At 44.8% G+C, this 72,089-nt stretch overlaps 1 protein-coding gene across 3 annotated transcripts; it reads left to right on the top strand.

Moving 5' to 3' along the window:
* Nucleotides 1-33,405: 33,405 nt before the first annotated feature.
* KCNV1 (potassium voltage-gated channel modifier subfamily V member 1) lies at nucleotides 33,406-53,345 on the top strand. 3 transcript variants are annotated; one of them, XM_053250995.1, is made up of 5 exons: nucleotides 33,406-33,542; nucleotides 33,986-34,205; nucleotides 36,463-36,975; nucleotides 39,973-40,499; nucleotides 52,520-53,345. In XM_053250995.1, exons 3-5 carry the CDS (start codon nucleotides 36,494-36,496, stop codon nucleotides 53,029-53,031), a joined length of 1,521 nt encoding a protein of 506 aa, XP_053106970.1. In that variant the 5' UTR covers nucleotides 33,406-33,542; nucleotides 33,986-34,205; nucleotides 36,463-36,493; the 3' UTR covers nucleotides 53,032-53,345. The 3 variants fall into 3 exon arrangements, with proteins under 3 accessions (XP_053106970.1, XP_053106969.1, XP_053106971.1); XM_053250994.1 differs by having other exon boundaries at nucleotides 33,946-34,205; XM_053250996.1 differs by having other exon boundaries at nucleotides 33,946-34,205; nucleotides 36,383-36,975.
* Nucleotides 53,346-72,089: the final 18,744 nt, after the last annotated feature.

Below are 72,089 nucleotides of genomic sequence, written 5' to 3'. Positions count from 1 at the left end.
CCATTTCAATGCTTTAAGATCAGAAGAAAACCAAGACTAATTTTAGACAATAGGCCCATTCACATTTTATGTTCAACATTTGTACAATGAGTGTAGAGTGTACACAGGTACAAGTCTGTACACAGGTACAGTCATTCACGTTTATTAATTAATTCATTCATTCATTCCATACATTTATATACCGCCCCATACAAAAAGGTCCCTGGGTGGTTCACAGTAATCACACGTTATATTGAACACATTGGTGCAGCGGGGAAATGCTTGACTAACAAGCAGAAGGTTGCCAGTTCAAATCCCCACTGGTACTATATTGGGCAGCAGTGATATAGGAAGATGCTGAAAGACATCCTCTCATATGGTGTGGGAGGAGGCAATGGTAAACTCCTCCTATATTCTACCAAAGAAAACCATAGGGCTCTGTGGGCGCCAGGAGTCGAAATCGACTTGACGGCACACTTTACCTTTACGTTACAGAAATATACTTCCTTTCTGTACAATACATTTGAAGGGCCTTTATCCAGATTCACATTTAAAATGAACACAGGTACAGTCATTCACACAAATACGTGTACAAGTGTACAGACGTCTGTACACTTATACAGCATAATGTCTGAATTGGGCTATTGTCTGGTTTCATGCAAAGTAAGTATTCTGCTGATTAAGTGTGTCTTTCCATGGGAAATGACTTGATTAGCAAGCCAGAGGTTGCCAGTTTGAATCCCCGCTGGTATGTTTCCCAGACTATGGGAAACACCTATATCGGGCAGCAGCGATATAGGAAGATGGTGAAAGACATCATCTCATACTGCATGGAAGATGACAACGGTAAATCCCTCCTATATTCTACCAAAGAGAACCACAGGGCTCTGTGGTCGCCAGGAGTCGACACCAACTTGATGGCACACTCTACCTTACCACTCTGTCTTAAGGTAATTCTGCTAGAGGAGAGGAGAGCTGGTCTTGTGGTAGTAAGCATGACTTGTCCCCCTAGCTAAGCAGGGTCTGCCTTAGCTGCATATGAAAGGGAGACTACCAGTGGAAGTGTAAGCACTGTAAGATATTCCCCTCAGGGAATGGAGCCACTCTGGGAAGAGCAAAAGGTTTTAAGTTCCCTCCCTCGTTTCTCCAAGATAGGGCTGAGAGAGATTCCTGCCTGCAACCCTGGAGAAGCTGCTGCCAGTCTGTGAAGACAATACTGAGCTAGATAGACCAATGGTCTGACTCAGTATATGGCAGCTTCCTATGTTCCTATGCTATCAGTAATTTTGCTATCTTGGTATCCAACCAGCAGGGACCTTCAGCATCATGAGTGTTATGATACTGCCACCATGGCCTGGCATCTGGATGCATTCAGCATGTTCAAAAGAGCAAAATTTTAACCTCAAACTCAGCCATTATGGCCAGGGATGATGGGAGTTGTAGTGCAATAACACCTGCACATCTGGGGACCCACATTTGAGAGCTCCTGTGTTAACACATCAGCTTCTGCACTGTAGCAGAGATAAGCCTATAAGAGTGCCTGGAATACCCACAATGTATTGATTTACTGTGTATCAGGCAGATGGGGAAAAATAAGTATGTGATACCAGTTGGGTACGAGGATGATGCTTGTCCTGCCCTAGGCACTGGCTGACATCCAGAGTTACTAACACTGCACTAGTGCAACAAATATGTTACACACAATATGCACACACACAATATACACACACAATATGCACAAACACAATATGCACACACACAAGAAGGTCATGTAGTTGAACAGATGCTCAAAGTTGCTCATTTTGCACAACAGGGATCACATGTATCATTGGGAAAGCTGTCCATGATGGGGGATAACTGTTGGGGATAGCTATCAGGGGACAGCTGTTGAGGATAGTTGATGGGGATTTACATGCACTGTTGTCCATGATGGGATATAGCTGTCTGTGAGGTTGGTAGAGCTGTCTGTGATGGGGGAGTTGGGAATCAGCTCTCCTTCCTGCAAATCCAATGTGTACCAATGAAGATCTCTGCCAGGAGCCATTCATCCCACCTAAGGTGTTAGGAGAAGCATCCACATGCCTAGGATCCACTGTTCCCCCTTTAGGAGCCCAGCATCCCCCAAGTGAGGTCTACCTACCCTAAAGTATGAAAAGAAAACCATAGTTTTAAGATTTTCCACAGGTCAATTTCACATAACCACCAGCCGGGCAGTAAGTCAGGAACTTCTTGATGAAATGTCAGGCTGTGAGAGCACATGTTAGATGTGACATCTGAACTAGCCCAAGTCTGTTCCTGAGATTCTCCACCCGCCTTCTAGATCTTGGGGAAGGAAGTTGGGAGAGCATTGGGAGGAGAATCTTGGGAATGGGCTTGGGTGGATTCAAATATCCTGTCCACCAGGAACGTGAGCTCTTACGACCTGACAGTACCAAAAAGTTACCATCTTAGTGCCATGTGAGCACCCATTTTGAAAGAGCTGCACTGGCTACCAGTTTGCTTCCGGGTCCAATTCAAGGTGCTGGTTTTGACCTTTAAAGCCCTTAACGGTTTGGGCCTGGGATACCTGAGGGACCGCCTGCTCCCAAGGGTTGCTGCCCGCTTGACGAGGTCATCTGAGGGGGCTCTGCTCCGGGTGCCGACAATGAGGGTAGGCTCGGTTGTCGTGCACGTGGGACCTGGCCTTCTCTGTTGCTGCCCCCAGACTCTGGAATGCTCTCCCGGTGGCTATTTGCTCCTCGGTCTCCATCACAGCTTTTAGAATGAGTGTAATATCTTGGCTTTTTGCCCAGGCTTTTATTTGATTGTCTCTGCTGTTGCTGCTCTTTGTACTCTGTATTGCTTTTATGCTTTTGTTTTAAATGTTTAATCAGATTTGTTTTATATTTTTAGCTCAATATTTTAATTGTGTCTTTTTTACAATCTTGTTTTTAAATTTTGCTGTAAACCGCCTTGGGTTTGTTTGAATGAAAGGCGGTATATAAATTTAACAACAAATAAATGTTAGCGGGCATGTGAAGCCGCGCACAGTGCATTTCTCTATCTGAAGCTCTAGGCTTGCTTTGCCACTTAATTTTAAAGGGTGGTGACTATCCCATTACACTGTTCTGCAGATGGGTAACCTGTACAGTTCCACCATTAGAGAAAAATATTGGTCAGGAAGTTAAATAACTCTGATTGTTCAAATGTTAACGATGAGCACAACAGGAAACGTGGCTTTATTTAATTACATATGTAAAGCCACACAAACTCAGCTGAATCGCCTTATTACCATCTGAGTTCATGCTGAGAAAAAGGAAAGCATTAGCTTAGAAGCTAAACATGACTGTAAACAGCCCCAGCTAGGATGAATCAATGCCGTGGAAATGTGTTTTTTTGCCGCTAGATGTTATTTAAGCTCAGGCACATGACTCAGAGGTAATGAGTTACAGGCAGCTTATGCAGCATCAGCACTTTGTACATGATTCAATGATGAGGTATAACTGCTCAAGCATTATGCTTGACTGCAATGATCATGCACCCAACCTTACTTTGTGGATCAGATGCTGTCATTAAGTCTTGTGGAATAAACTGGCTGGGGTGTCAATAAGAGCAGCGAGAACTGGGTTGAAATTGTCACTCAGTGATGAAGCTCACTGAGTCCTATTCACATTTTCTGCACGATGCATGTACAATCTAGTCCTATTCAGACACAGGGCAGCTTCGTGCGTAATGCAGCAGCTAAGGTTGCCATGAGCCATCAGTTCCAGGAGCATGTGGGAGCCCTACATCCAGTGTTGGCAACGATTCGCTGAGCCTGAGTGTTATGAGAGCCCTCCAGTCTTGGCATATCCTGCCCTACTTGCAATTCAGAACCCAAATTCTGTTCTGCACTTCAAGTCTAGATTACAGGTCCTCTTTTCATCCTCCAAAGAAGGATGAAATTCATGTAGGAAAATTATATTTATTGATTTCATGGACTTCAGTGAGCTCATTTATGAAGGTTTTATCTTTTGTTGGGTTTGAACTTTTCTTTGACTAATTACAAATTTTTATTGATATTATATTAATAATAATATGTTTATTAATACTTTCTTTGAGCTTGTGGATATGGGATGGGACCCTTAATGCGGAACACTGTGGATGTTTTGCTCTGTGCCTGAATCAATTATAATACTCATGTATATGTTTTGTTCGTTTTGGCCCTCCCCCCTCTTCATATTGTTTAATTGCTGGATGCTCAATTGGTTTAGAAGCTTGAAGTTGTATGATGGTCAGACTGAGGCACATGTTAACATTTCTTACTCTATAATTACACACACACACACACACACACACACAAAATTACTATTTGTATCTTGCATATAGAGGAGGTTTTTAAGATGAATATGTTCTTGTTTGTAATCATGTATGACTCAGAGATGTAACCTTTTCTGTTTTTACTTATATTACTAATAAAAGCATCATAATTTTTTTTAAAGGTTACAGGTGTCAGGTTCGGATCCACAAGTAGGGCAGGTTTGCATGACATGCTCGATCTCAGCATATCGTTGCTGAGACCGGATGTAGGTTTCCCGCACACTCCAGAGCTGCACTGGCTCACAGCAACGTTAGCTGCCACACGACGTGTGAAGCCATTCGCTATGCAATACGTTCTTACAGATGTCTGCACACCTGTGAATAACTCTGCATAGGTTAATTTGAAAAGTGAGCCTGAGAACAAGACCCCTCAAGTGCAAGCTACAGGCAAGGAGTGTAGATAAAATGTGATTTATGTATTATGGCCTTGCAGTTTTGGGAAATGTGTTACATCCATTATCCTTACTTGTATGTAGGCTCAGAGCCTGGTTCCAACTATGGTATCGAGACTGACCATTCAACCTCAAATGGGACCTTTTTTACAACCAGAGTGCACCAGCTCACCCAGTAACATCACAGGGAAGATAACTGTAACAATGGTGGAAGTGTGCTACTGTATGGGGGGCTATTCACATGACCATGTGCGTAGCCTGGCAAGGGGGTAGTGGCAGGGTTCAACCTACCTTCCCCCAGATGATCGTGTGCAGCCCCTGCAACACACAAGCCATATGCCCACACGACCCATGCTGACTATCCACACTGCTCTTGGCAGCACAGGTAAACAGTGGCTAGGACTCATTATCCTGGCCTCCGAGCATCCCACAATGCAGTGGGGTTCCCCCAGGTGATGGGCGCTCTAGGTGCCTGTCTCTGTGTCAGTACAAGCTGCAAGCAGTTTGCACTGACACACAATCCCGGCAGCCGGATTAAGGGCACATTCGCACCCTTAACCTCGGCTAAGAGCTGGGATTTGGTGCTAGGTTTGGCACCGCAGCACCACTGGGATCTGCACAGATCCCGGCAGTTCTCAAAGGTAGCCAAGCCCAGGCTACCTTTGAGAACCTTATGTGTTGAACATAAGGTGTGAATCACTGTACTTGCATTCAGATCTGAACATGCATACACTGTACACAGCTTGTACATGGGCTGAACATAATGTGTGCACAGATTTTCGGTAGGCAGTGTATGCACATATATCTCTGTACACAAGATATTTCTCCTTGGGAGGAACCCTGAAATTCTTTCTGAAGAATTCAAAGATCCCACTTTGAAGAAATTCCTGTTCCAACTGTAGAAAAAAAAATGGTATACAACATTGAGCTCTTAAGAAGGTCAAGATGAAAATGCAATAAGTAAATAAAGGTTTTGGGTATACTAGACTGAAAGTCAGCAACATACTTAAGGCCATCCAGTGTGCATCACGACTTAGCAGAAATTTGAATCCAGGCATTCCCAGGTCAAGCCCAACATTCAATCAGTCACACTACACTGGCTCCCAAATCTTTGCTGTGTAGTTCCTTTAAAGTCCTGAGTGATCTCAGAGTCAGTTAATCCAGGCCTAGTGTCAGGGATAAGACAAGTTGGACCACCAAAATATGAGCCCTGAGGCCCTGGTCAGTGCCCACTGAATGTAAAAGGGCTTTGAGTGGTGGCTCTTTCCTTGCCACTCAGCATGGCCCTCTCACTATGCACTGCTGCCCTTGTGGGGGTTCACCTGGGCAGTGGGGTGAAGGCAGTGGACCAGAGTGTTTTGTAGCAGCTGTGCCATTTTTTCCCCATTAAAAAAATGCATAGACCCATCACTGCACCTGCATGATGTAAGTGCAGCAATAGGTAATCTACATTGTAAAAAGAAAAGAAAAAGATGGTGGCCACAGTGCAAATACCATGAAGAACTCCCAAATGCTGCTTCCTTAATACCTTACTGCAAAAGTAAACCATCACTAGGGCTTGGGGTCCCCCTAGAATATGGAGATGGTCCTGCATTAATACCAAGTGGAATCCTCTAAGACTGAAAATCAAATATTTAAACACTCCTACTAGTGGTTCCTGATCAATTCCATAATTTCCGTTTCACTCATTCAGTTCTCTCTCTCTCTCTCTCTCTCTCTCTCTCTCTCTCTCTCTCTCTCTCTCTCTCAGAATATGACCTTAATAGTATTAGTATTAGTATGCAATTAAAGAACAACAGTATTCACTATAAGATGTTAATAGGTCAGTGACATATTGCTAGCAACAACAGACCCTAGCTAGTAGTGAACCATTTAAAGTGTGCAAGGAGGAGCAGAATTTGAATTATTTATGTCAAAATCTACTGTGAAATAATGTTGAAATTTATGGATGCACTGGTTGAAAGCTGATTTAAAATTAGAGAAAGGAGCAGACATTTACTTCGGGGAAATATTTTCATTCCCTTAATGACATAATCATTCTTAATAGCAACAAGGAAAACACTGGAAATGTTGATATGGAAGAGCTTTTTCGGGAGATATGATTACAGATTCCAAATGTGAGGTGGGTATAGAGGGGATGTTCACCATGGTTTATAGGCCTGCTTTTTGATCTATTCAGTAATTGCAAACATTTTAAAATAATTGTGCATTTTACAAGAATCTGTGCATTTTCAAAGAATTAGTTATGGTTACTTTTTATTATTATACTCTCTCTCACCATTTTTCTAGTGATATTATCAAGCACAAGTGAAACAGTCAGTTATCCTATTTGGAGCCAAGGGATTTGTGGTCTTGCATGCACAACTAATTTAGAGGCACAGGGAAGAACTTGAGTACCTATTATTATAGAGAATGAAGTGGTAGAATTTTGTCTCATACTTCAAGACGTTGATGGGGTGCCATATTTTTAAATTCATCCTTATGTAAGACACCCTTCAGCATATAGTGTATGCTGTAATATAGTATTAAGCATATAGTAGTAAACTAGTATATTAAGGAGAAAGGTTTTCAGGGGTGCAATTACAATTGAACAAGGGGCCAATATTTCTCCTTGGGAGGAACCCTGAAATTATTTCAGTTTTCACTATGGAGATCTTTCCAACCTTAGATTGTGCAGTAGAGGCTATGGACCTAAGCCTCTAAGGTTTAGCAGACATATACAGACACAGGCAGGCAGTGACCCTACGTCCATCAGCCCAGTTACATGGCCATAAGGACCAAAGAGTTTATCAGAGGGTTAATACCCTCAGAAGAAGGGACTCAGGATCTCAGCCAGTTGAGATGTAAAGACACACTTCCAAACCATCCATATTGACACTGTGGTAGAGTCATTGCTTTATAGACAAGATGATTAAGCATGCATCTCAGGCCCAAACTAGCCAATGGCTGACATGATGCACAGGGTATGGCACTGCTGCAGACTTGTACCCATTAGAGATTTTTGAGCAAACTTGATTCAAGCCAGGCTCAACCTCGAACTGGCCCAGTCTGGGCAGTCCAAGTTCAAATCGGACTGGGCCCCCAAAGCAGGGTGCCAGTTCGAGCTGAAACCGAACTGGTTTGGACTGGTTCAGTGGTCTACTGGTAAAGTGGACTCCGGTGAGGAGTCCCTTTTATCAGTAAAGGGGCAGGGGGCTTCCCTAAGTCTAGAGGGGGCAAGAGGGGAGTCAGTTAGTTCTTACAAATATTATCAGTGGCGGCGGCAGCCATGGGACTGTGCCCTCCACCACCACCCTCCCGCAGATTAGCCAGGGCTGGTGGTGGCCCGGTTCGGGCCTCCGCACATGCGTGGAGGCCATTTTACTGATCTCTGTGCATGTCCAGAGGTCATTTGCATGACCATGGGATTTGTGTGGTCATGAAAATGGCTTCTGTGCATGCTCAGAGGTCACTAAAATGGCCTCCATGCATGCGTGGAAGAATGAATCAGACCAGAGAAGGCCTGAACTGGGCCATCGCTGAACCTGGCTACTCTGGGGGAGGCTGGAATGGGTGGGATGGAGCCGCTGCCATCTCCACACACACCCATGGCCACTGCTAGTGCTTGTAAGCAATGTTCCCTTTAACAGGGATTTCCAGATGTTGTTGACTACAACTCCCAGAATCCCCAGCTGCAATGGTTTTTGCTTGGGGATTATGGGAGTTGTAGTCAACAACATCTGTGAATCCCTGTTAGAGGGAACACTGATTATAAGTACTCTAGGCTTACGGAAGCCCCTCACCCCTTTACTAGTAGAGGAATTCACACCAGATCTCCCTTACCAGTAGACTACTGAACCGGTCCGCAAATCGGTTCGAACTGGGCTGGGTCAGTTCAAATCCAGTTTGGATTCGAACCAAACCAGCAAACGCGGTTTTGTGCACATCCCTAGCCCCAGTGCTGTAGTCATGAGCGGGAGAACCTGCATTAGTGCTGCTTGCATAACCGCCCATTCTCTACAGCATCAGGACTGGCTTACAGTCCACAGAAACCCAACTCTGAACGCAGTGGCTCCATCTTGCGGCGCATCACGTCAGCCCACATTCTTATTGAATGATTCAGAGTTGCCTGCCTGGTTTTTCTAGTGTAAATAGCATGTATGGGGGTGGCAAATACAGATCGGAATTTGCAGCAGGAAGACTTTAATACTCCCCCCCCGCCCAACCAATACCCACAGCTGCTATTTGCTCTGAAAGAGAAGATTCCATTGGCATCAATGATATGAACATATGAGGCTGCCTTAGACCAAATCAGACCATTGGTGCATCTAGGTTGGTGCTCACACTGGCTGGCAGGTGTGTGTGTGTGTGTGTGTGTATGCATGAGTGTCTATGTATAATGAATCTGTTATATTTCTACTGAGTATTACAGCTTACTTGCAGTACTAAATCCAGAATGAAACAAATAGAGTTTGTTTAATTCAAGGAAGATAATCAAAAACTGCCTTATACTGAGTCTGTCCAGCTCAGTATTCTCTACATTGATTGACAGCAGCTCAGAGGTTCTCCAGGTCTTCAGGCAGGCATCTTTCCTAGCCCTACCTGGAGCTGCCAGGGATAGGACCTGGGGCCTTCAGCATGCAAAGCATGCTGTAACTCTACCACTGAGTTACAGCCCCTCCCGAATGCATCATACTGTCCAAGTTAGGTGTGTTGTTGAGAATATTTTAAACATTCCTTGCTTCAGTTGTTTCTCTTTTAGAGCAAAGAAGCATCTACATGATTGCGTTCAGAAGTTCAGGCATGTCAAAAACCGATCTCTAGGGTCCTTTCATTTCATCTTGCTTTACATTCTGCCTATTTTCCTGGTGGGGAAAAAAAATCAATAATGAAAGCAAATTATTCTGCCCTTGACTTACATAAAGCAGCTTTGGGGATACGATAGCCGTTCAAGATTTTTTTGTAGGATAGATTAAGAACAAAAGTCTGGCCTGAAATCAAGTAAGGAGAAGGGGAAGGAGAGTGCCAATCAAAAGACATTTTTAATACACATTCCTTTGTTTGCTTCTCTTTCATGATTAGCATTTCATTATTCGGAGAAGCCATACGATATATCAGGGTTTCTTAACCTTGCCCCCACCCCAAGATGTTTTTGGACTACAACTCCCATCATCCTCAGCTGCAAAGGCCATGTCTGGAGATGATGGGATTCATAGTCCAACAACATCTGGGAGCCCAAGGTTAAGAAACCCTGCTTGACAGAAGAAAAAGTACAACACTTTATATAAGCACAGTGAATGATCCTTGCTTCTAAGCCCGGAGTTCTCAAATGTGGATCCCCAGATGTTGTTGGACTATGACTCCCATCATCCCCAGGCCACCCCACAAAGAGCATTGTGGCCGGGGATGATATCTGAACTCCAGCTCTAACCAACAGGGAACTTAGAATGTCTGTGTATATACTGCCTTAAGGTACTTACCATGGTACACAACAGAGCTGCTTGAGCACCAGTGGGCCCACCAGTGAAAGGGCACATGTGATTCATAAATCCAAAGAGCAGCAGCCATTTCAAGAAGGGATGTCAATGCTGTCACTGAAAAGCAGGATCAAACTGTCACTGGAAAGCAGGGTCAAGTAGGGATCCACCACAGAGATGCATGTACATGTTTCTAGCTGTGATGCTATTTCCCTTTCTGGTTTTGGTGTGGGTTTAGTAAAGTCCTTGGTCTCAGGATTTCCGAATTCAAAGCATTTATAAATCACTTTTAAATGAAGGTGGGGCTTGCATTTTTCAACACACACACAGACACCCACCACATATTATATCACATTATTTTAATCCATGAAAGGGGCTTCTATGCTTGGAATCAAGAATCCATATCTGAACTTTGGTCCAGATCTGTTTCTGAGCTGACAGCTTCCAAATTTGCTTTGCTGGCTCTTTGTAGAGAGTAGGGAAGTTAGCTTGGTTATGGGTCAGTTACATGAATTTAGATGGATATAACCCTAACCCCTGGATATAGTTTTTGATCATTCTTTTAATTCTTTTTCATTGAATCTCCTATTTTGAGTTTTATCTTTTGTATCGTATTGCTGAGGCTGCTTTGCTGAGGCTGAATTACAGACTGATTCAGCAGGAGTGGTGAGAACTGCCTACTGCATTCCTGAATATGTTTAAACCTCTTAAGATTTGCTCCTCTAACCTATTTCTGATGTAATTCAAATAAAATGTTAACTTGATTCCTGGTGTGTGTGTGTGTGTGTGTGTGTGTGTGTGTGTGTGTGTGTGTGTTTCACTTTCTGGGCAGTGGGCAAGCAGCTGTTCAGGACCCAATTAGGTGCGTGCAGAACGTGTTCGAATCAAACCTGCTTCGATTCGAACTGGACCACTTCGACTGGTTCGACCATACGAACCAAACTGCCAGCCAGTTCTAATGAATTGTTTTACAGACTGGTAGTTTGGCTCAAATATGGTTTACATCCAAACTGAACCTCTGAGATCAGTTCTGTGCACAGCCCTAGACCCAATTAACCCATAGCTAAAATCTGGCACCTGGGGGAAATAGAAATAAAAATATTCCAACACTAAGTGCTGTATACACATTAAGGCTGCTCACATGACCAGAGGCAGGGCAGGTGGGCAGGGGAAGGCTGTGCTGAATTTACCTTCCTCCCAGATGATCTCCTTGCTCTCCCCGCCACTTCCTAGTTGCACACATGAGCGGCTCTCCCAGGAGCCATAAAGCTTTCTGGAGGCCGGGACATGCATCCCAGCTTCCGGGACAATGCATCCTGGCCTCCAGGAATCCCATAATACATTGTGCAATGAGTGTGGTGCATTGGGGGGATTCCCCCACAGACGGACACTCTAGGCGCAAGCAGCCCAAGCAAACACATGATCCCAGCCCCTTGGTTGCAGCTCTCCATCTGGAGCTGCAGAAAACAGATGAGTTCTAGGCACTCTGTACAAAACTGATGGGCAGCATTCAGTTTGTTTAAACACTGGACATGCCTGACAACGCCACTTGCCTGAATGAGCCGTGTGGGGTACTGCACATATCCCCAAAATGCAACTGTAAAATATGTGTAGAGAAGATCAACTAAAGCCTATGTGTTCATCTATGTGGTGTGTGTAGCATTTGAAGTGGGGGAGGAGAGTATAAGATATCCTGAATTCTTGTCTTTTTCTTATAAAAGCCTCTGGATAACCTTGTTATCATCTTTCCTCTGTCTTCAGATCTTCACTCTACACATTTCTGACACCAGCTCCACTGTGACTAAAATATATTCTTTTTGCAATCCCAACTCACCCTTGACTTCAGCAGAATTCCACTGCTTTGCTACAAATAGGTGTGAAAGCAAATACTGACCTTGGCGCTCACAGTTGTGGCTGAAAGGTTGTCCTCAATCTGCTAGAACGCTCTCTTGACAAATGGAATTTCTTGCATTAAAACGTTATGAAACACATTTCAGAGGGAAGATCTGGGGCCATTAATATAGAGAATGACTAGAAGTTCTGTCAACATAATTTTATTTTATTTTTAATGTATTCTGGAGCATTGTCTTCGATTTCCCAATTGCTTGTCTTCCAACCACCTGTATGGGTGTTTTCACGAATGGTAATAAAGGCATATGTATTTACATTGCAGATTTAAACTGGTTAACAATAATTCCCTTTCCGCAGAGGAACCTAGCATCTTAAGGTATGTGTAGTCTCTAGTTTCAGCACCCTGGCAAAACTCTAGTTCCCAGAAATGTTTGACATGTATGGTGTGGAGAAAGTGGATAGAGAACAGTTTTTCTCTGTATCTCACAATACTGGAACCAGGGTGCTTTCCAGACCAGCTGCTCAGCAGCAGCAAAATGCCTCCGTTCGGGCACGTCGCCTTTGGAATGTAAACAGCAGGGGGAGCAGTTTCGCAGCAACTAACAACCTGAAAAAACAGCAACTTTTTCATGCTGGATATACGGCATCCTTGCTCTATATCGTTGCGATTAAATTTGCAACAAGGCATTGGAAATGTGAACAGCACCCTGCTGTCCGCATAGGGACTGTGGTGTCACGACGCAGGAAGTGTGGAAGCATACTTCCAAGATATGTCCTGAACCCACTGTAGGGTCTAGTCTAGAAAGCGCCCTAGGTTCATCCCATGAAACTGATTACCAGGAAATTTAGGTCAACCAAAAGGAAGTACTTCTTCACACAGCTCAGAATTAGTCTATGGGATCTGTGGCCACAGGATGGCCACAAGCTTAGACAAATGCATGGAGGACAAGGCTTTCAATGGCTGCTAATGTTGATAGCTATATGCCTTGGAATATCAGTTGTAGGGGAGCCTCATGGGAGAGAGGGCATGCCTTCATCTCCTGCTTTTAGGCTTCCCAGAGGCATCTGGTGGACCACTATGGGAAACATGATGCTGGACTAGATAGCTCTTGGGCTATCCCTTAGAGTATCCCAATACTCTAGATAGTATTGCTGATCCAGCAAGGGTCTTCTTATGTGCTTACAGAACAAAGATCCGAGTTACAAATGGAAACCAGGATGGAGCAGCAGGACCAGGGTCTCCTGGTGGTAGCTCAGCCCTGATCTGAGGCATGTGCCTACTATATTTCCTTCTTCCTTCTTCCACTAGAAGAGAGGTGTGGTGATGGGAAGGATGGGAAGGATGACTAGGCTTCACTTAGAGCAATCGCTGGGAGGGTGGGGTGGACCTTTCCTAATAAGGAGAAGGCCTGGTAAAATAAAAACAGATGGGCTGGGCAGGAACCACACTCAGAGCTACCAGCAGAAGAGAAAGCTTTGTTCTGTTTTGTTTAGTTGTGTCCCAAGAGTGCCTTAAGGAAGCAGCTGGCTGAGAAGCTGCTGGGGAAATGGCAGGCCACAGCCTGGAAGGCTGGAGAGAGCAGGAAGATCCCTGCCTGTGAGTAATAAGATAGGGACCAGTTCAGTTATACATATGGGGAAAATAATTTTCCTTTATTGTATCGCTTGAATCTGAGTTGCCTGGTTAATGAATCTCTCTCTCCAGGGGCGTAACAAGGCTGGAGTGGGCCCAGAGACAAAATTTTAAAATGGGCCCCTCGCTGATACACACACACTTCACATTCTATAGTCATGTGACTTGCCTCGGGGGGGGGCCTCGAGGCATGGGGGCCCCCAGGCAGCCACCTCCCCTTGTTTAATAGTAGTTATGCCCCCCTCTCTCTCTCTCTCTCACACACACACACACACACACACAATCAGCTTTATGAAGAGACAATTGTTCTTATCGCATATGCTTGTTTTTCTTTTAATGTAACAAAAAAGCTTTGTTGGTGAAGTGTGCTGCTCCTAATACTCCTCATTTGAGTTTGCCTTAGTCACATGCCTTAGTCACATGCCTCTGGAGTTTGCCTTAGTCACATGCCTCTGGAGGCGCAGCCCTTCTAGGGAGGTTTTTGCCACTTTGCCCAGTGGTTTCGCCCAGTGATGTTCCTTGCAGGGATTTTTTCCAAATGCAGGGAACTCTAGCTTCAAAAATCAGGGGAAAGGGAATCCTACCTAAAAAGTGGTGAAATGCAGGGAAAAATTCAGGCGATGCAGGGAATTTTAGACAAAGTTTCTTTTCCTGTTGAGTTTTCACTACTTTTACTTTACTTTCTAAACTCGTGAGGCATGAGTAAGCATCTTATGATTGCATTTCCATGTATGTATCCAGTTTGTGTTGCCTTTGGGTAAGTAGACTACATAATACATATAACGAAAGGAATCAATAGCCTCTTTACAAAGGGAATAGCCAGAAGGAGTTGTACTGGAATACAAGCAACTACCTCACATGAGAGTATTTATCAGCATAACCCATTTTTTCTTTAATCTCTGGTGAATTTTCTTTTGTAGTGCAAAGAATGCGGGATAAAAATTCTGGAAATGAAGGTCCTTCTACACACACACACCCAAAGCAAGATTAATTCGAGGTAAACTGACAAAAGAAGAAAAAAGAAAGCCATTAAAAAGGAGTAATTGGAACTGCCTCACTTTAAAAGGGTGGTTGGGGGGGAAGTAATACTACAGTTCTGTACAGAACATGGAATATTATAATAAAATGTGGGGAAAGTGACATCAAAAACATGCTAAAACTGCAAAGCATAAAAGTGCAGCTTCATTATTCAGCCTTTTGCTGAGTGAAATCATTTTTAGATAGATAGATAGATAGACTTAGAAATAATTGATCAATTTTCCTGTCTGTTGCGTATAGAATTTTTAATTCCTCCAAGGAATTCAAGGGCAAAAATGGAATTCCTGCAGGGAATTTCAAAGGCAGACAGGGAATTTCTGGGCCTCTTGTATGGAATTTAGGCTTCTGGTATGGAACAACACTGCCTCCACCCCCAGGAATCTTATATGGAGAGTTGGTTTTCCCACATCAAAATAAAGTGGATAGTCTACTGTGAATCCCTTACAGACAAAGATTCACCCCAGTGAACACCCCCCTCCTCCTGTGGCTCTGGTAGGAGCTAAGACAAGAGGTTTTGCCCCAGGCAAGCAGTCCATTTTAAGTTCTGGATGTTGGCCCTGATCTAGCACTGCTTGCTGCTCTTTGGGGCCCCAAAAAGCAATATAGGAGGATCTGATATGGGGCATGTGGTCTAGTTTGGAGTCATTGGGTCCCCCAAGATCTCAGGTTCCTCCTGCAAGGCCAGCTCTGGTTATTCTTCAAGCACTCTGGGTTGTGTTCAGTGCCAGAGATGCATGCAGGGTTCAGCTGCTCCTCCACGTCCCCAGAAAAGGATTTGGGCAGGGGGAGTCTGGGTCCAGCTGGGTCTAACAATTATAACAAACTCATATAATAATGTAATGTAGGAACATAGGAAGTTGCCATATACTGAGTCAGAGTGTCAGACCAGAGGTCCATCTAGCTCAGTATTGTCTCTACACATACTGGCAGTGGCTTCTCCAGGGTTGCAGGCAGGAAGCCCTATCTTGGAGATGCTGCCAGGGAGGGAACTGGAAATTAGATGCTCTTCCCAGAGTGGCTCCATCCCCTAAGGGGAACCTCTTACAGTGCTCACACATCAAGTCCCCCATTCATATGCAACCAGGATGGACCCTGCTTAGCTAAGGGGACAAGTCATGCTTGCTACCACAAAACCAGCTCTCCTCTCCAATGTAATGTAATAGAAAACACACACATTCAAGGAACATTTATTTGAGCATTTTTCTTTATAGATGTTTCTAACCATAACATTTAAAAAAAAAACACTCCAATGCTCCCATGGTTAAAGGTGGTTTAAGAGCACCTCACACAATCAAGAAATTATTTATTGTCTACTGTTAGCCTAGAGTGAGCCTAGGACAGAGTAATGACCAATGGTCTAGGGTATTGCTTCACTGACTGGAAGGCCCAGATAGAAAACCCATTATAAGTGCTCAAATGGGGAATAGGAAAATAAAGTATTAATATGACAAGGGGATTTCCATTAAGACTAACAGCATCTGAAGCCAGCAAGAAGATAAATTCTTTGAAACCTTGTATTCAGGGTGCTGCTGCTTTGCAAAATATAGTATATTCTTCACTCTGCAATATATTAGAGGCATATTACATGCTTGAGTGAGGCCTTTGAGGCACAGCAAGAAATTAGAAGTGAGGAACTTACCATTAGGAAATTATATAGGAAGTTTTGAACCTAAGAAACAAAAAGGTTGTTTCAAACCAAGTAGAAGCGATGTATGTTACAGAGTTAGGGAGAAAGGGTCTGCAAGATATGAGATCATGATCAGTCGAATAACATGAACATTCAGGCTAGGTTGGGGTCCTCATCTGATTACATTTTAGACCAATTAGGCATCACCCCATCAATACCTTACCATTGCGTTGGTAACATCCAGACCGGACTACTGCAATGAGCTCTACGTGGGGCTGCCCTTGAAGACCGTTCCGAAGCTTCAGCTGGTCCTGAATGCTGCTGCAAGGATGCTCATGCATGCAAGTCATTTCCTGAGTATCACATCCATCCTGCGGCAGCTTCATTGGTTACTGGTCTGCTTCCGGGCTAGATTCAAGGTGCGGGTCTTGACCTTTAAAGCTCTACACAGCTTGGGCCCAGGGTACCTGTTGGACTGCATTTGCCCATATGAATCTGCCCTCCGTTCATTGTCTCAGGCCCTGCTTATGGCCCTGCCACTAACAGAGATCCAGTTGGCAGGGACTAGACAGGGCATTTTTGGCTGTGGCCCCTTGGCTTTGAAATGCCCTCCCTGAAGAGCTTTGCCATGCTCCCGCTCTCAGTGTTTTTAAGAAACAACTAAAGACACACTTTATTAAGGAGGCTTTTTAATGATGATTGGTTATATCTGGTAGATTCTTTAGTTTCTAGTTTATATAATTTTCAGTTTTTAGCTTTTAAAATAACTTTTAATTTGAACTATGGATTGTGGTTTTTAACCTGATGTTTGTTTACTCAATTTGTTTAATTTTTTATTATATATTGTATCTATTTTATTGTTGTGAGCCACCCTGAGCAGCAGTGTACTGGAGGGGCAAGGCATAAATATTTTAAAATAATAATAATAATAATAATAATAATAATAATAATAATAATAATAATAATACTATGTTCTTAGCCAGTTAAACTATAAAAGAGAGACTCTCAGATGCTCAGACAGAAATTCCACCCTACTTGCTACTGCTAGATAGTGTATGTTCCCCATCTTGAAGAACACCCACACTTTCTGACAAACACAGACTCTGACTGTTTACCCAGTGCCTGGCCAGCATTATGGTAGAAGGCAGTGAGATATAGGGGCTATTCTCATGACCATGCTTATGGGTGGAAGGGAAGGCAAGGTTCAACCTACCTTCCCCCAGGTGATCATGTGCAGTGCAGGTAAACAAAGTCTGGGACTCGTTATTAGGGCCTCCGAGTCTCCCACAGTGCACCGAGCGCAATGCACTAGGCGTCCACACGGTCGGGTCCCAGGAGCCGGGTTAAGGGCTCTGGGCTTCGGCACTGACTTGGGCACTACAGCACTGCCAGGATCTGCACAGATCCCGATGGTCCTCACAGGCAGCCCAACCCAGTCTTGGCTGCTTACGTGTGGGCTTGGCTGCTCATGAGAACAACCTCTTAGTGGGCACAGCTGGCCTATAGCAGTATTAATTTAACAAGTTAGTTGGTGAACGAAGGCATTATTCTAGTATGTGAATGTGTGAGGGCTTGATAAGGAAAACAGGAACTGAAAAATTGAAACTGATGTACCGGTGTATTGACTTGAACTTGAATTCAAGCCTAATACATAGAAATGATGTGTTGTATTTGAACCTAATCATGTTTATGACGAAAGCCCACATTGTTCAGCACATCAGGAATGATTTATTTCTCCATCTCAGGTAAAAGATCCCAGGTGCAATCAAACTTCTCACAAAGAAGTCTGTTCCCCTATATGAACTGAAGTCTCCCCTGAATGTATTAATCCCCCTATCCACCAAGGTTTCCACCAATGTATTTTGACTGTAACATTACTGCTAGGAAGTCACAAAGCCTTAAGTCCAAACAGATATTACATTGTAGGTGTATACCTGTACATACCTACAGTGTAATATCTGTTTGGATATTTCAGGTACAGGTACCTGTACACACATGTACATGCTTTTGTGTGAATGACTGTACACGTGCTTAATTTATCTATCTATCTATCTATTTATTTATTTTATTTTTACATATTTCTATACCGCCCCAAACTTACATCTCTGGGCGGTTTACAACAAAATAAAAACATTAAAACATTAGTTAAAAGCAAAAACAAGAAATTTAAAATTTTTAAAACAATATTCAAAAATAACATTTAAAAAAATATCAGTTAAAAGCCTGGGTGAACAGGTGCGTCTTTAAAGACTTTTTTAAAATTGTTGGATGGGGAGGATCTTATTTCACTAGGGAGAGCATTCCAAAGCCTCGGGGCAGCAATGGAGAAGGCCTGTCCCTGAGTAGCCGCCAGACGAGCCGGTGGCAAAAGCAGACGGACCTCTCCTGATGATCTCAGTGGGTGGTGGGGTTCATAACGAAGAAGACATTCTCTTAAATACCCAGGGCCCAAGCTATTTAGGGCTTTATAGATTATAACCATCACCTTGTATTTTGCCTGGAAACATATCGGCAGCCAGTGTAGCTCCTTCAATACAGGAGTAATATGGTCTCTCCGAGATGACCCAGAGACCAGCCTGGCTGCCACATTCTGGACCAGCTGTAGCTTCCGGACTACATACAAGGGCAGCCCCACATAGAGCGCATTACAGTAATCCAGTCTGGAGGTTACCAGCAGATGTACCACTGTTTTTAGGGCAACCAACGACAACAACACAACTATCTATATACCACTTTTCAACAAAAGTTTCCAAAGCAGTTTACAGAAAGAAAGAAAGAAAGAAAGAAAGAAAGAAAGAAAGAAAGAAAGAAAGAAAGAAAGAAAGAAGGAAGGAAGGAAGGAAGGAAGGAAGGAAGGAAGGAAGGAAGGAAGGAAGGAAGATCAATTTCCCCCAAAGGGCTCACAATCTCACTGGAGGGGTATTGTGCTGTGAGTGGATAGGGCCAGTTGTTCCCCCGTGCTAAATTAAGAGAATCACCACGTCAAAAGGGTGCCTCTTTGCCCTTAGTTTAGTTTTTAAATGTTGGGGGCAATATGCTAAATCATTGTAAACCGCTTAGAGAGCTCCGGCTATAGAGCGGTATATAAATGTAAGTGCTATTGCTATTGCTAAATGCCTGCCTGGAGTCAGTGATGGGATGGATGAGGGATAGCAAACTGAGATTGAATCTGGCTAAGACGGAGGTACTCATTGTGCGGGGTCAGAACTCGAGAGATGATTTTGATCTGCCTGTTCTGGATGGGGTCACACTTCCCCAGAAGGAACAGGTACGCAGTCTAGGGGTGCTTCTGGATCCGAGCCTCTCCCTGGTGTCCCAGATTGAGGTGGTGGCCAGAAGTGCCTTCTATCAGCTTCGGCTGATACGCCAGCTGCGTCTGTTTCTTGAGGTGAATGACCTCAAAACAGTGGTACATCTGCTGGTCACCTCCAGACTGGATTACTGTAATGAGCTCTATGTGGGGCTGCCCTTGTACGTAGTCCGGAAACTACAGCTGGTCCAGAATGCGGCAGCCAGGCTGGTCTCTGGGTCATCTCGGAGAGACCATATTACTCTTGTATTGAAGGAGCTACACTGGCTGCCGATATGTTTCCGGGCAAAATACAAGGTATTAGTCATAACCTATAACGCCCTAAACAGTTTGGGCCCTGGTTATTTAAGAGAACGTCTTCTTCGTTATGAACCCCACCGCCCACTGAGATCTGCTGGAGAGGTCCGTCTGCAGCTGCCACCGGCTCGTCTGGTGGCCACTCAAGGACGGGCCTTCTCCGCTGCTGCCCCGAGGCTAAATTGGAATGCACTTCCTAGTGAAATAAGAGCCTCCCCATCTCTGACAGCTTTTTTAAAGTCTTTAAAAACACATTTCTCCACCCAGGCTTTTAATTAATGTTGTTTTAATGGTTTTAATGCTGTTTTAAAATATTATTTTAAAATTTTAAAATTGTTGTAGTGTGTGTGTGTCCCCCATTTTTGTCTTAACAAAGGTTTTACTTTGTTTTTATTCTGTTGTAAACCGCTCAGAGACGTAAGTTTTGGGCAGTATAAAAATGTTTAAATAAATTAAATAAATTAAATAAATTAAATAAATAAATAAGAGCTGCAGAATAGATTCTATTGTGCAGCTGCTTGTTGTTTTGTTGTTGTAAAACTAACTCACTGTGTTGCAAATTCCATAAATGAGTATGTTAGTTACTACCTAGAATTTTACAGGCCACAAGCCAGAGTATAACTATGTAAATAAAGCGGGATGCCGTTTAGAGAAAGCAAGCGGGGCAGTCATTCCCTGCCTGCACCCCCAGAATTCAAATAACGAGGCTGGTCTCACATGCAGCCTAACACAGGCTCGGGAAGGCCATTCTGGGTTATGCTGTGCGTGAGAACCACTGGGACTGAGCCCAAACCTGATGGGGCAGCACCGCCTAGCCCTGCTTTGAAACCTGGCTTTTAGCAGTCCACACTCCCAGAAACAGGCAGCAGTCGTCTGGAAGAGAAGGTGAGTTAAACCAGCCTTCCCCCCCCACCCCCACCCTGTGCCCCGCTGCCCCGGTTGTGTGAACGACCTCAGTATGTGATCCTTAATAGGAGATATGTCTCTAGTAGTCGTTTTATGATGACTGCTTATTTATTTAATTTCTATCCTTCAGTGACACAAGACCTGTTATCTAAGGTATATATGTCTAATGGAACTATCCACTCCAACTCCTCATTATTATTATTATTATTATTATTATTATTATTATTATATAAAATGTAATTATATTGTATTACATAATTATATGTAATTATATTTACTTATTTATCATATTTATAGACACTGTCTGATGTGCATCTCTAAGCAATGTACACAATTTACAACACAACAAATATCAGAGTAAGAACAATTAAAATAATTTCACAGAATGAAAATGTAAAACAATCCCATGGGATAAAAACTAAAATTAATTTCAGTTAAAAGTCTGAGAAAACAGGTGTGCCTTGAGGGTCCTCCTTAAAGCAAACAGAGGAGATGTCTTTAATTATATCTTTATGATGTCTGTAAACTGCTTTGGGGTCTTTGAAAGTCAGTATATAAACGTGCAAATAATAAAATACTTATACACACACACACACACACACACACACACACACACCACCTTTCAACAAGTTGCGATCTAGGCAAAGAGGCACCTTTTAAAGTGTTGATTCTCCTATATTTAGTAGGACGCTATGCTGGGATGATAAGGGGCAGTTGCTCTTCACCTGTTAGATGTAAGACAGCCACCACTTGAAATTAGGGATGTTCACAAATCTCGATTCGTGCAAAGATTCGTAGAACAGTTTGGGCACCATTAAAAGTGAGGAGAGCAGATCTGTACCTGCTCTCTCCCCTGCCACTCTACACAGCTTCCTTCCACACCTTGTGTGATGGCTGTGCGGCGGCAGCAAGCACATGGCCACCATGCATGCATGGAGGCAATGTGCATGCCACCACACTGCTGCACTTGGGGGACATTCCGCCACACCAGGAAGCTGCATGGAGCAGCAGAGGAGCAGGTATGGACCTGCTCTCCTCACTTTTAAAAGTGCCAAAGCTGTGCTGCAAATCTGTGCATGAGTTGAGATTCGTGCACATCCCTACTTGAAAAGGTGTGTCTTGCCCAATTAGCAGGGGCAGTGCTTAACTCAGCTTTTTACTCTCTCTATTGTGGTGTAGTGGTTAGAGTGCTGGACTAGGACCAGGGAGACCCGAGTTCAAATCCCCATTCAGCCATAAAACTAGCTGGGTGACTCTGGGCCAGTCACTTCTCTCTCAACCTAACCTACTTCACAGGGTTGTTGTGAAAGAGAAACTCAAGTATGTAGTACACCACTTTGGGCTCCTTGGAGGAAGAGCGGGATATAAATGTAAAATAATAATAATAATAATAATAATAATATATCTATATATCTATATACACACACACAAACACACATACACAAGCACACAGACACACACACACCACATCACACCCACATATACATGCATGCAGTTCCAAAACTGTGCAAGCATATGGGAAGCACGAGAAATATCTGTCGTCATCCATTGGAAAGAGAATACCAATTTATACTGAATGTTGATATCATCCAGCAAGACTCTTTATATGTTCTTATGACATCATAAGAACCTAATACCAGTTCATCTAATACCTGTTCATGTCAATCACCAGAAATGTATGCACTTCTAACCTAGGAGTTTCCAGGTTTGCCACTGCATCATGTATGAAATTACTCTGAAGTCTTTTGCTCCTTGGGAAAAATACAGCTGCAACATTTTTTGCACAAACTGTAGGATGCATTTTGGAAAGGTAACAGCAGATGGCAGTGTCACATCAGAGCTGACATTTCACATTGCCTTTTATCTGGGTTTTGCCCTGGACAATGAAGTAGATGTGCAAATAGTTTCTAAATGTGCACATGTGATTTTCTAAATATCTGTTTGCTGTTGGCCATTGTTGGGGGAAAATGCATATGTAACCTTCAATATTTTTCCTCCTGCGGTGTTCAAAGAATACATACAGCACTGAAAATAATCTGAACTATTCAGATGATGATACCCTTTATATAAAACATTTTAAAAAACCTTTTTGTTTTAGTTTTAGCAATAATTTATTGTAGTTTTGTTTTTAGGGGTTTTTAATTCTATATTTTTATTCTGCTGTTTTACCGTTTTACTTTGTGAGCTGCTCAGAGAACAATAGTTATAGGGCTGCCAATAAATAAAGTTATTTATTTGTCAGACCTAGTCAACAAATAATATATAATGAAAGAATGGATGGCACAGTGCAATCACAATCTTAAATCTCTGCCCTACAGCACAATCTAATGAATGGTTACCCAGAAATAAATACCATTGGCTGACATCCAGATTAGATTACTCTAAAAAGGACCATTCCACAGTACTCCACAGTACTACTTCGGAATTACTCTAAACTCTTGAGTAGTACTGTGGAGTAACTTAGTCTGGAAGTCAGCCAGCGTGTTTCATGGAGCTTGCTCGCTTGCTACCAAGTGGCTGACTAAATTTACTAGAGGAAGTTTGACTGGAATTCAGTCGCCCTTTAGAGTAACTCCTGAAATTTAGTACTCTTTTAGTATGCCTTTAGAGTAACTCCAGTAGTACCATTAATTTAGTCAGGATGTCAGCCACTGCATTCTAGGTTGAGGAGTTTAGAATCTAACATAAAGAAAGGAGTGGCTAGACAACAGAAACTGTACTGGGAGAGATAGGGGTGACAAATGCACAAATGGGACAGGGGTTACAATTTAATAAAAGCTCCTGAAGGGCTAGGTAATTATGGAAGAAAGATGGCTTTCTCTATGGAAAAGAGAGGCTCTGAGAAAAGAAACGGGTTCCACAGTTATAATCCAGAAGGCTGTTTCCTGGAGTAAGGTACAGAAGAGGACTAAACTGTGTAAAAGGGGGAAGAGAGTGAAACAAATTCAGTCCACATCCGGCAACCCAAGTAGTGGCATGTTTCTTTGGATGCTGATGTTCAGGTGCCACAAGCTGCCCTGGTTCCCTTCCTCCTCCCCACTGCCACGGCCACTGTCCGTGTCCCACATGCACCCCCTGCAGCACAGCGAGCCACTCGGACTCCATCTTTCTTCCTTGGTGTGCATGCTGTGCCGAAAAGGAGAAGAATGGAGTGGAAGAGAAAGTGTAAAGGAGAGTGGAAGCCAAGTGAGGCAAAGCAAGGGCAGTTAAATCTCACAGGCAGGGATCCACAAGTTTAGGATTAGTTCACTAGCTAGGCATTATGTGTGGTAACCAACAGTCCCCTCTCTTTCCTCAGATCCTTTTCCAGCACAGGGCTTAGGTGAAAAGCAGATTGTCTGTCATTTGCATTGGGATATGGAGAGGGTAAGAAACTGCGGGAACCCTTTCCCACTGCTTAGAAAGTATCTCTGCTGTGTCTTACTTTCCCAAAATAGCATTGGAAATGAGATCTCTGGTGAAGAGATCTGTGTGGTGCTGGTTGTCCTGTTCGCCAGAGGGCTAGAGGCACTCGCCAGTGGAGAGCTGGCAAGTGGATTTTTAGATGTCTGCTCACAGGGAGTTATTTAGATGATCATGCCTGACCAACACACAGAGAGGGACACAGGTCTGCACATCCTACTAGGGTGTACAAACTGATTTGGTTCGAGTGGTCCAGGCTCGAACTGGCCTAGCTCCCCAAAAGGGGGTGCCAGTCTGAGTTCTAACCAGACCAGCCCTGGTTCGAACCAGACCAGTTCAAACTGGTTCAGGGGTCTATTCGTAAAGGAGAATCTGGTGAGGATTCCCGTTAATGAGTATAGGGCAGCGGGGGTGGGGGTGGCTTCCTAGAGCTAGAGGGGACTCAGAGCTACTTACTTTAATAGGGTGGGGGAGTGGTGCCCCCCCCGCCTCCTCCAGAATAGCCCAGGCCAGCTGCAGCCTGGTTAGAGCCTTCTCCAGCTAGAGGAAGGCTCAAACCGGGACATAGCCAGCTTGGGCTACTCTGGAAGAGGCCAGCAGGGGTGGGGGCAGTGGCAGTAGCCCCGGCTGAAGAAAGCCCGAACCGGGCAGCAGCCAGCCCAGGCTGCTATCAAGGAGGCCGGTGGGGGGGGGGAGCAGATGCCACCCCAACCCATTAAAGTAAGTAGCCCTGATTCCTCTCTTGCTCTAGGAAGCCCCCTTCCCCCTTTACTTGAAAAGGAGAATATTCACCAGATTCCCCTTTACGAGAAGAGTCCCAAACTAGTCCGTAAACTGGTTCAGATCAGTTCAGCGGATGAACCAGACTGGGTCCGGTTCAACCAGAAATAGACCGTGCTGGGTCCAGTCCGATTTAGATGCAAATTGAACCAGCCTGACCACTTCCATTGCACATCCTTACATCCCACTCCCCTTTCTGGTGCTGTTCCAATCTGCATAATCATGTTGGGGCCAGACCATACAAATCACCTCTCACACACAATGTAAATACTATATTCAAGTACTGTTTAAATCACACATGGAGGCAGTTTGGACACAACATTTCCATTCACACCCCACATTGCCGGATCTACATCTGTGTAGATTTGTTTTAAAACAAGCTTCAGTTCTAACAATTTATACATTCACAGGATAATTATTTGAAGGAGGTAAATCTTGTTAAAAGCTAATTTCTCCTGCTAGATCTCTTCCTATTGAAATGCAATTCCAGACCAACCTGCATAAGATTTTACCCACCAAACCAAATGCAGTCATGTATTGGCCCCTGCCTGGTACTTGACACCGCCCGCCCCCCATTATGCAATTCCAGGCAAGAACAGAGGCGCTCATAACCCTGGACTTCCGGGCCAAAGTCCAGGGCCTCCACACCCCCTGGGAGCCCCCAAATCATTTTTAGTTTGTCTGTTCTGGGTGGTGTGGTCATGTTAAAATGTGTTTAAAATACCATTTGTGTGAGGAGCTCAAAAAGCCTTTAGGTCTAGGCTCCAAAATTACCTTAGGTGCACCTACAGGCAAGAACCAAAAAACAAGAGGTGTTCTTCACCCCAGATGCATGCAGCTTGGCAGGCTGCAAGTTGTACAGACCTACACTAAATAGGATGTAAATATATTTACTCTTACCCCTCTTAAAGTGCCACTGTCTTCACATTGGCTGTATACTGAAGGAATGGCTGAAATGAAACCAGAGAGATGATCCTTAAATGAACTAAGCAACAACCACTGCTCTGTGTAACTCTTTTTTGCCCTGATAAGATTTATTTATTTGCTACATTTTTAGTGGCACAGCCAGGAAATGCTTGACTAACAAGCAGAAGGTTGCCGGTTCGAATCCCTGCTGGTACTATATTGGGCAGCAGTGATATAGGAAGATGCTGAAAGGCATCATCTCATACTGCACGGGAGGAGGCAATGGTAAACCCCTCCTGTATTCTACCAAAGACAACCACAGGGCTCTGTGGGCTCCAGGAGTCGAAATCGACTTGATGGCACACTTGACCTTTACCATACCGCCTTTCTGCCTTGACAAAGGCACCCAAAGCAGTTTACAATATTAAAAGAAGCAAATTACAGAATGTTAATAAGACGTTGTCTCAGGCTGTTAGTCTTTTCAGGAGCTCCCTGTCCTGGGCGCCTCCTTTCATGCCTTCCTCTCAGGGCACACTGGTCTTTCCATACTCCTGGGAAGCTCATGCAGTCAGTCACGCTGAACCATGCATGCAAAACTGATACTGAATGTGGTCATTACTGCATAATGTGTAGATACATTCATCATTGGTCAGACATAATTAACAAGATTATATAAAGTATTCACATACAGTGAGGTATGCAAACACTGAAAGCAGTGGGACCCGGTGGGGGGGGGGGCATCTGTGGCTCTGTTTATGAATGGTTATGTAACATCAACAAATCAAAGTCACACAGAGGCTTTTGCTTGATTCCATTGGGGTTTGCTCAGATATTTGAAGGGTTTTCCTTGCCAGATTGCTTCAAAACACAATTTGTAAATTGTCCCAGTGAAAAGGGACACATTGACCCCCCTACACACACCCCTTTCAACTTGAGGGCCTTCACATATGCTTTTAAATTTAAATTTAAAAATTTGGAAATCTACTCATGGACCTCCTACATCTTTTGGCCTTTACTTTTGTTATGAACACCCCCCCAAAAATCCCAATTAAAGAATCACCTTTAAAAAGTTAAATATATGATTTTTATTTTTAAATAACTGTTTGTCTATCCTTACTAGTGGTGGTAATACTACTTTTGACTTCATAACATCATTAACTTTTCTCATTATTTATTGACCTTGGGGAAAGGGAATTGTCTTCTTTTTCTGTGTAACTGCTTTGAGAACTTTTTGGTACTTTATATAAGTAGTAATAGTAGTTTAGATTGTTTGAAAGTTTTCTTGGTATTTTTGAATCTATTCTATCCCCCCGCGTCCCCCCCCCACTTTTTGTTGTTGTTTCTTTACTTTAGTTATGTCATATGATCTATAGAACTGCTGTTCATTCATTCAGGGGAAAATCCTGGAAATCCCATTCAGCCGGTATTGTACAGGTAAAGTTTCTAATATAATAGGGTGTCCTGCTTTTTGCTAACCTCTGCTCCTATGCACCACGATTACAAGACCTCTTGAAAAGTTGCACCTGCAGTACTGAACACAGATTCTAAAATTAGTCCTTCCGGACCAACCCCACTTCATTTTCCAAGAGCTGGAGACTGGTTGGTCAGACTGTGGGCCTGAAGATACTAAACACAAAAGTAGAGCCTACTGGCTCTGTGGGATCTGTTTTGACTAGTCAAAACAGCCCAATGTCCAAGCCACATCCTACATTCTGTTTTGAGTACTGTGGACCATGACATACAGCGTTTCCAAAAGAGAAGCAACAAAACAGACCCAGTGGTCTGACAGCAGATCAATCAGTGGATTTTACTATTGGCTTACATAAGGTAAGAATTTGTTTAAACCTACAAAGTGGATGCTTTGGGAACAAATTAAACCATCTGCTTATGCTCTCTGTGTGCCATGGAACAGCAGAGCAGATGTTCCTGGGTCTCCCACTGAGATCTAAGCAGCTGATGCTCCTTTTATCTCCAGAGGAAGTAGGGGAAGACCCCTGATGTTTCTAATTCCTGGTACACCTGGGAGTAGAGAGGAAATCAGCTGTGTGGGGAGTGAGGGAAATGTCAAGCAAATTGTCTCTAGCTTATATTTGTTTGCAAATAACATCAGATTTAATTCCTCCATATTTGAACTGTATGACCACATTCTGGATATGGATGCTGCTGGATTTTTAGGAAAACATGGTGCAAAATGCCTATTATCACAAATGAATTGGTTGATATTGATCTTTAAATGTATCAGCTGATGTTGATCTTAGATGATGCAATTGGTAAGCATTTGCAAGCTGGAAGGGGGGGAAATGTAAGGGACACAGTTCCAGAATCTATCTAGCAAATAATGTAAAAGGTCCTGTATTATCCCCTTGGGTAATATAAAACAAAATAACAAATATTTATATACCACTTTTCAACAAAAGTTTCCAAAGTGGTTTACATAGAGAAATAACAAATAAGTGAGAAAGTAAGATGGATCCCTGTCCCCAAAGGGAACACAATCTAAAAAGTTGTTATAGTGTTATACTATAAACACTTTTTAGATTGTGTCCCCTTTGGGGACAGGGATCCATCTTACTTTCTCACTTATTTGTTATTTCTCTATGTAAACCACTTTGGAAACTTTTGTACTAAAGAAAATGCATAATAATTGACAATATCAATGTTGGAGAGATTGCAGTCTAAGGCTGATTTCCATATATGGTGGAATTGTACCAAAGTGGGCATATTTTAGAAGATGTGTATATGAACGTAGAGTTTTACTGGGTCAGAAGAAGGTTTTATCGAGTCCAGCATCCTGTTTCCATCAATGAGCAGTCAGATGTTTCTGGAATACCCACAGCTGAACATTAAGGCAATGCTCTCTGAACTTTTAAAATTCCATAGCTAATTTCCATTTATTTATTTTTTAGTATTAACTAAATTTAACCAATTTTTCTTCTTTACAAAAAGGTAAAATGTCTCAGCAAAAGAAAAAGAAAAACATATAATAGACATATACTCAAACACTGGTATCTAACTTTGGGTTTCTAGCCTGGCCAACTTATAGCATTAGCTTATTCATATTCATGAATTCCAAAATCTTTGCCATCCGCTGATTTTTGATGGGTTGTTAACTGTTTCCCACAACTTTGCAAGACAAATCTTGGCAGATGAATAAAGCCGTTGTAGTGCAATCTATGAAACGTAGTCAGCATCATTTTTAGGAAAAAAGATTTAGAAGTCTGGACTTGGGGTCAACAACACACATTATGTTCAGTCCATATACAATCTGAACACAGTGTATGCAAGTATAGATCTATAAGCACGTGCAGTTGTGCACATGTCATGTTCAACACACGTACAGCCGCCAGTACATTTCTTATCTGTACCCGGCATTTGAGGGGGCCTGCACCGAGATTCACTTTTCAAGAGAACACATGGACAGCCTGGCCATCCCACACAAAAACAAGTACATGTGTACAGACAGCTGTACGCACATACAGCAGAATGTCTGGATAGGGCTTATATATCGCATGCAATACCTCCTGGCAGAAATCAGCCTCTAGTCAGGACTCTAGCCAGCCTAAAAGTTTAGGGAGGATTGCCAAAAAGAGTGTGTGTGTGGTGGGGGGGGGGCTTATACAGCCCTCCATCATTCCTAAGTGCAAGCAGCATTCAGTTATTTGTAAATTATTATTTGGGGGGAAATCTAAAGGGTGGGGGAGATAAAAAATTTAGGGGAGGCCAGGCCCACCCTAGTCTTGCTCCCTCACCTACCCCCAGTGGCTACAGATATGTCTAGGTTCCAAAACTACTGACCCAGAGGGCATTTCAGAGGGAGGGCACAGGCCTGGATGTCAACAGAAGCAACTGCACATGAAACAGGGTTTGGAGAGCAGTGAGCACAATCCTGAGAGAGGTGGATGGGGAAGAGAGGACAAGCCGTTGGGCAAAGACAGCAATGCCTTCTTGCTCACTGGTGTCATAGGCTGGGGGCTCAAGCTTGCTTCAGCCTTCCAGCTATTGTGGGACTACGACTCCCATCATCCCCAGGTAGTCACCAGTAGCCAGGAATGGCGGGAGGTGGGTGTAGGCCAATGTCTGCAGCAGGAGGACCATTTTTAGACCCCTGAACTCATGGGCGTTCAAGAGGGGCAGGGGCAAGAGGGGCAGTTGCTGCCCTGCATTGAGTCACTTCCCAGTGAATTCAATGGGGCATACTCCCAGGGAGAGGGGTATTGAATTTCTGGCTTCCCTCCACCCTTGGAAAAAGTCCTGTGGACCCTCATGCCTAAATGCAGCAGAATCTCCACTGACTGATGCTCCAACCAAGCCCTATTCCACCCCCTCACTGGGCTTACACATGAGGGAAAACGGGAGCACACCACATGCCACAACCCCACACAGGCTTGCTGGCTACACATCTGGGCCTCAGTATCTTCAGCACTCACTTACAGGAGGCTACTGCTGACTCTTTAACTCATAAGCAGAGGCATAACTATAGGAGGCAGGGGGGGCACGTGCCCCGGGCGCCATCTTTTTTGGTCACGGGGGGGCGCCGCCATGACAAAAATATATATTTTTTTAATTTTTTGTTAATACAAATGTTTCCTGCTCAGTGCAGCAGCACTGCAGCAGTCAAGGGAGTGCATCGGCACCCCCTCCCCCACGAGCGGTCCCTTGCGTGCCACCCGCGCCCCCCCCATTGCTTTGCTGGCGCCTGGCGGCCAGTCAGTGGCCTGGCTTGGCGGCGGCGGCAGGCGCTTGTGAGGAAAAACGTAAGTATAATGTAGTATGTTGGGGGCGCGGGGGGGGCGCCATTTCAATGTTTGCCCCGGGCGCCGTTTTCCCTAGTTACGCCTCTGCTCGTAAGCCACCCTGAGAGACTTTGGAGAAGGGCAGAGCGGTACTACTACTACTACTATTACTACAAATATTTATATACCGTTCTTCAACTGAAGTTCTCAAAGCAGTTTATATGGAAAAATAAATAATACACAAGTAAGATGCTTCCCTGTCCCCAAAGGGCACACAATCCAAAAAGAAACATAAGGCAGACACCAGCAGCAACTAGGATTAACTAGGTTACCACGGGAGGTGGTAACTGCTCAAAGACATTGTTGTCTTTGTCTCAGGAGTAGAAGACTTTTTTAAAATCGATGCATAAACAAGAAAACATGGGGAGGGGGCACATGCAATGCAATGTGGGAACAGGGCCACATGTGGCATAAAGGTACCGCCTCACATTCAGACTGCCTGACCCATGGAAGCCAGGGGGCATTTCTAGCAAGTGTGATGGCAGGTGGAGGGAAACAGCTAGGCGCATGCATGTCCTCTGCACATTTGAAGCATGGGTGTGGGGGGGTGCCTGGGGGGGGGAAAGAAATTAATGCCTAGTTTGGAGAAAACTCCCGAAGCGGAAGAGAGGAACTGGAGGTGAAATGAAAGTTGCACAAGCAACAGCCTCTGCTCTCCTTCTGCGTGTGTCACTCTGGTCAGGAGGACGGAGTCTCTAGAAAGAAAAAGATCAGTGAGTGGGCAGAAGTAGGTTGACTGGGCAATGCCACACAGCCCAATCTTCCCCATCATGCCCAACAGGGAAAGGAAGCCAGTTGCCTCTCCCAGCTCAGTGGTAGAGCATCTGTCTTCCATGCAGAAGATCCCAGGTTCGATCCTTTGCAGCATCTCCCAGAAGTTTTTCACACCTGGCTTTTAGTTCACATCTCCTCCAGACTTTGGAATGCTCTCCCAGTGGTCATTTGCTCCTCAGACTCCATCACAGTTTTTAGAAAGCTTGTTAAATCTTGGCTTTTTATCCAGGTCTTTATATGATTGTTTTATTGCGGCTTCTGTTTGTTTTCATATTTTAGCTTAATACTTAACTGTCATTTTCATTATATGTTGGTTTTTTTAAAAAAAAAACTTTTGTAAACTGCCTTGGGATTGTTTTTAATGAAAGGCGGTATATAAATTTAACAATAAAAATAAAGAGAGAGAGAGAGAGATGTGCATTCATATATTGGCCAAATTTACCCCGAAGTCCCTGAGAGCTATCGGGGAGTTTGTTTTTTTCATTGCGTGTTAAGAGTGTAACCTGATTTATATCCGGGTTTGCAATAATTGCGGTGGGCGGGGGGGGGCAACTTCAAACTCAGCAGTAAAGCCTTGCAGAAACCCCTAAGTAAAGCCTTCTGTCTGGGAAAGCTCCAGGTAGGGCTGGCTGCTGGGGCCTCCTGCCTAAAACCTTGGAGAGCTGCTACCAGTCAATGTAGGTAGGGGTGTGCACGGAACCGCAGAGCTGCGGTCCGGCACTGGGGTGGGGGGTTCCATCAAGGGCGGGGGGGGCTTTACTTACCCCTCCTGCGCTTTCCACACACTGCAGCTGTAATTATTCTAATAATCGCTCCTCCGTTGGCGGCTCCTCCGATGGCTCCTCCAGTTAAAAAAATGGCCGCCCCCTTGTAGTCCCGGCCCCCTGCTGCTGCCGCCCCCTTGAAACCCCCTCCCGCCCCCTTGAAGCCCCCTCCCTCCCCCTTAAATCTCGCCCCGGGCCCCGATCGATAACTTCAGAGGCGAGCGGCGGGGAGATATCCTCCCGCCCCCTTCCCTGCCGGGCTCAGGCTGCAAATGACTTTAGGAAGGCTTCTGCGCACGCAGAAGCCTTCCTAAAGTCATTTGCAGCCTGAGCCCGGCAGGGAAGGGAGCGGGAGGATATCTCCCCGCCGCCCGTTTCCCTGCCGGTCTGCAAAGGTAAAAGTACTTTTGCAAAAGTACTTTTACTTTTGCAAAAGTACTTTTACCTTTGCAGACCGGCAGGGAAACGGGCGGCGGGGAGATATCCTCCCGCTCCCTTCCCTGCCGGGCTCAGGCTGCAAATGAGCAGTCATTTGCAGCCTGAGTCATTTGCAGCCTGAGCCCGGCAGGGAAGGGAGCGGGAGGATATCTCCCCGCCGCCCGTTTCCCTGCCGGTCTGCAAAGGTAAAAGTACTTTTGCAAAAGTACTTTTACTTTTGCAAAAGTACTTTTACCTTTGCAGACCGGCAGGGAAACGGGCGGCGGGGAGATATCCTCCCGCTCCCTTCCCTGCCGGGCTCAGGCTGCAAATGAGCAGTCATTTGCAGCCTGAGTCATTTGCAGCCTGAGCCCGGCAGGGAAGGGAGCGGGAGGATATCTCCCCGCCGCCCGTTTCCCTGCCGGTCTGCAAAGGTAAAAGTACTTTTGCAAAAGTACTTTTACTTTTGCAAAAGTACTTTTACCTTTGCAGACCGGCAGGGAAACGGGCGGCGGGGAGATATCCTCCCGCTCCCTTCCCTGCCGGGCTCAGGCTGCAAATGACTTTAGGAAGGCTTCTGCGTGCGCAGAAGCCTTCCTAAAGTCATTTGCAGCCTGAGCCCGGCAGGGAAGGGGGCGGGAGGATATCTCCCCGCCGCTCGCCTCTGAAGTTATCGATCGGGGCCCGGGGCGAGATTTAAGGGGGAGGGAGGGGGCTTCAAGGGGGCGGGAGGGGGTTTCAAGGGGGCGGCAGCAGCAGGGGGCCGGGACTACAAGGGGGCGGCCATTTTTTTAACTGGAGGAGCCATCGGAGGAGCCGCCAACGGACGAGCGATTATTAGAATAATTACAGCTGCAGTGTGTGGAAAGCGCGGGAGGGGTAAGTAAAGCCCCCCCCCGCCCTTGATGGAACCCCCCAAACTCCCCACCCGAACCAAAACCACCCCGTGACCGGACCGGTCTGGAGGCCTTTAGAATGGCCTCCGAACCGATCCGTGCACATTCCTAAATGTAGGCAATACTGAGCTAGATGGATGGACCGGTGGTCAGGCTTGGTATACAACAGCTTCCTCTGCTCCTATATGCTCTTGGCAGTGGAGCAGGAAGAACGGGGTGACTACTAGGGGGCAAAGAGGAGGAGGAGTGGCTGGCTGGCTGGTCCCCAAGTTCCACAAGCTTTTGCCAAAAAATAAAAAATAAAATCTGACTTCAGTCTCCAAATAGAACTGGTTTCACGCCTCCCCGCCCCTCTATTCTTCTTGCTTTCTATTCAATTGCAAAAGCTGCAGCCTGATTTGCTCGCCTGCCTGCTCACGTGACTAGGAGAGACGCCGCCCGATTGAAGTGAGGTCCCCCCAGAAGTTGAGAGCTGGAGATGCGGGTAGAGTCAGCGCGCGTGGGCTGAGGAGGAGGAAGAGGGAAGGGGACCGAGCGCTCTTGCAATAAGCGTGGTTCTTCCGTCTTGGAGGAAAGAGCCTGCCAGGGACAGGCTGCAACTCCTGTAACAGCCCAGATGTCCCAGGAGCGGCAGGTAGGACGACAGGTAAGGAAGGAGGGCGCGGTTTGTTCTTTGCGCCTTGATTCGAATCTGTACGTCAAATATTGGGTCTCTTTTTTCCAGCAGAGCTGATGCTTTGGGAAAATAGAGGGATTATTGGCGTCTTTGTTCTTCAAGCGTTGTCTTTCAAACCTGGAACGTTCCTCACAGTCTCTAGCATAAATAATGCTTTGTTAAAAGTATATTTAAAGCAACTTTGCGACTTGCTTTTGTGATTCGTCCTGTAATCCCATTCAGTGGATCGGTGCTGATTTACATGGCGCGCTTCAGGAAAGAGATGCTCAGGCTGCAATTCTGTGCATACTTGCTTGGGAGTGAATCGCACTGAACTCGGTGGGAGCTACTGCTGAGTAGTACACCTGTAATGGATTGTCCTGAAAACTGTTTCACAGTTGTGTGAACCTCTGGTCCTCTGCTCACAGACTCTAAGATCGTTGATTGATTTTTAAGTAGTTCATCGTTTCTGTCCAACTTTGCCCCTTGCTTTGTTTTACTGTTGATATATGATTAAAGGATATGTTGATTAAAGATATTTACTGAACAGTATTGATGTTGCATTGAGGTACTGGACAGATGAAAACAAAAAAACCCAAAAGAGAATAGGATTCACTCTAAAACAAGACTAATTAAAATAAATAAGCCCAGTTTTAAAGATGTCATTAATGTAGATGGATATTCTTGTTGATTGTCAGAGGTGTAACAATTAAATGCTGAATTATGTTGAAAAGGAAGCTGCCCGCTCACTAAATAGGCTCCTGGGACTAGGAGGAACATTAACAAGCTCACAGCTAGACTGATAGCTAATGCCATTGTCCTAATTATGCAGAAGTAGAACCAGTAATTCTGAGCTATTGTCTTATTACATGGAATTGTTAAGCAACATAAGGGACCAGGACTTAATAGCTTAGCTTTGGTGGATGGTTATTCCTAAATGTCACCATTAGTAAACTTCTTCCAGTAGTTGTGCTTTGAGTGAAGCACATCCACAGTAATTACATCAGGTGTTATATTAATCGGAAAGAACAGAATGAAAATTGTTCTTAGTTAGCAGCCACCAAGCAATTCCCTCAGTTTTTAACTTGGGCATCATGATACTGAGCATTATCAGAACCACTGTGGTGCAGTGGATAAGTGGCGTCTGGTAAGGAAGAGCCTGGTTCAAATCCATGAATATCCATTCTCAGCCTGATCTTCCCTGGGCTAACTCTAGGCATATAATCTTGGGGTCCCTTAATAGAAAGGCAGGAAATGGGGGCAGAGGTAGAGAGCTTAAAGCCAGAAAAGACTGAAGCAAGCATCTGAGAAAGAAGGAAATCTTTCTGAAGCCATAGACTCAATAATGTCACTTAAAATGACCAGTAAGAGCTCCTCAATAGCAATCAACATAGCTGCAGTGTTATCAGACTTCTTGTTAAAATGGTTTGTGGGGGAAAACAGATTGTTGTTTTTCATGTTGTAAATTCAATCGTAAGAAAATGACTTCCTATCTGGTACGGTAGAGTTCTGTGCCAAATGGAAAAAAATTCAGATTGTGTGCTAAGAAAACATGGATTCTATATCATGATGATAATGATGATGATGATGAAGATTTCAATGTATATGGTGCTTTATACCAGATGGGTCACTGCCCTGATGTGTTGACAAGCTATAAATAGACTCAAGGAACTCAACAGAGGAGGAGGAGGAGGAGGGAAGTAGGAACAGATAGGGGAAGAATATGCAATTATTTCATGTCCATGTGCTTAGGCTTCATTGCAGTCGGGTATGATAACTAAGGGTTGTGCCAAAGTCTTCAAGGAAAGGTGGGTTTTGAAAAGGGATTTTAAGCTATTTCTATCCCACTTTTCTGCTCAATAAGTCTTCAAAGCTTTCAGTTTGTGGCTAGCTGCTTTTGCTAGCCACGGAGGATGAACAAAGCTATACAGACCATTCAGGCGCCACAGACTGGGTACTGCACATCCTATTTCTGCATCTCCTCTAAGACCTATTTCAATATCTTAGGGGTTAGCATTTCATTGGAAAGCTGCAGCTCTCGTGATCCTGAAATCTGTGCCACTCTCTCCTTCCTGTGCTTGTACAGTGAAATGATGAATGGGTGCATCTCTAGGCTGTTGTCTGAAGAATATTTGAGGCCATTCAAATGCTTTCTTCTTTCCTGTAAGGATGCTCGGAATCAGAGGGACTGGTCGAGCCTCTTGCATGATGAACGGGCTCTCCAATCTTCCTGTGTCCTTTTCTGTAGGAGAAAGAAGGCTACTTTGGGCAGCTGAAGAATGAAGTCTCCCCCTTGCTGCATGTCCCTTTCCTCTGGGGTGTCTGGAGAGGAGCTGGGAGAGAGCACATCCTTGGGTTCTCTGGCGTCTAGTGTCTTCTGTAGCGAGGAGGAGCCGCAAGTGTTGCTGCAGAAGGTGGCTCCATCCTTGGACCGTATCACCATCAATGTGGGAGGTGCCCGCTTTGTGCTGTCCCAGCAGAAGCTGTGCTGCTACCCAGACACTCGCCTTGGCAAACTGGCGGTGGTGGTCTCAGCTGCCCGGGATGTCACTTCCAGTCTCCTGGATCTCTGCGATGATGCCAACTTGGTGGAGAATGAGTATTTCTTTGATCGGAGTTCTCAGGCATTTCACTACATCCACAATTATTACCAGACCGGCCGGCTGCATGTCATGGATCAACTGTGTGCACTTTCCTTTCTTCAGGAGATCCAGTACTGGGGGCTGGATGAGCTGAGCATTGACTCCTGCTGCAGAGACAGGTGGGCAATCATTTGTCTGTGAGCAGAAATCACATAGGGTGGCTTGGAGATGTTCAGGTGGCTATAGAGGGGTGGGCATAGATAATAGGGATAGACACGGGTGGTCGTGGTTGTGTGGCATTGACTTGAACTCCTACTGCATGGACAAGGCAACATCAGGAGTAAGAACCATAGCAGTAGTTGAGGAACAGGGCCATCGCTCAGTGTCAGAGCATCTGTTTTGCAGGCAGAAGTCCCGGGTTCAATCTCTGGCATCTCCAGGTAGGGCTGGGAGAGACTCCTGCTTATCACGCACAGGGCAAGACATGTGCATGCTGTGAGAACTTTATAGCAAGAACTAGCCTGAGTGCAAATGTGGGAACAGTTCAAATGGGGACCACAATCTTCTTATGCAAAATATGCAACATTTATTGAATAGCAATTGGAATACACAACCACATTGGGGGAATCAGTCGCATAGATATCAAATTGTAATACAGATAAATCAAATCATTAACATGGGAAATCCGAGACTAGCCTTGCTTGCATGAATATGAACACAGAAAAGCAACGCATTCAGTACTAACCATTGAAATGAAAGGTGTAACCGTAGAGTTTTGGGAGGTGCAACTCCTAGCGAGTCTTCATGACATTAAGCTAGTTGCAAGTGTGGCAACACTACATGGGGAGGGTCCCTGAGACAGGCAGGGAGTTAAGTGAAATGAGGAACCACAAATCAGAGGAATAGGTTAGTTAGAAAAGGAGAGGATAGGCAAAAACACGTTAGTGTAATGCAGCTGCTTTGGAGGTTGACCAGGTGGCTTAAATCGGTAGTGGCTGCACGTTGTTTGAAAGGCAAGTGGGGAGGGCAGCTTTTGAGAGGAGACAAATCTGAAAGGGCAATTCTCCCAAGTTGGTCACTATAATTTAGGTTGTTAGTTAGTTAGTTAGTTTATTCGATTTATATACCGCCCTTCCAAAATGGCTCAGGGTGGTTTACAACAGGATAAAAACAACTAAAACCAGTTAACAATTAAAATCAAAACTATAAAAACAGAATAAACCAATTAAACGTTTAAACAGCTAAAAACCCTGGAAAACCAGGCAACCATTTAAAACAATTTAAAACAGTTAACAGTAGTTTAAAAACCCTGGAAGGCCAGGCCAAACAGGTAGGTTTTAAGGGCTCTCCTGAAAGACAGTAATGAACTCAAATTGCGGATTTCTGCCAGGAGTGCATTCCATAGCCCAGGAGCAGCTACAGAGAAGGTCCACCTCTGAGTCGCCACCAGATGAACCGGTGGTAACTGGAGACAGACCTCCTCAGATGACCTTAACATGCAGTGGGGATCATGCAGAAGAAGGCGCTCTCTAAGATAACTCAGACCTAAGCTGTTCAGGGCCTTAAAGGTAATAACCAGCATTTTGTATTTTGCCTGGAAACATTGCCAGCCAGTGTAACTGTTTCAAGACAGGCATAATATGGTCTCTCCGGGTTGCCCCAGAGATCAATCTGGCTGCCGCATTTTGAACTAACTGAAGTTTCCAAACTGGGTACAAAGGCAGCCCCACATATAGCGCATTGCAATAGTTATTAGTGGAAAAGGTCAGGGTGAGGTTTTTTTAGATAACTTAGGCAAACTTTGGGTGTCGTTGGAGAAATCTGTTCCCGAATACGGACCTCCACTGTGCTTCCTAGCTGGGCTAGATTCTTGATGATAGAAGCACTTCAGCTCTGCATAGCATTTAACAACTTCTGTATGAATAGGATTATTCCTAAGCCATGATATTTAAAGACTGTTGCTATACACTTTAAATACACTGCCTTACACACTCCACAGTGTGCCACCCCTGGAAGAGTGGAGCACATACACACTGGCTCCATGAGTTTGGAAAGCCCATTGACTCTGCTAGTGCAAAGCCTCCATGGCTCCTAAGGATTGCATCCTGCTATAGCGATGCTGCTCCCATTCCTCCCAATGAGAACAGCATTGCTACAGCGGTGATTCCATCCTAAGGAATCACAGAGGCTCTGTACATTTGCTAGCCGTGTTTACGGGCTTTCCACACTCATGGAGTCAGTGCATATGCCCTGCATTTCCATATGTAAGGCTGTCTTAAGGCAGCATATTTAAAGCATATAGCAATCAGGAGAGGAAGAGCTGGTCTTGTGGTAGCAAGCATGACTTGTCCCCATAGCTAAGCAGGGTCTGCCCTGGTTGCATGTGAATGGGAGACTACAAGTGTGAGCACTGTAAGATATTCCCTTCAGGGGATGGAACCGCTCTGGGAAGAGTAGAAGGTTCCAAGTGTCGTCCCTGGCATCTCCAAGATAGGGCTGAGAGAGATTCCTGCCTGCAACCTTGGAGAAGCTGCTGCCAGTCTGTGAAGACAATACTGAGCTAGATAGACCAATGGTCTGACTCAGTATATGGCAGCTTCCTACGTTCCTATATATTTAGTTCTCTAAGGCATACCCGTGGCTAATTCCATGCATGGCAGCTCTCGCGAGGGTTCAGAGAGCTGTTGGATAGCCATGGGACAGGTGGAAGAAAATTGTGGTGGTGGCTGCTGGCCACAGAAAATGGTGGCGGGTAGGAGGCCTTGACCAGCAGACAGGCAGGTGGCTGTGACCGGCTGAGCAGCTGCGACCAGGTGGCAGGTGAGTGGGCAAAGCTGGCTGGCAGGCAGCCAGAAAACGGTGTCAGCAGCAGGCGCAAAAGAAGAAGATGGGGGTGGGGAGTGGGGAAGAAGAAGAAGGCTGCGGTGGGAAGGTGGGGGTAGAAGAAGGCAGCAGGCAGGCAAAAAAAGTGGGGGGGGGAGAAAGCAGCGGCAGCGAACTAGGGGCACAGATGCTCTGCACCGGATCAGCTAGCAGTCTTTAAATGTCTTGACTTAGGAGTAATCCTATTCATACTGAAGCTGGCCAGACTTCTGCCCTTTGACTGTACAACCCTATTGTTGCACATGTTGACTACAATAATAATGTCATAATTTGTGGCTGGTTATCCTGCACAGGTACTTCAGACGTAAGGAACTGAGTGAGACCTTGGATATTAAAAAAGATGCTGAAGAACTGGATGCCCAAGTGGAGGAAGAGGACTTCTCTGGGAGCCTGTGCCCTGGCATCAGGCAGAAGCTCTGGGAAGTGCTGGATAAACCTGGGTCTTCCATTGCTGCCAGGACTTTTGGCACCATCTCCATGGCCTTTGTCGTCATCTCTATTGCCAACATGGCCCTGATCTCAGTGGAACTGAGCTGGCTGCCTTCGCACCTACTAGACATCCTGGAGTATGTGTGCATTGCCTGGTTTACAGGAGAGTTTGCCCTGCGCTTCCTGTGTGCACTGAATCGGTGCCGCTTCATGAGGAATGTAGCGAACATCATAGACCTGCTGGCCATTTTGCCCTTCTACATCACCCTGCTGGTGGAGAGCTTGCGTGGCAGAGAGAGCTCTCAGGAGCTGGAAAACATGGGTCGTATCGTTCAGGTGTTGAGGCTGCTGAGGGCCCTGCGCATGTTAAAGCTGGGCAGGCATTCAACAGGTAAATCCATATAGTGTTGGAGCTGATCCACTTTCGCCGTTCTACTCAGGGAAGCAGGATTTAGCAAACTTAAATCAAAATCAATGCAAGTGGGGAAGCGTCCTCAAAATTTGTTGGACTTTAAGCCAGTCTAAATGTGTGGTTGCCTAACTCTCTATGGAGCTTGCCACTCCCTCGACATCCTCTCCAAAACAAGTAGGCACAACTCAGCCAGAGGGGTGGGGGGAATTTCCCCAGGGGAAAGCAGGCTGCTGATGAGAATGGAGTTCCCCCATTCATGGTGGCTCAGGCAGGCACTCCTCATAAGTAAGCAGATGGCACAGAACTGAATCCAGTGCTGCCAGAAGGAGCCAAGATAAGCCATGGCATGGCAGCAAGCAGGAGGGCCGGCACCTAGTTACTGATACAATGAAATGTTCTCCAGCATGGCTGTCAGCTATTAGGGAATGGGACCTGGTTAGCCTAGTTGCCTAGGTGATTGGGATGTGCATCTATGTTCCCTGGGTGTTGCTGGGATTTGAGTGGTAGGATGGAGAGCACACAGATGGCCTTGGGGGTTGAGCATGGGATAAGCCCTGTCCAGAGACATCTTGTGTCTGTACCTTTTTCTTGGGGATGGCCCCATAGCTCAGTGATAGAACACATGCTCTGGCTGCAGAAGGTCCCACATTCAATCCCTGGCAGATGCCAGGTAGGGTTGACAAAGATTCCTGTCTGAAACACTAGAGAGCTGCTGCCAGTACAGACCAGATGGACTAAAGGTCCGACTTGGTATGAGGCAGCTTTATACGTTCATGCTGGAGCAGATGAAGAATGGCATGATCCTACAGCAACCTGTGGTCAAAGTAGTCCCTCCTGTGCCCTTAAGCACCTGCTAGATTAAGATAGGGTCTTCTTTGGCAAGCCAGTTTGCAGTCAATTTTGCAAATGGGGGTCTGCTTCCAACTGCATGTATATATCGCCTCTTGGGTGCAAATGTCTTGGTAAGGAGATTAAAAAGAACCATTACCAAAAAATCTCCAAATCCAGAATTAAGATCAGACAGAAGGCATGGTGTCCCATAAAACCAAGTGAAATAAATGCTCTGTCAAATAAAGACCAGGTTAAATGAACATGTTTTTAAAGCCCACCTAAAAGCCAGCAGATTACCGACTTGTCATGCCAGCTTGAAGAGGGAATGCCACAGATGCAGCAGCAGCAGCAGCACTGAAAAAGCCCTGGTATCCATTAACCACATCTGAGTAGGTAGCAGCTAGACAACAGGGCCTGAGATGAAGATCTTAATGCTCAGTTAGACTCATGTGGGCACAGGCAGTCCTTAAGGTATCTGGTCCCACACTTATAGGTAATCATAGTCAGTACTTTCAGTGGATCCCAGAAACATAACCATTAGTTGGGACTGTACAATCTATGGGTCATACATGCAAATTGCCTGGCTCCAACCAGCCTTCTGGTGGCTCCATTAACCCTTAGCATTTATATAGCACTTTGCATATATTCTTATGTTGCAGTCCTTACAACAGCCCTATAAGGCAAGTATTATTATGCCCATATTGCAGCTATATGTTGCCTCATGCCACCTAGTACACAGCAGAGCTGAGATTCAAACTACAGACTGCTCATTTCATAGGTCAGTGTATAGTGCCCTGGCTCTCAGTAAAGGCTGAGTTCAAATGAAATAGGATGCTGCACGTCCCTTTCCCTCCAGTTTCCGAAGCGGCATGTCCAAACTCTGCAAACCATTGGACCCACGGTTCTGTGCTACATCTAAACCCGAACATAGTCTCTGCCAGTTGAAGTTTCCTAGCCATCTTTAAAGGCATCCTTTTCATTATTATTCCTAGCTAGCTAGTCAGGGTGATTCTAAAAGTGTAGGGATAACAATGAATTAGGGATGTGCGAAACGTTTCGGATACAAAACGTTTTTTACCCAAAACAGCCTGTTTCAGGTGTTTTGTAGACAAAACAAAACACCCATTTTCCAGATCCAAAAGTTTTGTATAAAAAACAAAACGTCCCTGTTTCGGCTACAAAACGTTTTGTTGTTTCGGACCTCCATTTTGTGGTGATCTCTGAGTCAGTCTCCATTTTCTGTTTGACATCTTTGAATTTCCCACCCTTCCAGCCTTCTGATCAGTGACCTAAATCATGGACTGACCTGCTGACAATTCCCTCCTTGTTCCCCATTGGCTCTTTTGCTTCTTGCCACTCTTTACTGACCCCACATTGGCCAGGGGAAGGGTTGCTAAGCCATGGGGTGCTGGGTTCTGCTGTTTCTGTGGTGTTCTGAGTGTAGATTCTCTGGTAGCATATGAGAGTGGATTCTTGTTTTTCACTGAAAATCTCATATGCTACCAGAGAATCTACAATGAACACCTCAGAAACAACAAAACCCAGTACCCCACAGGCTTGTGGGTGTGGGGGTGGTTGGCACCCTATGTGCACTACACAACCCCTCGCTCTGGGCAACCCCAGTGCCCCCCAAGTGGAATTATGGGGCTGCTGAAACCTCCATTATTCCCCATGGGAGAAATCTTAAAGACACGTAAACTTCAACAAATCACAAAAGAGCAGCCCTTTGCCCAATTCCTTTGAAATAATTCTGGAAGTTTCCTTGCCCCCATTGGGCACTACCACCCACCACACTCTGCTCTGGGTCATCCCTTTCCCCTTGATTTGAAGTGATACATTTGCTGGAATCCCCATTATTCCCTATGGGAAAATTCTTAAAGATGTGTAAAGTTAAAAAAATTCACCAAAAAAATCAGCCCTTTGCCTAATTCCTTTGAAATTTGGGTGGTAGCTTCCACCCATTGGACACTACCACCACCACCCACTCTTTTTGCCCTGGGACCCTTTTTAAAAATCCAAATCGATTCAGATTCGGAAAATTTGGCTACAAAACAAAACAGGGCTGATTTTGATTCAGAAAATTTGGGTACAAAACAAAACAGGGATGTTTTGATTCGGATACAAATCAAAACAAGAAAATTCCAAAATGCACACCCCTACAATGAATGAAAAGACCCATTGTGCACCAAACAGGACCCGCCTTCCTATCATCCTACCCCAAACAAAACTCTTGTCTGAAGAGTGCAGTTGCATGATGGCTTGAGTCTACATACTTGCTGTAGCTGCATACCAGCAAGTCAGCCAGGTGTTACAACGGTAGCTCTGTTGATTCATGTTGCTTTGGGGGCTTTTAAATGTAGAATTCTGCACAGGCCTCAGTCTTGATAGAGCATCTCGGACACATTCAAAAAAATTTCCTGCTGCCTTCTTCAGTCAGTGAGGCTAATGGCAGCGTTCACCCTCTAGTCAGTTCTGGCCACATACGGTTCTGTAGTCGCTGCGACTGGGAATGGGAAAACTGAAGGCCTCTTCAGATTACTGTTGTTGGCATTACTGTTGTTTTAATACCGCTTTTCAACAAAAGCTTTCAATGTGGTGTATGTAGAATAAAAAGATAGTTCCATGTTCCCAAAGGCTCACGGTCTAAAAAGAAACACCAGCAACAGCCATTGGAGGGATCTGTACTGGGGTTGGATAGGGCCACTTGCTCCCCGCTGGTGCCCCCAGTAATCTGCTGCCTGAGGCAACGGCCTCACCTTGTGTCCTGAAATGGCCGCTCTTGCAGAAACATCAGCCAGTGCAGAATGCTGCAGCCAAAGTGTTGACGGGGCGCTTACAAGCAGTGATCTAATTCCCGTGGTAGAGAGTAGGTGTGTCCTATTCCCTCCAACCTGAACGTCTTCTAATGTGTGAAATGGGCACTCCATGTGGAGGCCAGGTCTGTATTTGTTGATATCTAATTAGTGTCATTCCCTGCAAAAGAAAATTATGTCAGCTAGACTTGCACATGTGGGGGCTTGTGTGTGGAGCTCCTGGATAATGTTGCATTAGATGAGTGGCGGAAGGAGTTCCCACTTCTTCACCATGGAAACTGGAGATGGCCCAATAAAGAGTCTGGCTTGAGCTCCAGTAACCAGTTTGTACAAGAAAATGCCACTGCAGAGGGAAACATCTTTTATAATATTTCTGTGACTGTTTGTTCCTATAAATGTCACCTCATGTGTTGAAACAGACGTACAAGCACATGCGCTTCTTGTATGTGTGAATGATTGTATTACCACTAGTGATTGGCCAGTCCTTCCCCCACATTACTCTTGTTGGGTTAGCTCAGAAATAAGCCATACCATCTCCCAACAAGAAGTTCTGGTGAGAACTAATAAGCTTAATTGCTCACTTGCACTTGGACCCGGGTCTCTCCCTGGTGCCTCAGGTTAAGGCTGTGGCCAGGAGTGCATTTTACCAGCTGGATTCAACAACAACACTCATTCCTTGAGGAGAATGTCTTGACCACGGTGGTAACCTCCAGGTTGGACTACTGCAGTGTGCTCTATGTAGGGCTGCCTTTGTACGTAGTTCGAAAACTTCAGTTCGTCCAAATTCGGCAGCCAGCTTGGGTCTCTGGGATATCCTGGAGAGATCACATGATCATGTACATCTTTGTGATATTCTAACTAGAGTTGGGTAGGCAACATGTGGCCCTCCAGATGTTGAACTACAACTCCCATCACCCCAAGATTTGGAGAGCTATTATAAGCCTGGTCTAAGGCTTAGTTATCACAAACAAGAGATAAGGTAGTAAACCGCTGCAGCTCCATTGTATCCCTGCAGATCAGGGCTCACTGTTCCTTCATTCCACAAAAAAGGCTCCTGCACTTGGAAAACCAGCATGTCTAGAACCCACCTAGCTGCCATGTGCAGGGATTTCCATTTCATCTACATATGTATATCTATCTCTTAGGCATACCCGTCGCTAATCCCATGTGTGGTAGCTCTCGCGAGAGTTCGCAAGCAGTTGCTGGATAGTGGTGCGGGCAGGCAGTGACCAGGACGGCTGGAAGGCGGGGAGGGAAAGAGGCGGCCAGGCCAGCTGGCTGGCAAGTGGGTGGGGAGGGAAAGTGGCAGCCCGGCAGGCAGGGAGGGAAAACACCAGAAGGTGGGCAGTGAGGGAAAGCACAAAGCGCTGCCAGAGGGCGGTGAGAGAAAGCGGATTGGGAGGGGGAGAATGGACTGGGGCTGAAGGGAGTGGGGGAAACAGACTGGGGCTGAAGTGTGGGGGAGAATGGACTGGGGCTGAAGATGAAATGAAGGTGAGGGGGAGAGACAGGATGAACTAGGGTGCAGATGCTCTGTGCTGGATCAGCTAGCTTTTATTATTTAGGCATGGAGGTACACTGTCATATGAGCAGTCTGAAGTGGTATAGGCCAGGAACAGGCTCAGCAGTGCATCTGCATTTTGGGTGATACCGAGCTCTAAGTGATTAATTAAGCTTTCATGGTATTGACGCCTTCTGCACACTCCCACTCACCTTTCATCGCTCTTGGGCTGCTTAATTAGCAGTTTGGTTGTCTGACAGTTTGCTTGTCAGTCTCAAGGCTCAGGTGCTCCCAGATAGCCTCTTTTTATTACTAGTCGTATAAAATGCTTCTTGCATTTGCCTGCTGGGTAAGAAGATGCTGCATGAACCACCGCTATTTTGCACAGTGGGAAAATTAATAATGCCACGTTCAATACATGCATGAAACGATCAAACCAGAAAGGCATAGCATAGTTTTCAATTGGTGGAAATGAAGTCATGGATTCTTATCCCCTTTGCACTTTCCTGAGTAGTGAAAACTTCCAGGGGCAGCCCTTCCAAGTTTAGTTTGTTTTGGTTGAGGAAGAACTGGGGAAGGTGGCCCTTGTTTTTCTCAGGGGTTCCGTATTCTCCTTTAGGCACGAATACGGAAACCACGAATAACTAAACCTTACCCCATGGGAATACAGGGGCTAGGTTCCTACACTAAGAAGGGCTTAAAAAGCAGTGAGGAGGCAGAAATAAAGTAATGTACCTTGCTCTCCAGGTCTCCAGCAATGCCCCCCTGCAACCTCAAATCCTCCGATTTTCCACAAAATGGCTCTGCATTGTAAAATGGCAGCCAGAAATGACATTGGAAGTCTTTTCCGGGTCATTTCCAGCCACTCAAATCCATGAATAGGTGAATTTTAGCCTATTTCTATACCATGGATAAAGAAACCAGGTCTCTAAGACCCTTCTGTAGATTCCCGAAACCATGGTTGTTGAAACCATGGGTAATGAGGGCCGCCTGTACTTAGAATTACAAACAGACCAGAGGCACTCCTATAATTTTAATGTTTTTAATGTGTTTTTAATCTATAATGTTTATCTTTTTATGAATTTTAAATGTGGGGTGAGTTAGATCTTCCTGTGCTGATTGGGTTACACTCCCCCAGAAGGAACAGTTACGCAGCTTGAGAGTGCTCTTGGATCCAGGCCTCACCTTACTATCTCAAGTGGAGGCTATGGCCAGGAGCACTTTCTATCAACTTCGACTGATTTGACAGCTGAGTCCATTCTTTGAAGAGAACGATCTCAAAACAGTGGTGCATCCAAGTTGGGATTCTACTTGGATCCCACCAGCCTACAGATTCACACATACCCAAACTGTGGCTGCTGCCCCCACCCCTCTTCCCTGCTGCACCCCACTCTCTACTCATGAGGAGGCACCTGACCTGACCTTCATGCACTGAACGCACCCAGGAAGGATAGGTAATAACTAACATACGTTTTAATTCTGTACACAGCCTAGAGACTTTTATACTAGGCAGTATATAAATTCAATCAATAAATAATAATAATAAATAAATAAATAAATAAGCCAGAGAGCAATATAGGCAGCTCCCAAGACTATATCTCATAACAGCATTTCTTAACCTTGGGCCCCCAGATGGTTTTGGACTACAACTCCTATCATCCTCAGCCACAAAGGCCATATCTGGGGATCATGGGAGTTGTAGTCCAACAACATCTGGGGGCCCAAGGTTAAGAAACCCCGTCTCATAACATTCTCCTAAGTTCCCCCTAACATTCTCTCCTTAAGCCCATTCCAATTATAAACTGCCTTTTTTCTTGTGTGCCTATATACCCCCACCCTGTAGTGGCTGGTGGAGGTGCTACTGATGGAGGTGGGTGGCAGGAGGCCCCTTTAAGTGCAAATTAGAAGGTGCTGATGCCCCCACCCACCACACCTGAAAGCTCTCTCCAGCAACAGCGTGCCATCCAGTACCCACGGCGGCAGAAGACCAGCTCCGCCACACAGCTGGTGGAGGCTATTTCTGTGGTTAGCAAATGGCCTCCACGCATTAGAGGCCAGCTGAGTGGTGGAGCTGATCCTCCGCTGCAGCAGATGCTGGGCAATGTGCTGCTGCTGAGGAGAGCTTAACAGGTGTGGTGGTTCAGGAGGTAAGCACCTACTAATTTTCACTTAAAGGGGCCACCCACCTGGCGGCACCCACACCAGCCACCACTTGCCCATCTTCTCAGCTGGAGGGGTGTTCTTCAAACCCTGGTGGGTATTTCATTCAAAAACACAGAGAGATTCCCACTAGCAAGAGACTAATAATTGGCTTTCATTAATGAAACATCAACTAATCACCCTGGGCTGTTGGCCAGCAATCCACCAGACAGAAAAATCCAGCAGCAATAGCACCCTGTATTTCTAGAATTCTTGTACTTAATAACATTTTGTGTTTGTTTAATCAATCAATCAATCAATCAATATTATAGCTCTAACCAAAATGTTATTTAGTACAAGAATTTAGAAAGACATGCTGGTTATAACTGCAGGATTTTTCTGTTAGGTGGATTGGAGACATGAGACATTGAACCCTATATCAGTTTAGAATACCATTGCCTAAATAAGTCTACAGCCCAGCAAACGAAGCTGTTTTTACTAGCCCATCTGTCTGGACATACCTGCATTTGGTCATTTGAAACATGAAAGACAAAATTAGGTTGTTTTAAATTCTGTTGACCCTCCAAGAATGAAAGAAGCCCATGACGTCCACCACAGTGAAGGCAGGTGGTGGTGATGTGGGGGGTTGGGGGGGGCTCCTAAATAGGAAGGAGCTCGTCACCTTGCTGAGAGTCCCTTCAACCCTGTGGCAAGCCTGGACAAAAGAACCAACAGTTGCCCAGCTTCTGCTTTCAATTGCTTGGAGACCGTTTTTTTACTCACCTTGGATAACAAATGGCTATTTGCAAGCCCACAGTAGACCTAGGATGGTTGTTCTGAAAAGCACTATAATTAGCATACAAAAAATGTGACTGCCCATGCCGCCAGTTATAGGTGCTTCTCCATGAGACCATCACCACATATAGGGAGTGCCACTCCGCCCGCCTTTACCTTTATTGCAGTAAGGTTGCAATATATAGACATATCGACAGGAAATGCCACTTTGATGCATTTCGCTGTGTTCTGCCACACTGTTAATAGCATACCCCCCTAAGGTAGACCAGGGCTGCACAACTTTGGCCCTCCAGCTGTTTTTGGACCACAACTCCCATCCTTCCCAGCCACAGTGGCCAATAGTCAGGGATTATGGGAACTGTAGGCCAATGTCTGCAGGAGGGCCAAAGTTGTACAGCCATGAGGTAGACTATATCTTTAGCTCTTTTTGAAACTAGAGCTGGTGGTTTTTGTAGAACAACTACAAGGCAGGAGAGAACGATACATTAAAAATAAGGAATTTCCCATTAAATTAGTGACGCAACTGTCACTAATTTAATTTAAGCCTCAAAGCCTTGCTACACTTCTGAAAAATTCTTGGGCTTTGGCAGGTCTCTAGTGAGAATAGTGTGGTAGCCACCAAGGAAATCTTCCCTGCATATCCATGCTGTTCTTGAATAGGGCAGTGGAAATAATAAGAATTTACTCCTCTTTTGATTGATTGATTGATTGATTGATTGATTGATTGATTGATTGAATTTTTATACCACCCCTCCCAATTTGGCCCAGGGCAGTATTTTCCTGTGTATTTGGAGAAAAAATGTTGAGGAATGTTTATTAGTTGCCTAAAAGTATTAAAATCAGGGCGAATTGTACACATGGAGGTTTCTCTCTCAGTGAATGTGTGACTTTACTCCATTGAAAAGTGTTCTCTTTAAGGTACCAGCTTATGAAATTCTGTCTGTGGTTTTGGATCTGTGATGGCAAATTCACCCATGCTCATAACTGCTTGATAGTGACTGTCGCTGGGACAGTGTGGATGATACTTTGTTCACCTGTCCAACCACAGGCAATAAGAATGCATGTGCGCATGTCCTTTCCCCCTCCCAGCATTGTCCCCTGGTCTCAGGGGGGAAACAGTTCATCTGGACCACTCCTCAATGTATGCTGCAAATAGTGAGTATAGAGGAGTGGTTCAGATACCGTTTCCCCACCTTGCCACATGACTAGGAAAAAGCATGCTGGGAGGGAGGAATGGATATGTGCAGGGGCGGATTAATCTTTTTGCTGCCCTAGGGACAAGAGTAAGGAGGCTGGGCGGGGAGGGAAACTTAATTCTGTTTTTTACCATTAGAAATGCCAATGTGTAGTGGTGGCGGCTCCACCTGCCTCCTAAACCATCACAAGAGGTGAGGTCAGGCACTGGAGGATGGCAGCGAAACAGCTCCACACTCAAGCCCGGCTTGCTCACAAATAAATTTTGGGCCTCTGCACATGCACATGCAGAAAAAAGAATTAGGTTTCCCTCCAAGATGCCGCCCACCAAGATTTGCCGCCGTAGGCTGCTGTCTATACTGCCTATGCGGTAATGCGCCATTAGATATGTGCACTCATGGCATGCACTCACCCTCATTGTGTGTGGTTTGGCTGGCAGACAAAGTTTCATCTGGATCAGCCCACTCAGTGATAAATATGCATCAAGAATGCTTGGGCTCCACAAGGCCATAGCTGTCTGGAGAGAAGGTTTGGTACTGGAATCCATAGAATATAATTCCCGCACTGCCCCTTCTCACAACTCACTGGATCATTACCAGAGATGGGGGCATGCCTCTCATAATCTTCATCTAGCCCTATCTTTCACTGTGATGTTGCATCATTGCATCTCTGCTAACAATTACAAAAAGCCAAATAACCTTCCTATTCCTGGGTCATTCTGGGTTAGAATGTTGTTGCTGTCCACTGCTAAGGCTACAATCCTGCACACTTCCAGCATCCACCACTAACATTCGTTATTTCAAATGTGTTTGGGACTGAGATCTAGGAGACAAATGTCATGTATTACACACAGGAAAGAGTCATCACATGCAAAATGGGGAAATTTACTGGGTAAGCGACAGCACTAAGGACTTTAATAGAACACAGACTGCTCAAGAGCCAACAAACTAAGTAGGAGCCAATCGCGTGAGGCTGCTTTAAAAGGGCAAATGCTAATATGGGTTATACAGAAGTACTGCTTTCAAGACATGGGAAGAAACTGTTCTACTTTACTGAACTCTGGTTAACTCCCAATTGCCAAGGATATCGCATCTGTTTTTTTAGGTTCAGCCATTCATATGGCAGGAATGGCTTTTAGGAATGTTGAAAATTTGTGTTCTGCATTTCTCCAAGCCTTTTTCATTAAGTGAGATCCCATATTCTAGGTCTCAGTACTTCTTTGCTTCTTTTTTGCTAAATGTGCCCTCTTTTCTTGTGAAGTATTGCATGAGATAAATCAGGAGAATGTTAAGACTGGGAATTGTTTTATAATTTTGAGAAAGACTGAAGAAATATAACATGTGCTTCATACATACATATACATATACATATACATACATAGGGATATCTATAGGGATGGCCAGGTAGGCCCTTCAAATCAAACAAGACTGATTTCTTCTTTTAAAGAAAATATAACATCTGTGCATATATTAAGTGCTAGCATTTCCACTAAGAATCTTTTTGAAATGCTATCAGGTGCAGGTCAGTTGAAAACCAAGAAGTTATATGTACAGCCTTTGAAACTGGTACTCCAGACCTAAAATTATCATATTCTATCAAGGTTGAGATCTCTACAAATCTGGGAATATAATTTAGGAGTTGAGTTGACAAGATCTGTTACATTTCCAAGGTAGTTTTAGAGTTATAACTTTTGGTCCTTAACTCTAGTCAACAGTCCTAGAAGCAGTACACTGAGATGCTTACAGTTGCCTGAGGATGGAGTTGTAGCTCATTAAAAGTGTGCATACTTAGTATGCATAAGGTCCCAAGTTCCAGGTAGGACATTTCCAGGTAGGGCTGGGAAAGACCCCTGTCTGAACACCTGAAATGCTGCTGCTAATCAGTGTGGACAAAGCTCACCTAGAAGGACCAATTGTCTGACTCAGTACAAGGCAACGCCATATGTTCCTGATTTATCTCCCATTTTATTATGTATGAAAGAGGTCTTCTTAAGCAGAGGCATGAACTCTTCTCTGAATCCTTTCAACTCATGCCTCCTTGCTTTGTGTTCTCATGCTAAGTCACGACAACATTTTAAGGCCAACCGAGAAAGCTTTCTACTGTTCATTACAATGAAATCCTTAATGGTAAAAGTAGTAAAGCACAGGAATAAGCTGCCTAAGAAAGTTGTGAACCTTCCAAGGAGACCTTCAGCAGGGAGGAGGGAAATGGATAATTCTCCTTAGAAATGCTCCACAACAGAGTGTTTGAATTGGTTGATTGGAATACTCAGGTGCACCCTCCAAGGCCACAGTCAAATAGGGTTGATATCTTGTTTAATAGGCAGGTGTCAGTCTGAATGAATATCCCCTCCTTTTACATAGGAACATAGAGGAAGCTGCCTTATACCGAGTCAGACCAATTCGTCCATCTAATTCAGAATTGTCTAGACTGAATGGCAGTGGCTTCTCCAAGGTTTCATGCAAGAGTCTCTTCCAGCTCTGTCTGGAGATGCCAGCAAGTGAACCTGTGACTTTAGCTTCCACTGAGCTACGGCCCCATCTCCTAGGGGAATATCTTATAGCACTTGCATGTAGTCAACCAACAAAATGCAGACCAAGGCAGACCCTGCTTAGCAAAGGGGAGCATTCATGCTCACTGCCAGAAGACCAGCTCCCCCTTCCTTTATGCAAGAAGTAAACAAATAATAGGGAATTGAGCAACTGACAACTTCTTCTGTGTTCCAGGTTTGAGGTCCCTTGGGATGACCATTGCGCAATGCTATGAAGAGGTTGGCATGCTACTGCTTTTTCTCTCTGTGGGCATCTCCATCTTTTCCACCATGGAGTATTTTGTCGAGCAAAGTGTGTCTGGCACAACGTTCACAAGTGTGCCCTCCGCTTGGTGGTGGGCTACCACTTCCATGACAACAGTTGGCTATGGAGACATTAGACCAGAGACAACCATTGGCAAGATTGTGGCATTTATGTGTATACTATCAGGAATCCTGGTCTTGGCTTTGCCGATAGCCATCATCAATGACCGCTTCTCTGCCTGCTACTTTACACTGAAGATCAAAGAAGCTGCTCTCCACCAACGCGAAGCTTTAAGGAAGCTCACAAAGAACATGTGCAGTGACTCCAACAGCAACATTAACTTAAGAGACATTTATGCTCGAAGTGTCATGGATGTGTTGAGGCTAAAAGGCCGAGATAGAACAAGTACAAGGAGCAGTGGTGGGGATGAGTTTTGGTTTTGATATTTTTCTTTTTAAAGGGAGGCCTAAGAACTGACAGCTTTGACAATAGGTGTTGAACTCAAGGGTGACAATCCTTCAATATTCTCTCCTAATACATTTGCTTCAAAGTTGCTGAACATATGACAGCTAGCATAGTCCAAAGGCATCTTCAAAGAAAACTCTCAGGGTACACTGATGTGAACTCTTACAAAACTAGACATTTCCTTGGAACAAAACGGTGGGTCTCTCTGAGTAGGACAATAGTTCAGATATTTGGCTATCACTCTTTTAAGCTCATTCAAATATGCAAAAATAAAATGTTAGCTAAACAAAAATGTTACGATGTGGTGTTTTGAGTTTTAAAGAGTTTCGGTAATTTATTTTTCAGTAGAATGAGGAAAGCTTGTGAATAGCTTCGAAAGCATGAAAATAATGTATCTCAATAGATACATTATGAGGTTACTATTGACTGTTGGCTTCTGTACTACATTTTTGTAGCAAAAGAAAGAGAAAAGCCTTTCTGCCATACAAAGAGTTTCTGCAGTATGTCTGCACCAGCCCACTTTTCCAAGACCAGCCCATGGGAGGCAAGCTGGTCTTGTGGTAGCAAGCATGAATTGTCCCCTTTGCTTAGTAGCAGGGGCGTAACTACCATTAGGCAAGGGGAGGCGGCTGCCTGGGGGGCCCCCACGCCTCAAGAGCCCCCCCAGAGGCAAGTCACATGACTCCCCAACACCCACAGAGCTTCGGTGCCGTGGAAAAGACAACCCCAAGTTCGGAGCAAAGGCGGCATGCATGCAGCGAAGTCCTTGTCTGCAGAAGCAACTCTGAGCCGGGAGCGCTCTTCCCCATGGCGAGGGTGGAGGGATGGGATTAAAGTGAGGGAGTGGAGTTTTCTAGAGAAGCTGGCAAGAAGCCTTCCGTGAGGACAGTCCCCCTCCCCTCCCTCCAAATGCAGCCTTGGCTGGATGGTGAGTGTGCAGCAGCCAGAAGGGAAGGGAAGGGAAGGGAAGGGGGGGAGCAGTGTTGAAAGTCTGTGTCTGAAAGTCTGGGGGCCAGTGTTGGAAGTCTGTGGGGGTAGCTCCTGCGAAAGGAGGTATTTTCTCCCTGCTGCTGCTCTGAGACCAGGAACAATCTTAGTTCAATCACACTTACTTGGGGAACAACAAGCCCTCTATCCAGAGGGACTTCTTACTTATGAGTAAACAAGCACTGGCAGGGGCTGCATGGCTGCAACCCTGTGTACGTTTACTAGAAGCAACTGGTGGGACTCAATGGGGCTTGCTTCTGAGTAGAAGTGTTCAGGATTGGGCTGTACAAAGGAATGGAGCAGTTGCTCTTCATTTTCTTGCAGCTGAAAACAAGCGTGCAATTCTCTCCTTCAGATTCAAACAAGAGGAGTGCTGACAGCCTGATCTGAAATCATTCTACAGCCATTGCTGTGGATACAGCAGCTGCTCTGAGAGATCATCTCACAACGTCCCCTAACAACCTCCCCCCATTTCAACTTGTTCGGGAAGTTATTACCATGCATCCCATCTCCTGAGTATTAAGTACTCTGAGTTCTGGACATGTAAAGGTAAAGTGTGCCGTTGAGTCGATGTTGACTCCTGGCGATTACAGAGCCCTGTGGTTGTCTTAGGTAGAATACAGGAGGGGTTGACCATTGCCATCTCCTGCGCAGTATGAGATGATGCCTTTCAGCATCTTCCATGTAGCATGTGTATAAATGTATCTGTAAGGGACAGAGAGGAGTCATGAGATTTCATAACCCCATGTGAATTAATGACCTATTCTTCTATATAATTAACTATATAACTATATAAATATAGTTATATTTATATTTATAATGATATAGTTATAAATATAACTATATAAATATCCACCATATTCATAATGGGGATGTGAGTGTGAGTGCACTATATATTGTGAAGTGTGTGTGTATCAGCGAGGGGCCCATTTTAAAATTTTGTCTCTGGGCCCACTCCAGCCTTGTTACGCCCCTGCTTAGTAGAGTCTGCTCTGGTTTGCATTTGGATGGGTGATGTGTGTGAGCACTGCAAGATATTCCCCTCAGAGGATGGGGCTGCTCTGGGCAGAAGGTTCCAAGCTCCCTCCCTGGCAGCATCTCCAGGATAGGGCTGAGTGAGATTCCTGCCTGCAACCTTGGAGAAGCCGCTGCCAGTCTGTGTAGACAATGCTGGGCTAGATGGACCAATGGTCTGACTCGGTATAAGGCAGCTTCCTATTTTCCTATGTATGTTCCATGATCTGTTCTAAAATAGTAACTAGTAACTTTCACAATCTGATGTTAATACTAACTAGCCAACCCGCACAGAGCATCTGTGCACTCTTCTCCACTCCTTCCCGCCCCCACTATCTTGCCCTCCCTCCCTCCTTTCTCTTGCCCTCCCTCTTCCACCCCACCCAACTCTGCAGCCGGGCCCACCGCCGCCTGGCCTCCACAGCTGGGCCTGCCACTGCCTCTGGCCTCCGCCGTGGGCCCGCCGCGATGGCGGCGACCAATCCTCCTGGGTGCACTTCAGCCAACCTGACACCTCCACCACCCAGCCAGTCAGCTGGGTGCCCGGATGTACATTCTAAGGTGCACCCAGGAGAATTAATAATATAGATAATAATAATAATAATTAATAATAATTAACAATAAATATTTACATACCACTTTTAAACAAATGTTCTCAAAGTGGTCCTCTGAGTACTCAGTGGTCTTCTGAGTACCAGTTGCAGGGGAGTAGCAGCAGGAGAGAGGGCATGCCCTCAACTCCTGCCTGTAGGCTGGTGGGCCACTGTGTGAAACAGGATGCTGGACTAGACGGGCCTTGGGCCTGATCCAGCAGGGCAGTTCTTATGTCCTTAAATGGCTTATATACAGAACAAAATAAAGAAAGATGGCTGCCTGTCCTAAAAGGGCTCATGTTCTAAAAAGAAACCTATGACAGACACCAGCAACAACTCTTGGTGGGGGAGATGCTGTGCTGTGGTTGAATAGGGACAGTTGCTCTTCCCTTTACTAAATAGCAGAGAATTGCCACTTTAAAAAGTGGCTCTTGGTTCAGTTAGCAGGGGTAATCCACACCAGATTCCAAGATACTCTTTCAAGCTGTTTCAGAAACCACTTTAAGTTAGTAGCTCAGAAAATAGACACTAACTTTCTCATAAGGTTCTCATAACCACCTTGGGATGAGTTTTATGGAAGGCAGTAAATAAATAAGGACCTTGAGACTTACAATCTGTTTCACATATTTAAGGGCAGGGGGTGCACTTACCCCTCCCGCCACTTTCCCCCCGCCAGTGCTCCTTTTTTAAAACACTTCTTGGGGCGGCAGCATACCTCCCTGCCGCCCCTGCCCCTATTTTCAACCGGAAGTGGCTGGAAGTGCCATGCGTGCATGCAGACAGGCATGACAGATGGGCGGGTGGCCGTGACGTGCACACATGTGTGCGGGACTTCTGGCCACTTCCAGCTGGAAATGGGGGGCAGGGGCAGCAGGGTGGTACGCTGCCACCCCAAGAGGTTTTTTTTTTAATAGAAGTGCCATAGGCAGGAAAGCGGCAGAAGGGGTAAGTGCACCCCCCCCTTAAAGAACACCCCCCCCATGCCATGCCGAACCGAGGAGGCGTGGTTCCGTGCACACCACTACATCTGCTTGTAAGTCTTCTCCAGTTTCCTCTTTCCAACATCTTCCTCTCTTCCAACTTTACTCCAGCTTCATGGGGACCACTAAGTCATGTCTCTTTTCCATGCTGCTCTGATGATGTCAGATCTCACATGGAAGAAGCTGACTACTTCCCACGCCAGTATTGCTGCTCCCAGGAACCGTGCCAGTGCTGGTCTTGTGGTAGCAAGCAATGCATGACTTGTCCCCTTAGCTAAGCAGGGTCTGACCTGGTTGCCTTTGAATGGGAGACTAGAAGTGTGAGCACTGGAAGATATTCCCCTCAGAGCATTGGAGCCACTCTGGGAAAAGCATCTGGGTTTCAAGTTCCCTCCCTGGCAGCATCTCCAAGATAGGGCTGAAAGAGATTCCTGTCTGCAACCTTGGAGAGGCCACTGCAAGTATGTGTAGACAATACTGAGCAACAGTCTGACTCGGTACATGGCAGCTTCTTATGTTCCACAGAAAGAGACCATAGCGTGAACCCCTCCCATATGACCTGTCACTTCCAGTGCACCAGAACAACACTGGAGCAGGACTCATTTGCATAAGTTCACTTATTTACAGACGTTTGTTGCATGATTCTTACTTCTTTTTCAAGTTGTGTTCATGCCCACATTCTAATAAAAAGGGGGAAATAGTCAGAGGCTTTGAGCCAAGATCCTCTGTGTGCCAAGATCTATTGGACACAGTGTCAATGAGAGGACTGACTATCCACTGAAGCAGAACAAGGAGGGGGCTGCAGCTTGATCCAGTCTCAGTAGCACCAACACATAAAATACTGACACTGGCAAAACTGTTGACCCCAAGTATTTATTTTGTGGGTATACCTCATGTCCTGGTCAAGCAAGAGAAGCTTAAAATCAGTCCCAGGTGCAGAACGTGGCGTTTTCCACCGTTTGAATTGAGTTCCACCATTGAGTTCTTTCCCTAGATATTCTTCCTTTTAGGGAAGGAAGATTCTATGAGACTGTTCTCACGTGCAGCCTAAACCAGGCTAGGGGCACCCAGCCTGGGTTATGCTGTGTGTGATAAGTGCCAGGATTGGGCCCGATCCCGGTGGGGCAGCACCCCTAGCCCTAAGAGCCATAGCCTGGCTCTTAGCCAAGGTTATGGGAGCAGGCACTTCCTTAACCTGGACTACGGGCTCATGTGTTCACTGGGGCTATGTTCAGCCCCAGTGGACACAGAGGTGGGCACCTAGAGCATCTGTTTCCTGGGAGAATCTCCCTATGCATCACATGTTTTGCATGGTGCATTGTGGAATCTCCGGAGGCCAGAATGCCTTGTCCCACCCACCAGAGCTCTGCACTGCAGGCACACAGCATGGATTATCTGGGAGTACAATCTGCACTCCCAGCAACTTTGCAGCCATAATTTGGGGAGAAAGTGAGTTTGACCAGCATTTCCCCCTGCCCACTTGCCACCCTGCCTGCTGCCTGGTAATGTGAACAAACTCTATATGTACTCAGGGAAGGATTCTGCATACCTAATCCCTTTTTCTGTGGATGGAAAATTCTTGCTAAGTCAGGGTACAAGGAATACTAAACAAAACATTAAAGGTTGCATATATACATGCACATGCACACACACCAGTGTTCCCTCTGGGAACCCCACACAGGGGTTCCCAGATGTTCACTACAACTCCCAGAATCCCCAGCTGCAATGGCCTTTGGCTGGGCATTATGGGAGTTATAGTCAAGGAGAGCTGGTCTTGTGGTAGCAAGCATGACTTGTGCCATTAGCTAAGCAGGGTCTGCCCTGGTTGCATATGAATGGGAGACTAGACATGTAAGCACTGTAAGATATTCTCCTCAGGGGATGGAGCTGCTACTCTGAGAAGAGCAAAAAGTTTCAATTTCCCTCCCTGGCTTCTCCAAGATAGTGCTGAGAGAGATTCCTGCCTGCAACCTTGGAGAAGCTGCGGCCAGTCTGTGAAGATAATACTGATTTAGGTAGACCAATGGTCTGACTCAGTCTGGCAGCTTCCTATGTTCCTAACATCTGGGAATTCCTTTTAGAGGGAACACTGACGCACACATACCGGATCTGGGTTCCATCCATTGTATCCTTGATGTCAAAAACTCTATTCACACACATTACGTTCAATACTCATACAAGAAGTGTACATTGTACACAGGTACAGATCTCTACACAGATACAGTTATTCACACATTATGCTGAACACAGGTACAGAAGTACACTTTCTATCTCTAGCGTGCATTTGAGGGGCCTTTATCCGGGGTCACTTTAAAAAGGAACACAGGTACAGTCATTCATACAAACATGTACGAATGTACAACATAATTGCCCCATCCTCATGTAATGCTAAACCAGAGCTGAATGGGACAGAGGTCTGGAATTTGTGTAATTCCAAATGTGTAAAACTGCAGTTTCATGGCAAAAGCAACCTGCAGTTTCCATCACCAAACTTCAATTTGAACCTTCGGTTTGTAGTGAGTTTGGCTGCTCCAACCTAGGATTTACAGGTGGCAGCATTATGTCTGAACTCTGATTCCACCAGAACCGTGGTTTTTTTGCTGTTTCTTGCTTCCCTGCTGCACCATTAGGTGGCTAAAGAGGTTATAACCCCTGCTAACTGAGCAAAGAGGCACCTTTTTAAAGTGGTGATTCTCTTTATTTAGCAGGGGGAGAGCAACTGGCCCTATTCATCCCCAGCACAGCATCCCTCCAGTGGTTGCTGGGTTCTGTCTTATTGTTCTTGCTTAGATTGTGAGCCCTTTGGGGACAGGGATCCATCTTTATTTCTTTTTATTTCTCTGTGTAAACCATTTCGGAAACTTTTGTTGAAAAGTGGTATATAAATATTCATAGTAGTAATATTCATAGTATAAAGAAAACATTAAATAAAGTGCAGACTGCACTGAAGATTTAGCTTTATGGCAGTGATCTCGTCTGTTTTTCAAGAGACCACTTTGGCAAAAACAAAGAAAAAACCTTCAATGTGGGAGCCATTTCCCAATGTGCTGACCTCTGCACAATACTGCACTTTTCTCAGGACTGGGAAGGCCCTTTAAGAGAAACAGAGCCCTCTCTTAAGTGTTCTAGGAACATAGGAAGCTGTCTTATACTGAGTCGGACCATTGATCATCTAGCTCAGTATTGCCTACACAGACTAGCAGCAGCTTCAGCAAGGTTGCAGGCAGGAGTCTCTCTCAGCCATATAATCTGGAGATGCCAGAGTTGTTAGCCACCCCATAACAAATTGTTCTCTGGGCGGCTCACAACAGAGGATTAAAACATACAATTAAAACACATAACACATTAAATCATAACAGACAAAAAAGGTGAAAAGAAAATACAAAATACACATAGTCTCCCATTCAAATGCAAACCAGGACAGACCCTGCTTCACAAAGGGGACAATTCATGCTTGCTACCACAAGACCAGACTAGGAGGAAAGCTCTGGGAAGATTCTAAGTTTGTGCAGGGGCTCAGGAGCACTCCATTTCCCTTAATGGAGCGCCCTCCCATGCGGGCAGAGCACGGCATTGCACAGTAGGAATGTTCACCTCCGCATGGTGCCAGGGGAATTGTGCAGAGTATTCAGTTTCAGCTGAAGCACCATGGGGGCCCAATAAACAATTTGTCAAGGAGCCACACGTAAGGTGAATGGGGGCCACCACTAGCTCCCAGAACTTACAATGAACAGTACTGCTTTATGGATTTCTGTGTTCAAGTCCAGCCTATTGGAAAATGTTAGTAAGCCACCAAAACTTGTTCTCTCTCTCTCTCTCTCTCTCTCTCTCTCCTTCCTCTGACTCAGAAGCCTCATCAGAACATTTCTTCCAAAAAGTCCCGCTGAGAGCCATAGGACTACTTATTTCTTGGTTCAGTGGAGATAAAAGGGGCATGCAGGCCTTTGCATGTGAACAGCCATTTAGTGACTTACTAATTGTACAGCCTGCATTATGCAAGCCGCCAAAACAATGCTTGTTTTCTCAGCCCTTAAATAATCCAAAAGGCTAAACGTAAAGAACGTCCTGTAAGCCTGCACTGAATTATTGATATGGATACCTGTTCGACCTACAAAAAGCACACTGCCAGAGCACTGGAGCTATGTGAGACAAGAGGCATAGAAGTCCATCTGGCTGGGGAGAGAAGTCAAGAAGTGGGCACCATTTCATTGTCCAAGGGTCAACACGCCTGAGATGCTAAATACAGCATTTTTGCTTCTGTCTTTTTAAAAGTGGGGGGGGGGATGAGGGCCAAATTGGCATATAGCCATGGGGGGCTATTGGCATAGGCATGCTATGGCTTGCAGGGAGGGCATATTTCACCCTTTCCCCTCACACCACAGTCCCAAGATGTTAACCGTAGGAGGGAAGTTCCCATTGACACCAGTGGGGCTTCCCTCCTGGGGCTAGCCACAGGAGCATAAGAAACTGCCTTATACTGACTGAGTCAGACCACTGGTCCATCTAACTCAATATTGTCTAAAACAATTGACAATGGCTCTCTAAGATTTCAGCCAGGCATCTCTCCCAGCCCTAACTGGAGATGCCAGGAAGTGAACCTGGGACCTTCTGCATGCAACCAGATGTTCTGCCATTGAGTTGCAGCCCCACCCCATAAGGGGACTATCTTACAGCAGATATTTCACATGGAGTCACTCATCCAAAAACAAGGCTGCCTAGCAAAAGGGATAAATCAGGATCACTACTGCAAGACCAGCTCTCCTCCCCAACAGCTTGGGGGGTGCTTTTCGTCAGAACCGTGGTGTGTGCAGAAAGGGTTAAGTGCTCTCTCCCAGGAATCAGGATCCCAGTGCTGACCACCCATTCCACAGCTACAATTTTGATTTGAAAAAGCAAAGACAGGAGCAGCAAGGGAATGTTAGAAGCAGCAATTCCCATAATCCCCAAGCAAAAGCCATTGCAGCTGGAGATTCTGGGAGTTGTCATCAACAACATCTGGGAATCCTTGTTAGAGGGAACAATGAAGCCCGGCTGCACAATTTTGGCCCTCCAGCTGTTTTTGTTGGACTACCATTCCCACCCACCCCCAGCCAGAGTGGCCAATATTATGGGCGTTGTAGTCCAACATCTGTAGGAGGGCTGAAGCTGTACAACCCTGGTTTAGAGTTACCTGTGGTTTGTCCATCAATATCAGTTTGGATCAATGAAACAAGATCTTCAGTGGCAGAAAGCACACCGGCCACATTATAAAACAAGATAACAATGAGTGACATAACCCACAGCTCTCCAGTAGGGGCAGGAGGGCTTCAGGTGACCTGCAAAGAGCCTTCCGCATCACTGTGGGGAGCCGTGGAGGTGGAAGGGAGAGTGATTTTTGCATCTCTTCCCTTCCACCCAAAGTCCTTTCTACTTGTATAAATGTGTTCCTGAGGGCTGCACAAATGGATATTTTTTTCATTTTCATTTTTCATATTTTTTCATTTTGTTGTAAACTGCCTAGAGACGAAAGTTTTGGGTGGTATAAAGTTTTGGGTGGTATGTCAAACAAACTAATAAATTTGCAATAAAAACAACTAAAAGTCAGATAGGAGCATAGGAAGCTGCCATATACTGAGTCAGACCATTGGTTAATCTAGCTCAGTACTGTCTACACAGACTGGCAGCGGCTTCTCCAAGGTTGCAGGCAGGAATCTCTCTCAGCCCTATCTTGGAGATGCTGCCAGGGAGGGAATTTGGAACTTCCACATGCAAGCATGCAGATGCTCTCTCCAGAGCAGCCCCGTTCCCTGAGAGGAATACATGTTTCCCATCAATGAGAAACACTCACACACGTCTCTCATTCAAACACAAACCAGTGTGGACCCTGCTTAGGAAAGGGGACAATTCATGCTTGCTACCACAAGACCAGCTCTCCTAGATAGAGCTTGTTTCATTTGTATCCCACTTTTCCTCCTGGGAGCCCAGAATGGTATGCTTGGTTATATTTATCCTCACAACAACCCTGTGATGTAAATTAGGCTGAGAGATAAGTGACTGGCTCAGAGTCACCCAGTGAGTTTCATGGCTGAAGAGGGATTTGAACTCAGGTCTCTTCAATCCTAGTTCAACACTCTAAGCACTACACCACATTGGCATTGTGATGTCAGAGCATTGAAATGAATCATCACCCTGCCAGAAAAGAAATCACTTTGTGGTAGATTGACCTCTGCAGCTCTTTATCTGGATCCTGCTCCCCACATTCACCATGCTTTATCAGGCTGTGCTTAAGTGTTCATGCTTTGAATTCAACTGCTGTCCATGAAACATCTATAAGAGAAGGTAGGACTCTGAGAGGATTATTTGGGACCATTTTGCACATAATGTCAGATGCCCTTTGCTTAGAAATATTCTGGTGGCAAAGAGTTATTACCTGCCAGAATCAGCAGCTAGGGTTATTACTCTTGAAGAAAAGCAAGCAAATAACACCTATGGGTGCACCTAGGTAATTTAAGAACCTGGGCCAAAAGGCCTTTGGAGCCCCCTGGCCCGGCCCTGGAGGAGGCCCTGGACTTTGCCCGGAAGTCCAGGGGTAAGAGCACCTCTGATAACACCACATGGAAACATGCCTACACCCTCTCAAGTGTATGTCAAGGTTTCTGAAATTCCGTGTAGCAACTTGAGAGCTGAAACTCATTGTTGGGAAAGAAAGGCACATACTACAAAGTCAAAGACAGAAAGACAAATCCAAGGAACACACTGGACCGATAATGCAATCCAAACCTGGGTAGGAGGAGTATTCAGCGGGATCCCGGACCTGGGTGCACTCCAGGAAACTTGCTGTGGGTCCACAAAAATTGAAGTAGGAGAACAGAAAATGGAGCATGTGCTAGCCACAGTCTGGGTAGGATGGTGTGGTATATGCTTGCCCTCCACCCTCAATACAATGCTAGGAAAACAAGGAGGGTGTTCACACAACCGAAAACTGGGTAGGACATGCATCCTACCTAGGTTTGGGAGCTAGCTTGTGCACTCCCAAATTTCAATTGTTTGTGGAAAGACAACTAGGGAGGAGGAGGGAGAAGTGATTATGTGGGAGGCAGGAGCTATGTAGAAGAGTGCCGTCTTACCCAGCTTGCATACTCAATAGCTGGGTAATATATTCAATATTTGAATAGCTGGTTATTTAAGCTTCCATAGCCAGCTAAACCCTGTTCATGTGGTATATTCATGTAGCTCATGTGAACGCTGTAATATCCATACTGAAGTGCACCTACAATTGCAACAGAAATTCTTTATTAGACACTAGACCGGCCTGCTCAACTTAGGCCCGTCAGCTGTTTTTGAACTACAACTCCCATAATCCCCAGCCACAGCGGCCAATAGCTAGAGATTATAGGAATTGTAGGCCAACATCTGCATGAGGGCCAAAGTTGAGCAGCCCTGCACTAGACTAGCAGGATGCATCTTCTTTGGTAGTCCCCAAGGCACCGTTGCAATCCTCTGTGTGACTCTACTTCTGATATTAATTCACAGACATACAAATAAGCAGAATATCTTTTCCAAAAGTATTTCTGCTAAGAAATACCAAGAAATTTGTCCTAGAGCAGGGATGGGCAAATGTGGCCTTCCAGCTGATGCTGAACTACAGCTCCCCTCATCCCCAGCCACAATAAATTGTGGCTGATGATGATGGGAGTTGTAGTTCAGCAATAGTTGGAGGGCCAAGTCTACAAGGATGCACTGTAGTACACAATGAACTGGGGTTTTGTTGTTGGATAAAACAATTCTTGGTGCTATGCAGGGTAGAAGATGCTAACTTCAGGTGTGATGCTTGGCTCAATGGGTCTTGAATAAATAACATATATTCTGCATATTATTCTGAATGCATTTCCTGTTCTAGCTGCACTGCTGTTAAACTCTATAGGCACTAAATAATTGATACGGTGGCTCTGAGCTATACTGGAATCCCAGAGATAGCTGCCTGATTATGATAACATGAGGACATCTCCTTTTGTTTGTGGCTCATATGTCATCATGCCTGTTCTTATGCAGTCTCCTGCTGGACAGCTGATGAATGCTTTCAGCAACAGTAGCAATTTATACATTACATTGATGCCCACTGGCACCGTATCAGGGGGATCATCTGTTGGCATTTCCATTTCAAGGCCTGTAGTGTCTGCCGTTGCTTGGTTTCCCCTCTGTGCATATGGACGTTGTCTGCACAACTGAGTCCATCAATTAACTGTGCCTGCTGAATCTCTTGGCTGTCAGGAGGCAAATACATACCCATGCTCAGAATGAAGGATCTTTCAATAGCCTCAAAAGAAAGATTTGCTAAACTGAGCCACGCAGTACCACCTTTACATAAAATGAAGAGAGAGAGAGAGAGAGAGAGAGAGAGAGAGAGAGAGAGAGAGAGAGAGAGAGAGAGAGTTGTACTTCGCCAGCTGCGCGGGTTCTGTTCCTGGAAACCCTCACAGTTGGCAAATTTGTGGTTGGTGAAGCATAGGATTACATTATAATCAGGGGTTTAGGGGAATCGTAAATGCCAAAGTGCCTAAAATCTACAAAAATTGTTTTTTAAAATCCCCCCGACCCCTAGAAATGACCCCGTGACCCCAGAAATGATCCCCTCAAACCCCCCAAATCATCCCCAAACTCTCAAAAATCACCCCCAACCCCCAAAATCACCCCCTGACCCTCAGACTGACCCTGTGACCCCAGAAATCAGCCAAAAATCCAGCCAGAATTTTTTTTAATGGCGTCAACTGTGAATACTCAAGTCGCAGTTGGCGAGGGGGGTGGCAGTTTGCCAGTCACAGATTCTCAAAAAACCCACCATTGTGTGTGTGTGTGTGTGTGTATAGTTTGCGCATGAAACAAAACAAAATATTGAGGAGTAGTGGTCAGGAGCTCCATCCACTGAGAGGAGTGCCATATAGCTGTAATTTACCAGTTCAGAAGTCGAAGGGTGCCACTCTAATGTGATGAGCAGCTGATACCATCAGCTGGTTGCAAAGTGAGTCCTTTGCAAATGAAGTGAAAGTGAAATAAAGCCAAAAAGAAAAAAATGAACATATTAATATCTATCTATCTATCTATCTATCTATCTATCTATCTATCTATCTATCTATCTATTTAATACATTTCTATACTGCCCAAAATGCAAGTTCTTTGGGCGGTTTACAAAACAATAAAAACAGCCAATAATAGAATAAAACATTTCAACAATTAAAATTAAAAAGTTAAAACTATTAAAACACAATTAAAACACAATTAAAACACAATTAAAACAGTACCTAATTAAAAGCCTAGGTGAACAAATGCATCTTGACTGCCCTTTTAAAAGTTGTAAGAGATGAGGAGGCTCTTATTTCAACAGGAAGTGTGTTCCAAAGCCTCGGGGCAGCAATGGAGAAGGCCCGTCCCCGAGTAGCCACCAGACGAGCTGGTGGCAAATGCAGATGGTCCTCTCCTGATGTTCTCAATGGGCAGTGTGGTTCATAGCAAAGAAGACATTCTCTTAAACACCCAGGGCCCAAGCTGTTTAGGGCTTTATAGGTTATAACCAAAACCTTGTACTCTGCCCGGAAACTTACCGGCAGCCAGTGTAGATGTTTTAAGATAGGAATCATATGGTCTCTCCAAGATGACCCAGAGACCAATCTGGCAGCCGCATTCTGGACTAACTGCAGTTTCCGGACTAGTAAAAAGAATATGCTTTTTACTAAGTCAGACCATTCCCTCAATATTGTCCACAATGACAGGCAGCAGCTCTCCAGAGTTTCAGAAAGAGTTGCCAATCCTCCAAGAATGGCCTGGAAGCCCCAGGCATCAAGTGACTACTGAAAGTAATCCTAGATGTCAATGGCTTGATTTTGTGAAAAATATTTGAGTGGTGGCGGCATCTAATGGAATAGCTGCAGTCAGAGCTGGCAACCCTAGCTTCAGACAAGGGTCTTTCTCAGCAGTGTGTGTGTGTGTGGTGAGAGGGAGGGAGGGCGAGAATTCTGTAATTAAAAGATGGGATCCTGGGAAGGTGTTATCAGGCTGAAAGTGGAGCTCTTCATTCAGACTGAGCCCTTTTATGGGAAGGGCCATACTTTTAGGAGAAGAGGCCTTTTAGCCATACCTAAGTGGTAGAGTGTATGATGGGAATGCAGAGAATCACAGCTGCTATTCTGGCTGTGGGTGATGGGAGTTGTAGTCCAGAAACATCTGGGGGCCAAGACTGGGAACCCCTGCCATAGATAAAGAACTGAAACAGTAACGGTTGCGCATTTGTTGCATAAAATGATGATTGTATGGAAGGACAACTGATTCTGGTGGGTCATCCTAATAATGTTGCTAAGACATACCAATGGACGTGTCTAATAGAATTAGTCTGTCCTCTGGCTAATTACAGACTCTAAAGAACTGTTAAAGAATACAGAACAGCTACTGTATTGCTCACTAATAACACTGCCCGCCCCCCAAAGCATTCCTTGGCTATCTTGTTGGTTAGATCCTTCACAATCCATACAGTGTTGTTTATGCTGAATCATTTAATTCTCATCAACATCCCACCCCCACCTTATGAGGGTCATTTTCTGTCTGACATTCTAAACTGTCTGGCACCAGATAGGTAATTTTTGTTTATCACACTTCTTCCCTGCTCCTCTTACAAAAGGTTCAGAGCAGCTATAAATGGTTCCTAAGCAGTCTCCTATAAAGGCCATGTACAGCGTCAGGCCTGCTTAGCTTTAGCAGTAGATCTGTCTCGTATGCCTTTGGAGTAAATAGTCTGTGATGGCTCTTATAGAACAAATAATGACCATGCTATCTTATTCTTGGCAAAAAGGCTATAATTATTCATAGGACTGTACTAACCCTGTAGCTTTGACAGTCCTTGAAGGCACAAATGATGTCATGAAAGGAGGGAACAAGGGTGATATTTATTTTTATAGCTTAATGGGACCACACATGTGTGCTCACACACACACACACACACACACACACACACACACACACTGCAGTTGCAGTTGCAGTTGCAGGTGCTATTGATCTCTTAAGCTTGGTAATGTTAACCAGAGTTCCCATCATTTGAAGCTGATTTGTAAACCCTAGTTAAGAAGGAACTCTCATTGGTATCAACCATGGTTTGGCCCAGTTCGGACAACACAGTAACCCTCACCTGAGATCGGCATTCTTCATTGTCTGAATGCAGGATTTCCCCACAACTGCAGTTCCATTGCCACCTTCAAACCGAGGATTGGACCCTCGGTTCGAAGTTGGGTAGCTTGCTGGATCCAGAGCTCCGCTGAACCCATTGTGTTATTCGAATGCAGCAACCTGGGATTTGTGCTCAAGCTCCTCCCACGAGCACATCGCCTCCCACATCAGGGCCAATGGTTCCTGGGCAAGTGGTTGATGCCCTTGGTTGATGCGCTCAGTTGATGCGCTCAGCGAAAGTGGGAGAAGGATCGCAGGTGGAGGCAATGGAACCACAGCTGCTGGATCATTTACAGAAGGCCTGCTCAACTTAGGCCCCCCAGCTGTTTTTGGACTACAACTCCCATAATCCCCAGCCACAGTGGCAAATGGCTAGGAATTATGGGAGTTTTGGCCAACACCTGCAGGAGGGCTGAAGTTGTGCGGCCCTGGTCTAGTATGATTCTTGGGTTCTGAGGTTAACCTCAGGTAAGCCTACCCTCACTTGTTTATCTGAATGGGCTTCACTTGTTATCTGAATGGGCCCTTAGAGTAAAAGACCAACTAAACCAGGGTTAAAATCTAGAAGGAAACAGAGGATAAATTTGCACCTGAGGGGAGGGGGATGAAGGACTAGGAGAAAGTGGATGGCCTACTGCACAATGTCACATGCACATTATAACATAACATTTGTACAGTTGAACAAAAGTGTTTTTGTGCAAATGCAAAAATTATTGCATTTGCATGACAGTACAGGCACTATTTCCAATGGTTGTAATATCACACAACTTCATTTGTGCAATTTTTGCACTTGTGCAACTGTACAGATTATTCATTGCAACACACATATATTGCGCAGTATATCAGCCAATGTGTCAGCCACTGGCCTATGCCCAATCTCTACTACTGTTACAAAAAATCACCAGTGTGATGTCTGCACGAGATCACACAAGCTACTTGGAAGCCAGAATTCCAAGGAAGGGTGTGGGGTACAACATTTGAGGTCCATCAGAATGTGAGGAGTGGGTGGTTGAGCCAAGAATAAGGTTTAGAGGCCCTGGAAATCTCCCATGTTTCCACAGTTTCTTCCTTCTCATTCACTTTTGAGATGAGTTATGCTCCTGGCCTGAACAAACAATGCAAGTCATTTTGCAGTGATCTAACTATTATTAATATTGCTTTTGGGTGATAATGCGTGTGTGTGCTAAAAGCATCTGAGGCCTATTTTTAACCCATCAGTATTTTCGAACACAAAGGGGGAAAATGGGAATTTACCATGAGTATTGCCCTTTTTCTATGTCTCTGTTCGTGGTCTTTGACCATGATAGAGGAGGAGGAAGAGGAGGCGTAGAAGGTTGAGGTTGTGTTTTCTTTCCACTAAAAGGGCAGTCAGTTATGTAGCACAGAGGTTAGAAAGTGCCCAACACCATGATGCCAAAACATAGGATGAAGAAAACTATACATGACAGAGAATAGGGGAAGAACTTGACATAGGGATGCCATCTTCAGTGACAAAATCATAAGAATCTGCATACCATCTTATTTTTAAATGCTTTGCCTACCACTCTGAGGTTAATCTCAACAAACAGAACTCTTAAAATCATCTGTAGCAGGGATGTGCAAAACATTTTGACATTGAAATGTTTCGATTTGAAATGGGCTATTTTGAGTGTGTCAAGCTTGAAACAAAACACCTTTAAATAAAGGTCCTTTTTGAGCTTGGAACAAAACAACCCTGTTTCAATTTGAAATGTTTCAACATTTTGAAATCTATTTTGGAGGTCTATTGTTCCCTTGCTGATTGGTTTTCTGGCACTGGCTTCCGATCGGCTTGCGATACTATTGGGGTTTTGGAGAAAAGTTAAAAAAAATTAATCACCTGCTTGCTCAGTTCTTTTGTGGGCTGGGTGGTAGGTAGCACCCATTATAACCTACCACCCAACCCACTTTGGTGTCCCTAGAAGCTGCCCAGGGGAACAATGGGGTGTTATGATTTTACCCATTGTTCTCTATGGCCAAAACATTTAAAACTTTTCAAGTTTTGCTTCATCAAAACAGTCAGCCACTGCTTCAACATATGCGTGCTTCCTTGCTGATCAATCACTGGATAAACATTCCAGTGCAAAAATGTATTGAAATTTTAAAAAGAACGTTAGAAAGGGGAAAATATTTTAATTTTCATTTATTCTCATTTTTAAAATGTTTAGCTACCCATTCACAGACTAGAAAAAGATTGCTTGGGCTTATTGTGACTAGTCTCCAAATAAGAAATGTATGTTCACTTAACTGAGCATTTCACAAACATTTCATGTGCACTTAGGAATTATTCATCTGAAATGCTTAGCTTTTTTAACACGTTCATATAAGATCAAGTTGGCATTGCGTATGATTCATTGAATAACCACACACACACACACACACACACCCTTGCTATATTATAAATGAATAGCAGCAATATAATAAAACATTTTGGTAACTTGTACCAGCACTAACATACAATCAGATGAGAGGATGAGCTAAAAAGAGAAATGTAATAACATATTCAGTCAATGGGAAGTTCTATTTTATTTTATTTTATTTTATTTTATTTTATTTTATTTTTTGCTAAACTCAATAAGGACAATCTGTTGTCAGCACTTAATTATCATCACTACTCTAAGCACTGTATAACTTTCATTTTGTTCTAAACTTGTTTACTTTGATAGTTTTAAGACAAAAGAAAGGATACCCCCCCTCCACCCAAGAATACAGAAAAGGAATGTACTGGATTTACCTGAACCGAGACTATGTTTTACCCCAAGCTCTGTGATATTAGAAATAATGGGGTCATCTTAAATTCATTGTCCTCTTCCTTTGGAGTGAATATACTGTAGGTATAACCTGTATTTTAACCTCTATTTTTTTAAGTTCGATCGATTGATTAAATGCTGTCAAGTTGGCACTTAGATTCTCTCCAGAACGATTTGTCTTCAACTTGGCCTTTAAGGTCTCTCAGTGGTGCATTCATTGCTGCCATAATTGAGTCCATCCAGCTTGCTTCTGGTCGTTCTCTTTGTCTCTTTCCTTCAACTTTCCCCAGCATTATGGACTTCTCAAGGAAGCTGGGTTTTCACATAATGTGTCTGAAGTATGATAGCTTGAGCCTGGTCATTTGTGCCTCAAGTGAAAATTCTGGATTGATCTGTTCTGTTCTATGATCCATGTGTTTGTTTTCCTGGCTGTCCAAGGTATCCTCCAAAGTCTTCTCCAGCACCAGAGTTCAAAAGCATCAATACGTTTTCTATCTTGCTTCTTCAAAGTCCAGCTTTCGCATCCATAGAGTGTCACGGGATAAACCATTGTCCGAACAATTCTAATCTTTGTACGTATAGACACATCACAGCATCTAAATATCCTTTCCAAGGCTTTCATTGCAGCCCTATGAAGTGCACGTCTGCGGTGACTTTCTTGACTGCTGGCTCCTTTACTGTTGATGGCTGATACTAAAAGGCAGAAGCTATCCTCCATTTCAGTGTCTTTATTATCAATTCTGAGGCTGGTTGCTACACCCGTTGTCATTAGTCTTCTTGACATTTAGCTGTAGTCCCATTTTTTCACTGTGCTACTTGACTTTCATTACTAGATCATTCTCATTCTCAGCTATCAGTAGTAGTAGTTCTTTTACTGCAGCCATGGGCCAAACAGGTCAGCTATCAGAGTGGTGTCATCAGTGTAGCACAGGTTAGTGAAGTTTCTTCCTCAGACTTTAAAACTATGCTCATCTTCTTCCAATCCAGCTTCTTTCAGTAAATAAATAAGGAGAAAGTAAACGTCTTACCCTTTGCTGATCTTGAACCAGTCTGTTTCACAATGTTCCATCTGGACTGTGGCTTCCTGTCCTATGTATAGGTTTCTTATGAGAACAATGAGATGTTCTGGGATGCCCATTCCGCTAAGGATATTCCACAACTTGACATTGTTGACATGATTAAGTCTTTTCAGGAGTCAATAAATCACATACTGACTTCTTTGGGGTATTCTTTGGCTTTCTCAATTATTCAGTGGGCATCAGCAATAATGTCTCTTGTTCCTCGTCCTTTTATGAAACCAACTTGAACATCTGGCATTTCCTTTTCCACATAGGGCTCTAATCTGTGTTGCATGATCCTGAGCATTATTTTGCTACCATGTGAAATTAAGCATATAGTGTGATGGTTTGCACAATCTATTAAGTCTCGTTTCTTTGGTATGGGTTTGTAGACTGACCTCTTCGAATCTGTTGGCCACTCTTTTCTCCAAATTTGCTGACATAGT

Source organism: Hemicordylus capensis, chromosome 4 (genome assembly GCF_027244095.1).
Source record: "Hemicordylus capensis ecotype Gifberg chromosome 4, rHemCap1.1.pri, whole genome shotgun sequence".
Classification (NCBI taxonomy): Eukaryota; Metazoa; Chordata; class Lepidosauria; order Squamata; family Cordylidae; genus Hemicordylus; species Hemicordylus capensis.
This window is presented reverse-complemented; position numbering and strand designations above follow the sequence as displayed.

Coding starts and splice junctions, on each gene's coding strand:
- KCNV1 (XM_053250995.1), top strand. CDS start 36,494: ATGAAGTCTCCCCCTTGCTGCATGTCCCTTTCCTCTGGGGTGTCTGGA. Junction 36,976..39,972: donor GACTCCTGCTGCAGAGACAG/GTGGGCAATCAT, acceptor TATCCTGCACAG/GTACTTCAGACGTAAGGAAC. Junction 40,500..52,519: donor GCTGGGCAGGCATTCAACAG/GTAAATCCATAT, acceptor TCTGTGTTCCAG/GTTTGAGGTCCCTTGGGATG.